The following is a 72,089-nucleotide window of genomic DNA, read 5'->3' as shown; positions in this document are numbered from 1 at the left end:
TACGCCAGAATTTCAATTGGTATCAGAGCAGGCATCCTGTTCTGTCTCTGGATGAGATCCATGGGTGATACTTTCTGGTAGCTGGCAAGGAGTTATGTTAGTACTGATGCTGGAACCTGTGTAAGGTTCTGTAATTCCCTGAATGGTCCCTTGAAGTAGGTGGATGGACTGTTCATGACAGGAATGGTGTGTACCTGTCTCTGGAGGTTGGCAATTGGCCTGTGTGTGGGACAGCTGTGCCAGTACTAAATCACATTCAAACCTGGTATGGTCTTGGAGGCCAATCTGGTGAAGTGTGTGTTCATAGGTTGAGTTGTATTATGATTTCCGCTGCATAATACATGGCAAAACTCAAACTCTGATGTAGTTTCCCCTCATGTGGATGAAAGGCTGTTGTGTTCAAGATCTCATCATAATCTACTGAAGATGTCAAAGATACTTGAGTCTCCTCAAGTCCACTCATCATGACGTTCTCACTTCAGGATGGTAAGAGTCACTTAATCACTGATTCTCTTACTCTCTTGAGTAGTGTATATGAAGACCTTGAAGACCTTCAAGGAAGGGTTGTTCCAAGGAGGTGGAACCAATGTTCTATGTGATGTTAGAACATGTTGTTCAACAAGTATGCAGCTACTGGTTGAAGAGCAGATGTTTTTAGGATTCAAACAAAGGGATAATTCTGTTTGGAACCTACTCCTGACCTGGAAAAGGAGACATCTGTGTGTGCTAAGTTGACAAGAGCAGGGTCAACTGGGTGTGTGCTCAAGAAGGTCATCCCTAGTAGTTGAGCTGGTTGAGATGTGTCATTGTGCAATCTCCTGCTGTTAGGCATCTTCCTGCAGTTTGATCAGGATTGGATAAGTTGTTCCCTGAAGTACTATGGTGTGTTGGAAGACAAGTCTCCTGGATGTTAGCAGTCAATAATGGGGTAACCTGATTGTGATATCATTTAAGGGGGTTGGAACCATGAATCTTGATATTCAAACACCACGTTCAGAAGTGGAAGTTCTTACTAGGAGTGAGAATATGAAGATTCAGAGGTTGGTTGAGGTAATATGCTCTGGCAATGCATATCTACTATTGACTGGTGTTGTGTGTCTCACTAGTACTTATGGTCAGCTGAAGTCTGATCGGTGTGATTGGAGGAGTTAGTTGCCACTGGTAAGGGATGGGGGATGTCATGTTGAGACATTTGTTTACAATGCATGGATATTGGTGTGGAGTTTCCATGATTGTTAATTTGAGGGGGAGTTTTGGTTAACCTCCTCACGTTTGGTCAGCCTAGGGTCTGGTTGGCCGTTGACCTGTGTCACATGGGTTCTGGTTGTTGTGTGACACATTTGCAAGGAAGGATTCATCTCTCTCACTCCTAAGGGTGAATCTAATCTGGAAAGAGTCTCAAGACTGTTGAGGTGCTTGCAAGCAGAAGATGTTGACACTAGAAGAGTATTTTCAAAGTATTCTTATTATGCAAGTATCTGAAAGGATAATTGGGAAAGGATTTAAGATCAATGTCTACTTGTGTCAAGTGCAAGTATTTAATTGATTATCCTTGGAGCTCAAGATAACTGATGTTCTTAAAGATGTTGGAACATCTCTTCTTCAAGACCCTGTGCAGAATCACAGGAAGGATAGTACATTGGGGTATGATCTATCTCTTTGGTGGCAGCAAAAGCATATGAAAAGGTTTCCTGGCAAGAAACATGTTCAGCCTTGGTGTGTACAAGAAGAAGAAGGCATCATAGTCTTGATGGTGGTTACTTGGATCAGTTTATTTCTGATCTAGGTGAGGAAGTGCATTGGCTAATGCACACTGTGGAGTTAAGAACAAGTGGCAGCATTCTTAACCTCATGGAAACAGCCTTGCTTTAGGAAGTGGAATCCTTGGCAGAGCTGAAGGGTTAGTTTCCAACTGGTCCTTCTGAAGACTCATACATCAGAGTGTCTGATGTCTTTGGAGAAGAAACAGGGATTCATCAAGGTGTGAGCTTTGATGACTTAACTGCAAATCTGCAGGATGGAGGTTGTTTACTCAAACTTGGTTCCACAATCAAGTCTATGAGAACATTGAACTCTTGTTCTGTGAAGGGAGGAAGTTCTTTCAAGTGGCAGAAGAAGGAGCTGAATTCAACAGCTGGATGTCAAAGCATAATGTTGTGACATTTGGTTTAGCATCAGATTCTTAGTTGGTGAAGTGGCACACCAACTTGAGATAGAAGGATCTACAGGGGTGTAGATTGGACAGTTCAAAAATTGAAGTTCAAATCTCGCTTGGAAGATCAGAATATCTTTGGGAGAAGTCTGATAAACTTGGGGAGGTCAAAAAGCAGCATTTGACTTTTTCATATGAGAATTCAGGAAGGAGGTAATCAACCTGTGGCATTTGGTCTATCTCAGAAGTGAGTTCTAAGAATCAAGATAATCAACATATGGCAGCAGATTATTCTTGAGTAAGGTCTAAGACTAATTACTTTTGAGCAGAAAAGTAGGAAGTTGAAGACAAAAGGAGGGGTCTTCCATTCATCCCTTGGAGCTTGTGGTAGGAGTTCTAAGCCATCTATGGAAGATTATCTCATGTAATGGGATGAAAAGGTATATGTCCCAATTTATGTCTGGGTTCTTCTTGATCAAGCTGGTGACTCAGTGATATCTGAAGACTATCAGATGGTGTTCCCTGTTATGTGTGAAGGATGTCCTAACGAATGTTAGAACATTTTGTGAAGTGGCTTTCGGTTCTGGCTAGAAGAGAGATTGACACAGAGTGTGGATGTGTTCAACCAAGAGGGTTGAACAGAGGGTGCGCTCTTGAAGACATGAAGATGAGTCTTATGTTTTCCATTCATCAAGTGGGTTGAGTTCTTTTTGAATCAGGAAGAAGGTGAAGGTCCAACCATGTTGGATATGTGTGACCTCCACGAGAGTAGGTTGTCCATGACAGGGGGAGTTGTGCCTTTGTGCTGCAAGCAATCACCAAGCTTGTGGTCTATGTGTTCTCAGATGACTAGGTAGTTATCAGGATGCTGTGATGTATGTCAAGGCTGAGTGAGCAGAAGAATGTCTGACCGGATGTCATGACATTGCCCTGGACATTGCTGTTAATTCCTTCTGAATCTTAAAGTCATTAGGAATTATGAGGGTGATGTGGCTAAGTCTGATAAACCAGAATAAGCCTGATGGCTACAGCTGTGTGGTACAGGGGGAGTAACCATCAACTGAAGTGTGAAAAGTTGGCTGTAGCAGTGCTAGGTGTCAAGTCTCTACTGGAGGTATGACAGAGGTCTTGGGAAATACTGGCTGAATGCAGGAATGTTAAGACATCGCGTGCAACGTGTCTGACTGCATATATGGAATGGTCTCCATACACTGGAACGGCTGTTTTGGAAAAGAAACAGTCAAGAGCTATAAAAGGTATTCAAAGATAGTCTGAGATTTTGTTGGTGATTCTCTGACTGTTTCTCAGCAAAAATAAATGCATCTTGACCAAGCATTTATTTCTACCGGAAATTCCTAGGCACGGGCAGGGCTATTTAAAGGATGCAATAGCCCTCTCCCTCTCACAAGAAAAACACTCCATTCTCAGAATCATGGGGTATGTTAAGGTTTGGGCAAGCTGCGCCTGGATCTGGTTTTGTGAAGGGTGCCTTTACAAATGTTTAGCTAAAAAGGGGGAGAGAAATATAGTCCTAGGGTTGAGAATGTACCAGAAGAAAGCCAACTGTGGATGTGGCAGCAAACAGAAGTTGGCATCAGGCAAAAAATCCACCAACTGGGTTTACCACTTGTGTCTTGTGATCTGAGTTAAGAAGACATTTGTGCCTTGTGATCTGAGTTACATTGTCTATGTACTCAGCATTACATACTCTTCAGGAAGCTCTCCGATTGAGGGGAAGGGTTCTGGTACAACTAAGTCTTGTCCCTCTTCTTCCCCATGTACACCAACCTTGGTGTTTGTGGTGGTGGAGCCAATGACGGAGATGAAGAGCATTCCCAAATTGGGATGTTTTGTCCAGTGTATTGTTTATTTGTTTTAGCTAAAATTTGCCAAAGGGGGAGATTGTTGATTCCTTAGGATTGGCAGTAATTTTAGAAAACAAATAATGTAATCATCTCTGTTGTTTTAATATGTTGGGTTGAAGAAAATCAACATCTGGACCAACATGTCATGTACGATGTCACGACATCAGGTCTGTGACATCGCACATGTGTAGGAAACTGAATTAATTAATTCAGTATATGTCATGGGATCAGCAAGGATATCTGGTGAATATCCTAACTCCCGTGTGGAGGTCTTGAAGACTAAATCAGAATATATATAGGCTCTAAATATGGAGATATATATGGAGAGAGTTTAGGAACTTGAAGACCTTGTTTGTAGCAGAATTTTTCTGCTGAAGTTGCAACAGCAAAGAACAAGTCTGCTGCAATTTTCTGAAGGCCCAAATCCAGTTGGGTGATTAGGTTATAAATAGATGATTGTAATCTAGTTTTTGTAAGCCTCTTAGAATGAATTTTTAGGGGTGTGTGTAAGGTAAACCTCCCAATCTGTGGGAAGGTTACCATGTGTTTCTCAGTGGTAAAACCTGAGAGTGTTTGTAACTCGAAGCCTGTAGGCAAGAGTGATTTTGTTCTTGAATGAAGCTGTGAAGCAAGTTCAAGGTGTGGTAACATTACATTGTATTTGTAGTGATAGGAATGGAAACTGGAGGTTTCTATCTAGGAGTTCCTAGGTATAGATTGCATTGGGTAGGGATTAAGTGAGGAGTTGTAAACGGGTGAGTTTAACTCTGAATTGATACTGCTAATAGTGGATCTTCTTCCTAACTTGGTAGCCCCCAGATGTAGGTCATGTTGGACTGAACTGGGTTAACAATTTCCTGTGTTTGTTTTCCTTCTGTATGATATAATCATGTATGCCATAACTAAGCATGTATTCCAGTCTGTTCATCAAGATAATAACAGACCTGATACATAGCCTTCTGTTGGAATGTCAATCAGAATGTTTTGACATTCATCAACAACAGCACATACTGTTTAATAACTGATGATTTCAGTTCAGTATGTAGTGAAGTCTGGAGTTCAAAAGCATAACAGACCTGGCCAAAAGATCATTGTGAAACTGTCAAACTGGATGTCTTGACAGTTCTTCCAGTAAGCTGATACTGAAGTAGAGATTGGTTGGTCTTTTACAGTACAGCAAATTTAGCACAGTCTGTTTTCAGGAACCAAGCAGACTTAGCATATGGTTCTGGACTTGGATGTCAAACGGAATGTTGTGACATTCACTCCTGACTGCATATGCTAAATTGTTGGATGGTTAGTTTTTCTGTTTCAGGATTTTTCTCAGGCTATTCTTCAGGAATCCACCAGCTGATCTAAAATCTAGGAAACTAACAACTAAGCTACAATTAATGAACCTGGCAAATAATCTATTTGTTAGCTCCTTAATAAGTGGAGATTAGTTTAACTTGTTACAACCTTTAATTTAGGAAGTACAAGTACATGACCAACAAACTGGAACAATGTAACAGATAATGTCCAAAACAGGATTGAGACATCTTGCTGATATCTGTGTAGGAAAACAACAGAAGTGAATGATAAGGTGCCCATAACTAGGTGTCCCTCCATTCTAGGATGACATAGAAGGAGAGGTCGTGACACTGTGAAAAGGTGCACTTTAGTACAGAGTGTAATAACTGCCTTGCTGTAATAGGTACAATGTTAGATCAGATGTCATGACTTGAAGTAGAACATCTGAATACTGACTACGCCAGAATTTCAAATACCATGCAAACACACAATCCTTTCGATGTACAACTTAGCAAGTCTCTCCATCGAATAATCCATCCTCATCGGAATAAAATGAGCACATTTCGTCAACCTGTCCTCAACGACCCAAATCGCCACGCAATTACTCTATTTTCTCGGCAAGCCCGAAACATAATCCATAGAGATACTATCCCACTTCCACTCGGGAATAGATAACGGTTGCATCAATCCAGACGGCTTTTGATGTTCAATCTTTGACTTTTGACAAGTCAAACATGAATACACAAATTCCGCTACATCCTTCTTCATACCTTGCCACCAAAACATCTTTCTCAAGTCTTGATACATTTTTGTAGCACCAGGGTGAATACCCAAACCACTTCTATGCCCTTCCTCAAGAATCCTCTTTCTCAAATCCGTAACATCCAGAACACAAACTCGATCACGACGCCTCATGATACCATCCTCATCAATCCGAAAGTCACCACCTTTGCCTTGATTAATCAATGTCATAACGTCGACTAATTTCAAATCTGACTTTTGACCTTCTCTAATCTCGTCGAGAATGCCACACGTAAGCTTTAACATACCAAGCTTAACACACGAAGACGTCGCTTCACAAACCAAACTCAAATCTCTAAATTGCTTCAACAATTCAAAGTCTCGAATCATCAATAGAGACATGTGCAATGACTTCCTACTCAATGCATCGGCTACAACATTCGCCTTTCCAGGATGATAATTCAAACCAAAATCATAGTCTTTCAAGATTCCAACCATCTCCTTTGCCTCATATTCAATTCTTTCTGATCGAACAAGTACTTCAAACTCTTGTGATCACTAAACACATCAAATCGCGATCCAAACAAGTAATGTCTCAAAAGCATCAACACAAACACAACGGCGGCCAACTCTAAATCATGCGTCGGATAATTCCTCTCATGAACTTTAAGTTGCCTTGAAGCATAAGCTACCATTTGCCCTTTTTGCATCAAAACACCTCCTAAACCCAACAAAGAAGCATCACAATACACAACGAAAGTTTCTAACGGATCCGGTAAAATCAAAATAGGAGCCGTAGTCAATCTTCTCTTAAGCTCTTGAAAATTTGCTTCACACTTCGAAGCCCAAATGAAAGCTTGACCTTTCCTAGTCAATTGCGTCAACGGTAACGACAACTTAGAAAATCCATCAATGAACTTCCTATAATAACCAGCCAAACCAAGGAAACTTCGAATCTCAGCAATAGACTTAGGAGCTTCCCACTGAGATACAACTTCAATCTTCGTAGGATCCACAGAAATACCACCACTCAAAATCACATGTCCAAGAAAACTTACTTCACTCAACCAAAACTCACATTTAGAGAGTTTAGCAAACAACTTCCTCTCTTTCAACACCGATAAAACAACCTTCAAATGCTCGGCATGATCCTCTTCGCTCCTAGAATAAATCAATATATCATCGATGAACACAACAACAAACTTATCCAGATAATCATGAAAAATTCTATTCATATACTCCATAAATACACCAGGTGCATTGGTCACACCAAAAGGCATCACGGAGTACTCGTAGTGACCGTACCTTGTCCAAAAAGCAGTTTTTTGAATATCCTCAGCCTTTACACGAATCTGATGATACCCAGACCTCAAATCAATTTTGTTAAACACACAAGCTCCAACCAGCCGATCCATCAGATCGTCAATCCTCGGAAGTGGATACTTGTTCTTAATCGTCACTTTATTCAGTTGTCTATAATCAACACATAATCTCATAGAACCTTCTTTCTTCTTGGCCAACAGAACAGGTGCACCCCACGACGACAAACTAGGACGAATAAACCTCTTCTCAAGCAAGTCTTCAAGTTGACTCTTCAACTCTTTCAACTCAGAAGCAGACATTCGATAGGGAGCCATCGATACAGGACTAGTTCTAAGAGCTAAATCAATCGAAAACTCAACCTCATGTTCCGGCGGTAAATCGCTTATATCTTCCGGAAATACCTCCGCAAACTCATAAACTATTGGCAATTCTTCAATCGCCCTCTTCTCACGAATATCCAAAGTTGCCAACAACATAAACAACTCGGCACCACCTTACACCGATTCATCAACTTAGTTAGCAGACACAAACCAATCTTCCTTAGCACCAACCTCGGGAAAATAACCGTCTTCTCAAAATAGTTGATATACACCCGATTAAATTCTAACCAACACCCTCCTCGAATCCGACCTCTCTTCGGGTTCAGGAAAAGCACAACATTCTCAAAACAGGTTAACTAGCCAACATTGCACTCTTGCATGCAACAACATAATGTCCAAGCCCGATAAAATTGGAACATCCAAGAGAAGCAGACGCTTCTCCCCCACTTATTTCATTCCCAACCTGCCAATGGAAAATAAAACAAGCATCGACAGTGTTCTCACACACATGTCGCATACTAGGCAACATACATAATTAAACAACCTGGTCGGACGGACCGACCTGCTCTAATACCACTAATGTAACACCCCTTTTTCTACCCCAAAATACTTAACATATAATCAGAGTAAATAAGCACGCATATAAACAAAAGGGCGTCACATCGACGTTTTCGAAAACTAAAAGCTTTCAAAAACCAACATCATTCCTCATCAATATACAATACACCTGGTCATTTAAAATAACACATTTCAGTTATCATGAATATGCAAGAATATGCGTTCGTAGCGGAAAATAATGAATACTCATGTATTTCATAAAATGATCCATGTCCCATACCATGATCATCTCTCAATAATCTCCTCAAGATAAAATAAAACCATATCCAGAATATTTGGTACTATGGCATCTCAAACAACAATTGCAATCAAACATGTTCATAAGTAATAACAAAATGCATATCCAAATAAGATATGAGTTCAATACTACTAATCTACCCAGTGTTACATGAACAGAGCATTGACTCACTACCTAGTCTCCAAACTAAAATACGGAAGCTCTCCGGCTAAATCTCGAATGAGCTACCTTCCACTTACTTCAGCGATACTACTCCTGAGTATCTGCACGATGCCCATGTAAAGGCAACATTCAAACATAAAGGGTGAGAATTTAAATCATTATGAAGAAGTATAATAAGGCACAATGATTAAATCAACAATTAAAGGAATTCATCACACTTCGTATAACCATGTAAATAATATTAATCAACATTTATTTCACATGTTTCAAATATCCATCAAAACTCAAGGAGTACAATATTAAAATCCAATACTATATTCCCAAAAATACACATAACTACAATTATCACATAATCACATATTTTGCCAAGTTATGTACTCAAACATCACCAAATTCAATTACCATATCTCATACACACATCACAATCACAACAATGCATACACTCAATTATCAGATAACTCTAATGTGACTCAATGCAAGACATGTGACTCTATGCATGCGGTACCTCAATGTGAACCCAACGTTTCACCGCTTTCCGATTCAATATCTAGAATCCAAGCCACGCTTCCGATCCGGACAAGATCAAAGCCACTACGCCTATTTCCAATTAAGGATCAACGTCTGCTACGCCTATTTCCATTCAAGGATCAACGTCTAATACCATGTGAACCCTCAGTTTCACCGCTTCCACTATGAAGCCGACCATGCCATGAATGAATGTACAAATACCAATACATATGCAATTAAGATCATCTCTACCATCTTAACATTCCACATATCACCATAATTCAACTCTATGAATTATCCACCAATGGTACATATACACATTCATAACAATATATCATTCACAAATATAGGCTAATTATCAAATATGCACACTTAGATTTCATTTTAAATGAATACAACTTTGAAAATCTCAATTTTTCATTTTTCACAGCAAGTAACCGGTTAACGCTCGGTGGGTAACCGGTTAACATAAAACAGAATCAATTTCCTGCGCAGATTTTCAAGCAAGTAACCAGTTAACGCTCGGTGGGTAACCGGTTAACACAAAACAGAATCACAGATTTTTAAGCAAGTAACCGGTTAACGCTCGGTGGGTAACCGGTTAACACAAAACAGAATCACAAATTTTTAAGCAAGTAACCGGTTAACGCTCGGTGGGTAACCGGTTAACACAAAACAGAATGCAGAATTTTCTGCGTTTTTCATTGTTGGAGGACTTTCGGACCTCCGATTTCGATTCCGTAAAAAGTCAAACGTTCAGAAAATTATAACTCATACAATACACTAAGTATATAACATTAATTTTCAGTTTTAACACAATCAATCACCACAAATCCAGAATACTCATCAAACCTAAAAATTCCAAACAACCATACAAAATTAGGGATTTTAACCTAAACATACTTCTACCCATTAACCCAATCATACTAACCCATAATGATAAGGATTCCCCCCTTACCTCTTCAATTTTCTGGAAACCCTAGCTTCTCTCTTGTTCTTCCCCTCTTCTCCTTACTTTTCCTCTTCTTTTTCTCTATTGCCTTCAAATGATCAAAATAATCCTACTCCTCACTCTCCTCACCTCTTATATACTAGTATTATATTTGGGCTTAAAGAGTGATACCTCTAATTTAATCAATAGGCCCAATAAGACCTAATATTTAAATATCTCTAATTAGTTCAAATAAATTAAACCAACTCAATATACACACCAAGTTAATTAATTCAATTATTCATTATATCTCATAGCGACTAAATAATTAGTTAACACACCAAATTAATTAATATAATCAATTATTATACTACCTAACAACCAATTGATTAATTAACACTCCAAATAAATAAAATAAAATATAATAATAATAATAATATACTAAAATTCGGTTGTTACAACTCTCCCCCACTTAAAATATTTTCGGCCTCGAAAATACCTCAAACGAACAACTCCGGATACGATTCCTTCATCTTATCCTCGAGTTCCCAAGTAATATTGTCATTGGCGACTCCGCCCCATATCACTTTCACCAAAGCAATCCCCTTACCACGAAGCTTCTTCACTTCTCGATCTTCAATTCACATAGGTGATGTATCGACCATCAAATTATCCCGCACTTGAACATCATCTAATGGAACAACATGCGATGGATCCACAATGTACCTCCTCAATTGAGACACATGGAACACATCATGAAGATTAGAAAGTGACGATGGTAATGCAATCCGATATGCCACTTCACCTACCCTCTCGGAAATCTGATAAGGACCAATGAAACGCGGCGTCAATTTACGCGACTTCAAAGCTCTACCCACACCCGTTATTGACGTAACTCGAAGAAACACATGCTCATCTTTCTCGAACTCAAGAGCCTTCCTCCTCTTATCATGATAACTCTTTTGACGACTCTGAGAAGCCTTCATCTTCTCTTAAATCATCTTAATCTTATCCGTAGTCTCTTGAATCAACTCGGGTCCAACCATAACACTTTCTCCCGATTCGTACCAACATAAAGGAGTTCTACACCTTCTACCATAAAGAGCCTCAAAAGGTGCCATTCCAATACTCAAATGGAAACTGTTGTTATACGTAAACTCGATCAAAGGCAAGAAACTATCCCAATTTCCTCCTTGTTCCAAAACACAAGACCTCAAAAGATCTTCAAGTGACTGAATAGTCCTCTCCGTTTGACCATCAGTTTGCGGATGATATGCCGAACTCAACACAACTTCGTACCCAAAGCACTTTGCAAACCTTCCCAAAATCTCGAAGTGAACCTCGGATCTCTATCTGAAACAATGCTCGACGGAATACCATGCAAACACACAATCCTTTTGATGTACAACTTAGCAAGTCTCTCCATCGAATAATCCATCCTCATCGGAATAAAATGAGCACATTTCGTCAACCTACCCACAACGACCCAAATCGCCTTACAATTACTCAATGTTCTCGGCAAACCCGAAACAAAATCCATAGAGATACTATCCCACTTCCACTCGGGAATAGACAACGGTTGCATCAAACCGGATGGCTTTTGATGTTCAATCTTTGACTTTTGACAAGTCAAACATGAATACACAAATTCCGCTACATCCTTCTTCATACCTTGCCACCAAAACATCTTTCTCAAGTCTTGATACATTTTAGTAGCACCAAGATGAATACTCAGAACACTTCTATGCCCTTCCTCAAGAATCCTCTTTCTCAAATCCGCATCATCTGGAACACAAATTCGATCACGACACCTCATGATACCATTCTCATCAATCCGAAAGTCACCACCTCTTCCTTGATTAATCAATGTCACAACATCGACTAATTTCAAATCTGACTTCTGACCTTCTCTAATCTCGTCAAGAATGCCACACGTAAGCTTCAACATACCAAGCTTAACACACAAAGGCGTCGCTTCACAAACCAAACTCAAATCTCTAAATTTCTCCAACAATTCAAACTCTCGAATCATCAACATAGACATGTGCCATGACTTCCTACTCAATGCATCGGCTACAACATTCGCCTTTCCAGGATGACAATTCAAACCAAAATCATAATCTTTCAAGAATTCCAACCGTCTCCTTTGCCTCATATTCACTTCTTTCTGATCGAACAAGTACTTCAAACTCTTGTGATCACTAAACACATCAAATCTCGATCCAAACAAATAATGTCTCCAAAGTTTCAACACAAACACAACGGCGGCCAACTCTAAATCATGCGTCGGATAATTCCTCTCATGAACTTTAAGTTGCCTTGAAGCATAAGCTACCACTTGCTCTTTTTGCATCAAAACACCTCCCAAACCCATCAAAGAAGCATCACAATACACAACGAAAGTTTCTAACGGATCCGGTAAAATCAAAATAGGAGCCGTAGTCAATCTTCTCTTAAGCTCTTGAAAATTCACTTCACACTGCAAAGTCCAAATGAAAGCTTGACCTTTCCTAGTCAACTGCGTCAATGGTAACGACAACTTAGAAAATCCTTCAATGAACTTCCTATAATAACCAGCCAAACCAAGGAAACTTCTAATCTCAGCAACAGACTTAGGAGCTTCCCACTGAGATACAACTTCAATCTTCGTAGGATCCACAGAAATACCACCACTCGAAATCACATGTCCAAGAAAACTTACTTCACTCAACCAAAACTCACATTTGGAGAGTTTAGCAAACAACTTCCTCTCTTTCAACACCGATAACACAACCTTCAAATGCTCGGCATGATCCTCTTCGCTCTTAGAATAAATCAATATATCATCGATGTACACAACAACAAACTTATCCAGATAATCATGAAAAATTCTATTCATATACTCCATAAATACACCAGGTGCATTAGTCACACCAAAAGGCATCACGGAGTACTCGTAGTGACCATACCTTGTCCGAAAAGCAGTCTTTTGAATATCCTCAGCCTTTACACGAATGTGATGATACCCAGACCTCAAATCAAATTTTCTAAACACACAAGCTCCAACCAACCGATCCATCAGATCGTCAATCCTCGGAAGTGGATACTTGTTCTTAATCGTCACTTTATTCAGTTGTCTATAATCAACACATAATCTCATACAACCTTCTTTCTTCTTGACCAACAGAACAGGTGCACCCCACGGCGACACACTAGGACGAATAAACCTCTTCTCAAGCAAGTCTTAAATTTGACTCTTCAACTATTTCAACTCAGAAACAGACATTCGATCGCTTATATCTTCCGGAAATACCTCCGCAAACTCACAAACTATTGGCAATTCTTCGATCGCCCTCTTCTCACGAATATCCAAAGTTGCCAACAACATAAACAACTTGGCACCCCCTTGCACCGATTCATCAACTTGGTTAGCAGACACAAATCAATCTTCCTTAGCACCAACCTCGGGAAAATAACCGTCTTCTCAAAACAGTTGATATACACCCGATTAAATTCTAACCAACACCCTTCTCGAATTCGACCTCTCTTCGGGTTCAGGAAAAGCACAACATTCTCAAAACAGGTTAACTAGCCAACACTGCACTCTTGCATGCAACAACATAATATCCAAGCCCGATACAATTGGAACATCCAAGAGAAGCAGACGCTTCTCCCCCACTTATTTCATTCCCAACCTGCCAATGGAAAATAAAACAAGCATCGACAGTGTTCTCACACACATGTCGCATACTAGGGAACCAACCTAATTAAACAACCTGGCCGGACTGACCGACCAGGCTCTGATACCACTAATGTAACACCCCTTTTTCTATCCCAAAATACTTAACATATAATCAGAGTAAATAAGCACACATATAAACAAAAGGGCGTCACATCGACGTTTTCAAAAACTAAAAGCTTTCAAAAACCAACATCATTCATCATCAATACACAATACACCTGGTCATTTAAAATAACACATTTCAATTATCATGAATATTCAAGAATATGCGTTCGCAGCGGAAAATAATGAATACTCATGCATTTCATAAAATGATTCATGTCCCATACCATGATCATCTCTCAATAATCTCCTCAAGATAAAATAAAACCATATCTAGAATATTTGGCACGATGGCCTCTCCAACAGCAATTGCAATCAAACATGTCCACAAGTAATAACGTAATGCATATCCAAATAAGATATGAGTTCAATACTAACAATCTACCCCGTGTTACATGACCAGAGCATTGACTCATTACCTAGTCCTCAACTAAAATACGGAAACTCTCCGGCTAATCTCGAGTGAGCTACCTTCCACTTACTTTAGCAATACTACTCCTGAGTATCTGCACGATGTAGCACCTCAAATTTGCACCTCCCATTTTGTACATACATTTTCATTTTAAGTCATTAACATTGCATTGTCATTGCATAGTCCATCAAGTCATCAGTCAAGACTGGTCAAGAGATTCAGTTGTGCAAGCAAGCAAGTGCATGTTCTATGGGATCAAAGCCCTAGGGTTGGTACAATGAGTTCATGTGACCCAAGGATCATTTTGAAGTGGTTTGGCCAAGCATTGGAGGCTCAAAGCTCATCAGTCAGTGTGAAATTCATCTGAAACCCTAAAAAGTCAACAGAAGTCAACTGTCAAGTCAACCATGGATTTGGAGGTGGGAGATGGTTAGAGATGCCTCATTCATGTCCATACAAGGCTCATTTCACATTTCAAACATCAACGTTGAAGAATTTGAGGTCAGATCAAAACTTTCCAAAAATAGCAGGTGACCTGTAATTTGAATTTGCCAAAAATGGAAAGGTTTTCAACTCAAGATTACATCATCAAGAAAGCTTCAAATGAAATTTTGTCCAACATGAAAGTTGAAGATCTTTCTCTCCCATTTCCAAAAAGTCCAAGATCATGAATTTCTTATGTATGGTTGAAGAGATATGGATCAAACATGGCCAAGTGTGACTTGAACTTCAAACATGCATAACTTTCAAACCAAAAGGCCAAATTGAGTGGTTCTTTTTGCAATGTTCATATTTTGACCTATACTTTCCAAACCATGCATCATATTACACCAATTCTCATCACATAATCATTTGCAGTTTCACTTGATTTTTGGAGGGAAAATTAAAATTTGAAATTGGTGCATTGTTCATACATTCTACCATTGCATTTGGCTCCAAAATGGTTTTTTGAGTGGATTTGGTCACAAACCCGTGTACTGTTCATCATGATTCCATGCATAGAGGTGAAATATCCAATTTTGCATATGCACCTTATTTTGGCTAATCCACTTAACCATTGCTTAAACATGATTAAGAGAGTGATTAGGAGGATGTATATGAGACAAACCCTAACTGTTTTCAGGATTAACAGTCACAATTCTCAGATCTAGATCCAAACCATAAATTTTTCTCTCACTTTTTTCTTTCAAATTCTTCAAACACATTGCATTTTTCTTGATCAAATGGTCATCTGGAAGAGTTATGGAGTAGGTTTGAAGCAAGATCCAAATGAATTCATGCAGTTTTGCTCATGCTCGAAGCTTGCATTCATTAATGGTGAATTCATATTGTGGTGGAATCAAGCACGATTAAGCTTCAATTCTTCATCCAATCATCTTCACAAGCACTTTGGAGGATCTGTTTGAGCATTGCAAGGCCTGGATCCACTGAATTCCAAAGTTGTTCATCAAAGAGGTTCTAAATCAAATCTCTTAATTCTTAAAATGATTATGATGTTGTTGTTCATCTTTCAATGCTGATCAAACTGAGCTTTAGATCACAAATTTTCATGCAAAATTGAATTAGTTATAGTGATTTTAAGGTTCATGCATGAAAATAGTTTGCTTCGATTCTCCTTGTGTGTGCTGAATTAATCTTAACCATGCCTGGATTCGTGTTGTATGTTGGAAGATGAACATGTTGATGTGTTTATTTTTAAAATCTGAGAAAATTGTTCTTGAAAGTGTACTGTTCATGATGAACACGATGAAGCTGATGAAAATAATTTCCAGAAACGTGTTTTGATCTTTCAATTTGTGTTTTCTATGCACTGCATGTGTTTGTGAATATCCGCGCATGTACTGGTCCATTTCATCGCTTGCATGGCCTTTTGATTGGTGCATATTCATTTGACCAAGCCACATCACATGTTGACCGGCCACGCGTTTAATGAAACGCAGAGTTTCATTCCTGTGGCGCCAGTTTTTTTGAATTGTAACTCATTTCGATTCCCAGCCATCACATTATTTCGAATGCCATGTATATTATTTGATTTCCCTCCATTACATTCATACATGCTTCACTTACATTTTTTTATTTTTTTCTCACTTCCAAAATTCATATCTGATTAAATAATGCTCCAAAAAATATGAGGATTTTTGCATTGCCTTCCTTATTGTTTATAGTATTTTATGATCATTTTTCCATAAATTGTGCATGGCTGGAAAATTATTTTGCCTAAGGTTTGTGTACACATGTCCAATTTGAACATTGCCTTGCTTCTTCATTTGTGAAATGCTCAATTTTAATCCAATGCTCATGAAATTTTACATGTTGAAACTAGACTCTTTGCTTGACATTGTGGTATTGATTTGGTATTTTTATCATTTGTGGTTTCTGATTTATGATCATGTGAATGTAGGTGTGACAATGTGTGTCACACCTTTGCTTGTTTAACTTGATGGATGTATTTGCCATTCCAAATGAATTCCAATGCTCATGTTGACTTATGCAATTTGATTACCATGCCTAATGATGTCCAATGCTCCTAATTTTTTGTGTGATGATCATGTTGTATGTTTTGTTTACTCATGAATTTTGTTGAGATTATTTGAATCATTTTTGAATTAATGTGCATTTGTTCATTCTGTTGTCACAATGTGTTCACAACTTGCATACCTTACCATCTTTGGCTCATGAAATGAATTTGGTAAATGATATTGATGTAGGACCTTTTGGATTGTGTTCTTAATTGATTGAGGTTTGAGGAATAAGGTGCAGGACCTTATCAGATCAGGGATTCTGAGCTTTGAGGACTTAGGTCCCAATGTTAATCGAGCTTGAAGATAACAAGCCCTGGGCTGGCGTTGGCTTTTCTTCTAAGGTATTCGACGAAAAAGGGTTGTTCAAAGCAGAAGCTGCTGATGCAAAGGATACTGACATCTGTCATCCCTGGTGGGATCTGTCGCATTTGGGTCACTGTGGGCGTTCCTACAGTTGTTCATAAGTCAGAGTAATAATCACTTTGTTTAAAAACCCTTCTCCCATGCCAAAAGGAGAAGTGATGACATTGTTGGCAAAATAAATACAATGATATTTTCATTCAAATAAAAGCATGTTAAACATTTGTTTTTCCATTTGTTTTCCCTTTTCGCATTTTGCATGAAATTGGTGATCACAAAAAACCCAAAAAACAAGAATAAAAGCAATCTTTTCATCTGCATAACGATTGTCTTGTTTGTTTTCCAAAAAAAAACTTTTCATATCAAAATCATTATGCAGGTTGATTCTTAAACCCATTGAACATAATGATCCAACGCCATCTCCCAACTTTGAATTCCCTGTATTCGAAGCGGAAGAAGATGATGTTGAAGGGATTCCTGACGAGATTTCCCGACTTCTTGAGCAAGAAAAGAAGATCACTCAGCTGCATCTCGAGAATCAGCAAAACAGCCAACTGGGGCATTTTTAAAAAAAAACAAAAAAAAAAACAAAAAAAAGGGGAAAAAGAAAGGGGAGGGTGAAAAATCAAAATCAAAAGAAATCCAAATCAAAAGAAAGAAAAAAGAAAGAAAGAAGCAAAAGAAAAATAGCACCCTCAAAGTCCCAAGTTGACTGATGCTGAATGGATTCAGAGTCGTTACGACCAACTGAATCTGATCGAAAAGAAGAGATTAGCTGCCATGTGTCATGGCCAGTTATATCAGCAGAGAGTGAAGAAAGCATTCGATAAGAAGGTCAAGCCTCGTGTGTTCCGAGAAGGTGACCTTGTGCTCAAGAAAGTCTTGTCTTTCGTGCCCAATTCCAGGGGCAAGTGAACCCCAAGCTATGAATGTCCATATGTTGTCAAGAGAGCCTTTTCAGGCGGTGCTCTGACACTTACAACAATGGATGGAGAAGTTCACTCGTCCTGTGAATTCCGATGCAGTCAAGAAATACTTCGCCTAAAACAAAAAAGAACAAAGTAGCTCGCTAAGTTGAACACCCCAAAGGGCGACTTAGGCAAAAAGGAGCGTCTCGGTGGATTGAAAACCCGAAAGGGCGATCCAGGCAAAAGTTAGAGACATTGAAAAAAAGAATTTGCATCCCGCTAGATTGAGCACCTCACACTGGGGCAATCTAGGCAAAAATTAGGGATTTGGCAAGTAACTGCATCCTGACAAGACCGTGTTCTACATTTGTCATCCGCCAGAAAATTCTTGATTCGTCGTCGACTGAAGCTTCGAATACATCGAAATTCGGAATTAGTAGAGAAAAGGTCATTATGTTCAATGTAGCCCTCTCCAATATATATCACCGATTTCAAACTTGTACAGATCTATGGGGTCTTGCCATTTGCAGGCTACCATTCCATCAAATCAATTTGAGCTTTTATCCAATTATTTGCACTCTTATTTGTTTCAACTCAACAAATGTTTTGCATGTTTTAATTGATAAAGTATCATTGTTTTCAAAATAAACAAATTTTTCAAAAATTGTTCTTAAACAAAGTGAACATTCACAATGATGGAAGGATACTTAGGAGATCCGCAGTGCTCTCCCAAGGGTGGTATGATTACCAACAGGTAAGACATTTGTTCGTATCTCGAGCATAACTGTATCTTTTTCCTGTAGAACCTCTTATGGTTTCTCCTCAGCAAGGTTGCTCAGTGCAGTGTTGGTTAAAGTTGTTCATCTTCATGTCCCCGGCAGTGCAGCATTCTTCCTCCAAGTCCCTGTTAGCCCGATTGTGGTGCATCCCCAGTAGAGTGCTGTTTGAGCCCTATTGTGGGGCATCCCCAGTAGAGTGCTGTTTGAGCCCTATTGTGGGGCATCCCCAGCAAGTTTGCTGTTGGAACACTTTTGTGGGCCAATTCCCAAGCAGAGTGTTTATTGAAGGCTTCAACTTTCGTCTCTCCGGCAGAGCAGTCTTCTCCTCTCCCTGGCATGGGTGGTTTTCTTTGGAAGATTCGGTATTTGGTGGATTGACATCCCAGTAATCCGGCATTCCCTCGGATAGATTCCTCAGCGGATTTGTTGGCATGATGAGCTTTATCAATGCCTATTTATCCTCATCAGAGATCTGGTTGCTTCTTGATATCTCTGATCTCCAGCATGAGTTGTTGTTGTGGCGTGTCTGCCTGTATTTTGGAACTCTTTCACCCGGTTGTGATTGATGATCCCCCCTGCAGCCTCTTGTGGCCTTTCTCCCCTGCAGGATGATGTTGTTCCCTGATGTCCCAGTCTCCAGCAGGTTTTCTTTGCTCTTTGGTGATTTTGGCCTTCCCTCTGGAAGAGTAGCACCGGATGGTTGATTCCCGGACCTATGTGTGTTGAACATGTCTGTTCGTCAGCATTCATCATACATTCATCATGCATAATCATAACATTCAGATACTCATGTTGCAGCTGGTGCCGTGTATCTGTTGTTGGTTGTCTCCTGCTAATTGGTGATACAGATCTCCCTAGTAGATCCTCCCTTAGCAGATGTGGGTGTGTCTGATCTCTCCATATAGAGTCGACCCCTTAGGCAGAAAGTGTCTGTCATTTCCTTCTGCACTCCCCACTGAGTTATATCCTCGTGGATGACGGTTGTTTCCGTTCCCTCCCTGCACACATAACGGGATGGGTTTTCCCTATTGAGTTCTTTCCTCATTAGGATGAGTCTTGATTCAGTATGCCTTTTTGGATCGATCCTAAACTGGCTTCCTTATGGCTGTCTCTTGTGCTTCCCTGTGGTATAAATGAATAGTTGCTCACTAACCGGCACTCATTCATCTTATCCTCAGCGGAATTTGGTGGCTTCTACCTACTACCCGGTAGCTGTAAGTCCTATCTTTGTGGTCTTCAACCTACAACCCGGTTATGGATAATCTTCCATGCGAGTGTATTATCTACGTTTTGATGGCTATAGATAATACATCTCATGCGCTCTTTGGTCGAAGTTTTGTCCTTCCCAGTTGAGTAAGATTTGTATTCCTTGTGGAATCGAATATCCATCCTTTAACAAGTTTGCTTTCGCTCTCTTCAGGATGATGAGTGTTTTGGAACACAAACCAATTCACGTTTTCGATCGATCTATCCATTTAACAACCTACAACCCGGTTATGGATAATCTGCCATGCGAGTGTATTATCTACGTTTTGACGGCTATAGATAATATATCTCATGCGCTCTTTGGTTGAACCCTTTGTTTGCTTCCCAACTGAGTAAGATTCGTATTCCTTGTGGAATCGAATGTCCATCCTCTAACAAGATTGCTTTTCTAGCCCTCTTCAGGATGATGAGTGTTTTGGAACACAAACCAATTCACGCATTGGTCGGTCACCTGTTATATGCCTACAACCCGGTATCCTTGGTTTTCTTTCCTGTCTGCTCCCTGTCGTGACCTTGATCCCCAGTGAGCCACCTCTCTCCGTTGGTGTCGATAAACGTCGAGTTCCTCCTGTTCGTCCGTTGACGTCTGGTCGAGTCTTTCCCATTCATCCGTTGATGTCTGGTCACCTCTCCGTTGGTTTCTATAAAGGTTGAGTTTTTCCCATTCGTCCGTTGACATGTGGTTGTATCTCTTTCTTACCAAGTCATTGGTTGATGTCTGGTCACCTTTCTCCGTTGGTGTCGATAAACGTCGAGCTTCTCCCGTTCGTCCGTTGGCGTCTAGTTGTGATTTCTTCGTTCCCATTCATCGTCTTTCGATGTCTGGATGTGGTTCCTTTTTTCTAAAAAAAAATCAAATCAAAATCCCCAGTGGAGTCGTTGGTAGACATCTTGACTGATTCAGTGACAAACATCAGATCCCAGGGGAAGTTGCCGTTGGTGAATTTTCCTTTCTTGGATCCCTGCAGAGTGCAAATTTCTACGGTTCTTTGGCATTCAATCCCTGTGTACCTTGAAGGTCTGACAGCCATTGCTCTCATCCGTTCAGATTCCCAGCTGATTGAATAGGGGCAGCTGTAGCACCTCAAATTTGCACCTCCCATTTTGTACATACATTTTCATTTTAGGTCATTAACATTGCATTGTCATTGCATAGTCCATCGAGTCATCAGTCAAGACTGGTCAGGAGATTCAGTTGTGCAAGCAAGCAAGTGCATGTTCTATGGGATCAAAGCCCTAGGGTTGGTACAATGAGTTCATGTGACCCAAGGATCATTTTGAAGTGGTTTGGCCAAGCATTGGAGGCTCAAAGCTCATCAGTCAGTGTGAAATTCATCTGAAACCCTAAAAAGTCAACAGAAGTCAACTGTCAAGTCAACCATGGATTTGGAGGTGGGAGATGGTTAGAGATGCCTCATTCATGTCCATACAAGGCTCATTTGACATTTCAAACATCAACATTGAAAAATTCTATTCATATACTCCATAAATACACCAGGTGCATTAGTCACACCAAAAGGCATCACGGAGTACTCGTAGGGACCATACCTTGTTCGAAAAGCAGTCTTTTGAATATCCTCAGCCTTTACACGAATGTGATGATACCCAGACCTCAAATCAATTTTTCTAAACACACAAGCTTCAACCAACCGATCCATCAGATCGTCAATCCTCGGAAGTGGATACTTGTTCTTAATCGTCACTTTATTCAGTTGTCTATAATCAACACATAATCTCATAGAACCTTCTTTCTTCTTGACCAACAGAACAGGTGCACCCCACGGCGACACACTAGGACGAATAAACCTCTTCTCAAGCAAGTCTTCAATTTGACTCTTCAACTATTTCAACTCAGAAACAGACATTCGATCGCTTATATCTTCCGGAAATACCTCCGCAAACTCACAAACTATTGGCAATTCTTCGATCGCCCTCTTCTCACGAATATCCAAAGTTGCCAACAACATAAACAACTTGGCACCCCCTTGCACCGATTCATCAACTTGGTTAGCAGACACAAATCAATCTTCCTTAGCACCAACCTCGGGAAAATAACCGTCTTCTCAAAACAGTTGATATACACCCGATTAAATTCTAACCAACACCCTTCTCGAATCCGACCTCTCTTCGGGTTCAGGAAAAGCACAACATTCTCAAAACAGGTTAACTAGCCAACACTGCACTCTTGCATGCAACAACATAATGTCCAAGCCCGATACAATTGGAACATCCAAGAGAAGCAGACGCTTCTCCCCCACTTATTTCATTCCCAACCTGCCAATGGAAAATAAAACAAGCATCGACAGTGTTCTCACACACATGTCGCATACTAGGGAACCAACCTAATTAAACAACCTGGCCGGACGGACCGACCAGGCTCTGATACCACTAATGTAACACCCCTTTTTCTATCCCAAAATACTTAACATATAATCAGAGTAAATAAGCACACATATAAACAAAAGGGCGTCACATCGACGTTTTCAAAAACTAAAAGCTTTCAAAAACCAACATCATTCATCATCAATACACAATACACCTGGTCATTTAAAATAACACATTTCAATTATCATGAATATTCAAGAATATGCGTTCGCAGCGGAAAATAATGAATACTCATGCATTTCATAAAATGATTCATGTCCCATACCATGATCATCTCTCAATAATCTCCTCAAGCTAAAATAAAACCATATCTAGAATATTTGGCACGATGGCCTCTCCAACAGCAATTGCAATCAAACATGTCCACAAGTAATAACGTAATGCATATCCAAATAAGATATGAGTTCAATACTAACAATCTACCCCGTGTTACATGACCAGAGCATTGACTCATTACCTAGTCCTCAACTAAAATACGGAAACTCTCCGGCTAATCTCGAGTGAGCTACCTTCCACTTACTTCAGCAATACTACTCCTGAGTATCTGCACGATGTAGCACCTCAAATTTGCACCTCCCATTTTGTACATACATTTTCATTTTAAGTCATTAACATTGCATTGTCATTGCATAGTCCATCAAGTCATCAGTCAAGACTGGTCAAGAGATTCAGTTGTGCAAGCAAGCAAGTGCATGTTCTATGGGATCAAAGCCCTAGGGTTGGTACAATGAGTTCATGTGACCCAAGGATCATTTTGAAGTGGTTTGGCCAAGCATTGGAGGCTCAAAGCTCATCAGTCAGTGTGAAATTCATCTGAAACCCTAAAAAGTCAACAGAAGTCAATTGTCAAGTCAACCATGGATTTGGAGGTGGGAGATGGTTAGAGATGCCTCATTCATGTCCATACAAGGCTCATTTGACATTTCAAATATCAACGTTGAAGAATTTGAGGTCAGATCAAAACTTTCCAAAAATAGCAGGTGACCTGTAATTTGAATTTGCCAAAAATGGAAAGGTTTTCAACTCAAGATTACATCATCAAGAAAGCTTCAAATGAAATTTTGTCCAACATGAAAGTTGAATATCTTTCTCTCCCATTTCCAAAAAGTCCAAGATCATGAATTTCTTATGTATGGTTGAAGAGATATGGATCAAACATGGCCAAATGTGACTTGAACTTCAAACATGCATAACTTTCAAACCAAAAGGCCAAATTGAGTGGTTCTTTTTGCAATGTTCATATTTTGACCTATACTTTCCAAACCATGCATCATATTACACCAATTCTCATCATATAATCATTTGCATTTTCACTTGATTTTTGGAGGGAAAATTAAAATTTGAAATTGGTGCATTGTTCATACATTCTACCATTGCATTTGGCTCCAAAATGGTTTTTTGAGTGGATTTGGTCACAAACCCGTGTACTGTTCATCATGATTCCATGCATAGAGGTGAAATATCCAATTTTGCATATGCACCTTATTTTGGCTAATCCACTTAACCATTGCTTAAACATGATTAAGAGAGTGATTAGGAGGATGTATATGAGACAAACCCTAACTGTTTTCAGGATTAACAGTCACAATTCTCAGATCTAGATCCAAACCATAAATTTTTCTCTCACTTTTTTCTTTCAAATTCTTCAAACACATTGCATTTTTCTTGATCAAATCGTCATCTGGAAGAGTTATGGAGTAGGTTTGAAGCAAGATCCAAAGGAATTCATGCAGTTTTGCTCATGCTCGAAGCTTGCATTCATTAATGGTGAATTCATATTGTGGTGGAATCAAGCACGATTAAGCTTCAATTCTTCATCCAATCATCTTCACAAGCACTTTGGAGGATCTGTTTGAGCATTGCAAGGCCTGGATCCACTGAATTCCAAAGTTGTTCATCAAAGAGGTTCTAAATCAAATCTCTTAATTCTTAAAATGATTATGATGTTGTTGTTCATCTTTCAATGCTGATCAAACTGAGCTTTAGATCACAAATTTTCATGCAAAATTGAATTAGTTATAGTGATTTTAAGGTTCATGCATGAAAATAGTTTGCTTCGATTCTCCTTGTGTGTGCTGAATTAATCTTAACCATGCCTGGATTCGTGTTGTATGTTGGAAGATGAACATGTTGATGTGTTTATTTTTAAAATCTTAGAAAATTGTTCTTGAGAGTGTACACGATGAAGCTGATGAAAATAATTTCCAGAAACGTGTTTTGATCTTTCAATTTGTGTTTTCTGTGCACTGCATGTGTTTGTGAATATCCACGCATGTACTGGTCCATTTCATCGCTTGCATGGCCTTTTGATTGGTGCATATTCATTTGACCAAGCCACATCACATGTTGACCGGCCACGCGTTTAATGAAACACAGAGTTTCATTCCTGTGGCGCCAGTTTTTTTGAATTGTAACTTAATTCGATTCCCAGCCATCACATTATTTCAAATGCCATGTATATTATTTGATTTCCCTCCATTACATTCATACATGCTTCACTTACATTTTTTTTATTTTTTTCTCACTTCCAAAATTCATATCTAATTAAATAATGCTCCAAAAAATATGAGGATTTTTGCATTGCCTTCCTTATTGTTTCTAGTATTTTATGATCATTTTTCCATAAATTGTGCATGGCTGGAAAATTATTTTGCCTAGGGTTTGTGTACACATGTCCATTTTGAACATTGCCTTGCTTCTTCATTTGTGAAATGCTCAATTTTAATCCAATGCTCATGAAATTTTACATGTTGAAACTAGACTCTTTGCTTGACATTGTGGTGTTGATTTGGTAGTTTTATCATTTGTGGTTTCTGATTTATGATCATGTGAATGTAGGTGTGACAATGTGTGTCACACCTTTGCTTGTTCAACTTGATGGATGTATTTGCCATGCCAAATGAATTCCAAATGCTCCAATTTTTTGTATGAGGCTTGATATGGATGTTGTGATTGATCATGAATTTTCTTGGAATTTTGGATTGATTTCTGATTTGATTGAGATTTTTCCTTCTGGATGGTCATTTGTGAGCTTTTGGATAGTCTTGAGATTCATTTGTTTGTGAAATGCTTGTGCTTTGTCCTATGGATGTGAAATTTTGCACATTATTTCTAGACATGTTAAAGGTTGTTTTGGCTTTGGTTTGAGATTTTTACCTATTACCATTTCTGTTTTAGGCTTGTGCTAAGTTGATGTGCCATTTGGTGTCACATATGTCCTTGATTGCGTTTGCCTTGACTTATGCAATTTGATTACCATGCCTAATGATGTCCAATGCTCCTAATTTTTTGTGTGATGATCATGTTGTATGTTCTGTTTACTCATGAATTTTGTTGAGATTATTTGAATCATTTTTGAATTAATGTGCATTTGTTCATTCTGTTGTCATAATGTGTTCACAACTTGCATACCTTACCACATTTGGTTCATGAAATGAATTTGGTAAATGATATTGATGTAGGACCTTTTGGATTGTGTTCTTAATTGATTGAGGTTGATTCATGTTGAATTTCATGTTCTGTTTTGAATTTTTTCTCCCTCTTTGACCCTAGGCCTTGACCTAGTGGTTGATGACTCACAGTTGAGCTTTGATTTCAGGTTAAGAAGCACATTGCTATGATGGGATTGATTCATTCTCTTGAGTTGATTAATTGGCTGATATTGACTAACTTTGAGTTGTTTTGTAGGTTGATGCCAAGTTGTTTGTGTTGTGTTCATTGGCTTGTGCCTTGCACCTTGTTGCATTGCTTGCTTGTCTGTCTGATTGTGATGAACTGTCTGATTGATTGTTTGACTTGTATACTGATTGGGTTAGAATTTTTTCAGGTACATTAGTTGCTTAAGTTCATCTTGAACTTGCTTTTGCTTTGCTTGGTTTCTTAACCATTTGAGGTATAATTCTCTGACTTCATGTAGTCTGGAAGACCTGTCCTGTTACTTGGGCAGGCACCTGTCTGAAGCCCTCCTTAAGAGGCAATGCTTGTGTTTGTTTACTTTTGTGCCAAGCAGGAAAAAACCTCTATGAGGAAATTGGCAGATAAAAGAGATGTGCAATCCATCTCCTGCTATTCAGTGCGTCATCCACTTTGCTCACACCATGTGTTGATGCATTGTGGATATTAACCCAAGATCTTTGTTGTGTCAGTCATATGTGGAGAAGAGTTCCAGCTTTCTGAACTCCCACACTTTCATTTGTCTCAAGCTCTCCCAGGACAGGGATAAGAGCTGTGAAGTCTTATCTTCACTTTCCATTTCATTTGCTTCACCCTAACTCTCAATGTTAGGGTTAAGAGCTAGCATCACCCTTTTCCAGTGGCTTGTTTGTCGAGGTTGACATGACCCCTTTGACTAAAGCTTAACCTTGTATGAGCCCAATTGTGTGCATATAGTGTGTGTGCTTGCTTTTTGTGCTTGTATGTCTTTGCCTGTGCTGTTTAGGATAGCTTGCTCCCTGTGCAAGTTAGATAGCAACCTCAACTTAGGGATCGTATGCATGACAACTTCTAGGCTCGAGTCGTAGTCTCCCTAGTAGTTTGTGTCTCCCTTTGTATCTGGTTAGGCTAGTCCTTTTTCCCTGCGTAGGGGAACTACGTCGCCCTGATCCTCATACCAGATGAGGTACGTAGGCAGGAGATGAGATGATCTCTCCGGGCACCCTTTTTCTTTTTCAACCCCTTTGTGTGTGTTTGGAGTCTGACGTAAGTCCAGCGATTGGCAGTTGGTTTCCTGTGTCTTGTTTGCTTGTTGGAGTCTGATGTAAGTCCAGCGATTGGCAGTCGGTTTCCTGTGTGTGTGTGTTTGTTGGTTCGGAATCTGATGTAAGTCCAGCGATTGGCATTCGGTTTCCATGTTTGCCTGTTTGTGTGGAGTCTGACGTAAGTCCAGCAATTGGCAGTCGGTTTCCTGTGTGGTTTTGTTTGGCGTGCGTTAGTCGAGCTACGAGTGCTCTGATTCTTCTTCTGTCAGAGAAGATATGTATGCATAGGATGTGACATCCTAGCGAGCACGTTTCCCCCTGTCCCGAACTACGTCGACTCTGATGTTTGTGCCTGACAGACTACGTAGGCCCAGGATGCGATGTCCTGCCGAGTCCTGTTTCTCTTGTCTTTCTGTGTTTTCTTCCAGCCTTGTGCAGTTTGTGAGCAGTTTCTAGCAACCTTTCTTCTATTCTTTTGTGCGTGGATCCCGTCGAGTACGACGGATGCGTAGGGGTGCTAATACCTTCCCTTCGCATAACCGACTCCCGATCCCATCTTTCTCTGGTCGCGAGACCATGTCTTTTCCAGGTTTACTTCGAGCGTTTCCTTTCCCTCCTTTGGGATAAATAACGCACGGTGGCGGCTCTGTTGTTTTGTTTTCCCGCCGGTTTTTCGCGTAATGCGACACACGATGCCATGTAAAGCATCATTCCAATAGAAGGGTGAGAATTCAAATCATTATGAAGAAGTATAATAAAGCACAATGATTAAATCAACAATTAAAGGAATCCATCACACTTCATATAACCATGTAAATATTATTAACCAACATTTATTTCACATGTTTCAAGAACACATAAAACTCAAGGAGTATAATATTCAAATTCAATATTATATTCCCAAAAATACACATAACTACAATTATCACATAATCATATACTTTGCCAAGTTATGTATCCAAACATCATCAAATTCAATTACCATATCTCATACACGCATCACAATCACAATAATGCATAGACTCAATTATCATATAACTCTAATGTGACTCAATGCAAGACATGTGACTCTATGCATGTGGTACCACAATGTGAACCCAACGTTTCACCGCTTTCCGATTCAATAACTAGAATCCAAGCCACGCTTCCGATCCGGACAAGATCAAAGCCACTACGTCTATTTCGAATTAAGGATCAGCGTCTACTACGCCTATTTCCAATTAAGGATCAACGTATGCTACGCCTATTTCCATTCAAGAATCAACGTCTACTACGCCTATTTCCAATTAAGGATCAACGTATGCTACCATGTGAACCCACAGTTTCACCGCTTCCACCATGAAGCCGACCATGCCATAAATGAATGTACAAATACCAACACATATGCAATTAAGATCATTTTTACCATCTTAACATTCCACATATCACCATAATTCAACTCTATGAATTATCCACCAATGATACATATACACATTCATAACAATATATCATTCACAAATATAGGCTAATTATCAACTACGCACACTAGATCTCATTGCAAATGAATACAACTTTTAAAATCTCAATTTTTCATTTTTTATAGCAAGTAATCGGTTTACGCTCGGTGGGTAACCGGTTAACATAAAACATAATCAATTTCCTGCGCAGATTTTCAAGCAAGTAACCGGTTAACGCTCGGTGGGTAACCGGTTAACACAAAACAGAATCACAGATTTTTAAGCAAGTAACCGGTTAACGCTCGTTGGGTAACCGGTTAACACAAAACAGAATCATAGATTTTTAAGCAAGTAACTGGTTAACGCTCGGTGGGTAACCGGTTAACACAAAACAGAATCACAGATTTTTAAGCAAGTAACCGGTTAACGCTCGGTGGGTAACCGGTTAACACAAAACAGAATGCAGAATTTTCTGCGTTTTTCATCGTTGGAGGACTTTCGGAACTCCGATTTCGATTCCGTAAAAAGTCAAACGTTCAGAAAATTATAACTCATACAATACTCTAAGTATATAACATTAATTTGCAGTTTTAACACAATCAAATCACCACAAATTAAGAATACTCATCAAAACCTAACAAATCCAAAATCTAAAAAATTAGGGTTTCAGCCTAAACATATTTCTACCCATTGACCCAATCATACTAACCCATAATAATAAGGATTCCTCCCTTACCTCTTCAATTTTCTGGAAACCCTAGCTTCTCTCTTGTTCTTCCCCTCTTCTCCTTACTTTTCCTCTTCTTTTTCTCTATTGCCTTCAAATGATCAAATGAATCCTAATTCTCACTCTCCTCACCTCTTATATACTAGTGTTATATTTGGGCTTAAAGCATGATACCTCTAATTTAATTATTAGGCCCAATAAGACCTAATATTAAAATATCTCTAATTAGTTCAATTAAATTAAACTAACTCAATATGCACACCAAGTTAATTAATATAATCAATTATTATACTACCTAACAACCAATTAATTAATTAACACTCCAAATAAATAAAATAAAATATAGTAATAATAATATAAGAAATAATTACTAAAATTGGGTTGTTACATGAGACCTTGGGATTCATCTAATACCTTTGACTTTAGACTTCTATTAAAGACTTGGCTTGGTTATCTTGGTTTCATCTGACACATGAATTATTTCTTTGCTTATTTGGCTTGCTTGGGGCTTATACCAAAGGAGGGAATTCTTGCTTGGCTTATGTCATAAAACTTGTTATCTATTTGTTAGATCTTTCCTCCCTAGCTTTTACTTTATGCTCTAGATAGTCTCTCCATCTCCTCCCCCTTCTTTAATTTTCAAAATCTTCTTGCCTTTTTAAAACCTTCTTGTTTTCAAACTTAAACCACTTTCTTCATAACATTGACTCTTCTCAAGTGATTTTCAAAACTTTTTTCTTAATAAATGGTAAGACATTTTAAGCATATTCAAACCAATTTCAAAAGACTAAAAAACACATAACTCATTTAAACTATTTTATGCCCATTGTTCATTTTTCTTTTAAAACATTTTCTCAAGGTTTAGACATGAGTCATTTCCATAGTTGAGATAAATTATCCTATCCCCATAGTATTGATGATAATTCTTTTCCACCTAAGAGAGCTAGTGACATACTTGTTGATCTTTATCCATGTTGAAGTCCTTATCTATGGTGATGCGAAGTTCTCATACTTATGGGTAGCCAAAATACACCATTTGCAAACAACACCATTTTAAGCCAAAATACATGGATTTTCAAAGAGGTTCTTATAGAGTACTATATATTTTTAGGGCGCTAATACCTTTCCTTTGCATACCCAACTCCCGGACCCTTATTTTTTTTTATTAGTTTTATTTTAAAACTTCTTTGGGTTTAATTCGTTCTTTTTCCCTTTCCCTTGGAAATAATAAAAGTGCAGTGGTGACTCTTGCTTTATGAGTTAAGTTAATCAATAGCTTAATCTAAAAAAAATTACCGCTACAGTAGTAACCAACAGTCTGCAGTTAGAAGGCCTCATATTGGGTATACCAAGAAGAAGAAAGGAGAGACAAATGGCGTAACAACAAGTGTTCCGTAACATCAAGCTAATATGGCTCCTATGGCATATATCCCTTATCCATATGTGGCCGAAACCCAGTTCTCACAACCGTTTCAGTATTAACCATAATATTAACAACCTCCTCAGGATCAACAATAACAACAACAACATCCTTAAGGACAAGCTCCTCAAAGGCAAAACACAAACAACAAAGGTCCGAATCAGAATCGTCGTAGGAATCAGAGGTAGAATTACGACTCGAATCATAATCAGAATCAGAGGCATCCTTAATATACCATAATTCAAGTACCGTACTCCGATTTGTTACCTTATCTTGTGCATGTGGGAGCTATTGTTCCTAAGGGGATTCCACCTGCAGTATTTTTGTATAGTCCAGCCGATAACCCCAATGTATCGTGTGCCTTTCATGCAGGTTCTATTGGGCATGCAACCGAAGATTATTATGGGTTCAAAAACAAAGTACATGAGCTCATTGATCAGAATATTTTATCCTTCACCAAATAATAGCTTAATGTGAAGGTTAACCCATTTCCCAATCATGGTAATTCGACAGTAAATGCAATTCTTTAAGAGGACAGTATGGAGGTGGTCAGTTTGGTAGATGATTTGAAGACTCCATCGTCAAGTATCTCAGTAATTATGCAAAAGCATGGTGTGTTAGTAGGTATGCATGATGATTGTGAGGTGTGTAAGATTGATCTAGACAGATGTGAAAAACTTAAGGATTGTGTCCAAGAGTTGATGAATCAAGGCATCTTGCAGTTTTTGAGGGATAGAACCTTGGGGGAAATTTCTGTTATCGAGCCAATTGAGACTGTTTATCGCAAGAAAAAGATAGAGGCTCCAATGAAAAAAGTAAAACCCATTGGCATTCATGTTCCCTCACTTTTTCCTTATCAGAATTCTAAGGTTGTACCTTGGAAGTATGATGCAGATGTTTCAGTTGGTGATGAAGAAGTTCAGTTTCCTAATGTAGAGATCGTCAATATACTAGTTCCAGGGAGGATGACCCAAAGTGGTGGTGTGTTTGCACCGAAATATACTCCCAAAATTGTCCTAACACCAGTGACAGTTCCTACTCATCCTCCTCAGGAAGAGGCATCTATTTGTGTTCCAACTATGCTAGTTGGGTACCTGTTTCTTCTATGTCAAAAGGTATTTCTACTAATTTAGCAAAAGCATAAAATTCTAGAGGGAAGGAAGTGATTAATGAGAAAGAGCAGGCTAGAAAGATCATTAGTGCAGAAGAGAGGCAAGAATTCTTGAAGTTTATTAAAAGAAGTAATTTCAAGATTGTTAACCAGTTGGGTCAAACTCCATCAAAGATTTAAATCTTATCATTATTGCTCAATTCAGAAGCTCACTGAAAGGTTATTTTGAAAGTTCTCACCAAGCCCATGTGATGCATGATATCACAATTGATCAGTTTGATGATGTGGTGGCCAATATCACAACAAGCAGCTACTTGGGGTTTAATGAGGCGGAATTGACAACTGAGGGGCATAATAACAACAAAGCTTTGCATATTTCGGTGACTTGTGCAGACACTTTAGTCTCCAAGGTCCTAGTTGATATGGGCTCTTCACTCAATGTGTTTCCAAAAAGCACATTGAGTCAATTACAATTTGAGGGACCAGAGATAAGGGTCGGTGCTTTGATTGTGCGAGCTTTCGATGGATCCAGAAGGGAGGTCATTAGGGAAGTAGATTTACCAGGTTGTGTGGGTCCCCACCAACTCACCATCAATTTCCAAGTCACGGACATTCACCCTTCATATAGCTGCCTATTAGGAAGGCCATGGATTCATGCATCCAACGCCGTAACTTCTACCCTACATCAGAAGTTGAAATTCCTGTTTGAAGACAAGCTTGTTATTGTCTACAAAGAGAAGGATTTTATAATAAATGAGTTGTCTTACTTCCGATATGTTGAAACTGAGGATGGAAAAGCTGAAGTTCCTTTCCAATTTTGTATTTTTAACAAATCAGCTCCGCCTTTGTCAATCAGAGCCAATCAGCAGCTATGGTGTTATCATCAGCCAAGAGTGCTAATAAGACTCTTGATAATGGCCATCTCCCGGGTAGGTACCAAATTGTGAAGGTATCTGAGAAACATGGTCGTTTTGGTCTCGATTATCATCCTATTTCCCGTCATCCAACTGCAAGGGGAGGTAAGAAATTCAACCCAGTCAGGTTTAGTTGCACAGGCTACCAGTTTAATCCTTATGTGGTAGTAATAGATGGTGAAAGCTCCATCCAGCATCCAGTCTCCGGTTTCTTCCACAAGTGTCCTCTAGGATTAAAGCTAGACCACTGGACCGCTACTAGAATCCCTCTGGTTTTCTCAAGAAAAAAATGTAATGCATTTTGTTTTCTTGTCCTTTGCCCTCACCCGAGGCATGTGGATAGCTTGTAAGGGCCTCATTTTTTTTAAAAACATTATATAATCAATGAAAGACAGTTTTTATATTCAAAATCATGGTCCATTTTCTTTCTATCATTTTACTTTTTCACTAAAAATAAATGGCAAAAGTTTGTTTTTCTTTTATTTTTCACATCTTTTTCAAAAAGCTCATTCTAAAATAAGCTCATAACATGCAGAGCAAATAATTCCACTGAAAACAACTTGGCTGAAGTTCGCTATAAATTTGGGTTTCCAATTAACCAAGCCAAAGACGACGGTGAAGAAGATTGTGAAGTACCCGTTGAACTTGCAAGGCTTCTTGAGCATGAAGAGAGAGAGTTTCAGCCACACAAAGAGCCGATGGAAGTGATCAATCTAGGTTCCGATGAAGTCAAAAGAGAGGTCAAGATTGGGGCATCCCTTACCGAGCATGTACATAGTGAGTTGGGTAAGATACTTCGTGAGTATGTTGATATCTTTTCCTGTTTTATCAAGATATACCTGGTTTAGATACCAATATTGTTCAACATCGCTTACCGCTCAAGCCCGAACATCCTCCGGTTAAGCAAAAGCTTCGCAAAACCAGACCCGACATGGAACTAAAGATTAAAGAAGAGGTTAATAAGAAGTTTGATGTTGGTTTCCTAGCTATTGTTAAATATCCTCAGTGGGTTGCTAACATTGTTCCGGTTCAAAAGAAGGATGGGAAGGTTTGAACATGTGTGGACTACCGTGATCTTAACAAAGCGAGATCGAATGATGGTTTTACTTTGCCTCATATTGATGTTCTGGTAGACAACACTACTCATCACTCAATCTTTTCTTTCATGGACGGTTTTTCAGGGTATAATCAAATCAATATGGCTCTAAATGATATGGAGAAGACAACTTTCGTTACACCTTGGGGAACATACTGCTACAAAGTCATACCTTTTGGTTTGAAGAATGCAGGTGCAACATATTAGCGTGCTATGATGACTCTCTTTCATGATATGATTCATAAAGATATTGAAGTTTATGTAGACGTTATGATTGCTAAGTCCAAGACCGAAGACGACCACTTGGGCCATCTGAGAAAGCTATTTTCCAGGCTCCAAAAATTCAAGCTAAGGTTGAATCCTACAAAGTGCACCTTTGGGGTCCGATCAGGTAAGATGTTGGGGTTCTTGTGAGTCATAGGGGTATTGAGGTTGATCCTGATAAAGTTAGAGCAACTCAAGATATGCCAGCTTCCAAAACAGAAAAAGAATTTTGAGTCTTCCTTGGACGACTTAATTACATTTCGAGATTCATCTCTAATTTGACGGTAACCTATGAACCGATATTCAAATTGTTAAGAAAAAATCAAGCGGTCATGTGGAATGATGACTGTCAAGAGGCATTTGACAAGATAAAAAAGTATTTATAAGAACTACCGATCTTGAAACCATCTATTCCTGGTAGGCCATTAATCATGTACCTTAACGTATTAGATGAATTGATGGCATGTGCATTGGGTCAACATGATGACACCGACCCAAAAGAGCATGCAATTTATTACTTAAGAAAGAAGTTCACCGAGTGTGAGATCAGATACTCATCCTTGGAGAAAACTTGTTGTGCTTTAGCTTGGGCAGCTCGACGCCTAAGACAGTATATGATTTGCCATACATTTTTGTTGATGTCCAAAATGGATCCAATAATATACATTTTTGAGAAGCCCGTTGTCAGTGGAAGAATTGTTTGGTGGAAAATTCTAATAACCGAGTATGACATCCAGTATGTAACTCAGAAAGCTATCAAGCAGAGCGTCTTATCTGACTACCTTGCCCATTAACCTGTGGAAGGTTATCAATCGATAAAGTTTGACTTTCCTGATGAGGACATCATGTTCATCCGAGATTGCAATATTTCAGGACATGACGAAGGACCCAAACCAGGAGCGCGATGGACACTCATGTTCGACGGTGCCTCTAATGGAAAAGGTCATGGGGTAGGAGCATTTATCACATCTCCAACTGGTTTTCACATTCCATTCACCTCCATATTATGCTTTGACTGCACTAACAACATGGCAGAATATGAAGTGTGTATCTACGACATTAAATCAGCCATTGATTTAAGAATCAAGATTCTTGAAGTGTTTGGAGACTCTACTTTAGTAATCAGTCAAGTCTGAGGAGATTGAGAAACTCGGGTTAAGAAGTTGATTTCATATAGAGAACACGCCATAAAATTGATTCCTTATTTTGATGAAATCACTTTTCATTATATTTCGAGGGAAGAGAATCAGTTAGCTGATGCTCTAGCTACTTTTTCATCCATGTTTAAAGTCAAGTGGAGAATGAAGCACATGCCATCCATATTGACCACTTGGATGAACCAGCGTACTATCTAGCAATGGAGGCTAAATCTGAAGATAAGCCTTGGTTCTACGACATCAAGAGATATCTGGAAAGACAAGAGTATCTCAAGAAAGCGTCCATCACATATAAGAATGCAATGGGAATATTTTGACTTGGACTTAGACCCTTTGTTGACTTGGAGTGACCTTGGACCCATGGACCTTGTGGACACTTTGACTTGGCTTTACTCCTATTGAACTTTTGGACTTGATTTTGTTCAATTTCTTTATGCCTATTGTTTATTGCATTCATCTTCTGAGGTTAGCATAATTGCACATACATAGCTTACTCTTGGGCTACCTAACAATGAGACTAGGCCCAGTACACCTTGCACCCATATGGCTTTCTCTTGGGCTACCTAATAATGAGACCTTAGGCTAGTCTTTGTATGATCATGCATTATATTTTTCTATCTCTCGCATTCCCTCTAATTTGGCTTGATCAAGGTCCGCTTGATCAACTAAATCCCTTTACTTTGCACATCTCATATGTCCTTGTCAAGTGACCATAAGTCCCTTGGTCACTTGATGGGACTTGTCTCTGTTACTTTGGAGCTTCAGCCTCCCAACAAGTACAAAACATCCATTGGATCAGTTTCTCTCAGTAAGTCAAGATCTTAATCATCTAACTCATCCTCACAAGCATCTCTAAGTACCTGCTTCAATAACTTGTCAGCCATTGACTAGGCTTGCATGCCATGAGCCTTAAGCAATATAGAATGATGAGAGGGAATCTTTCCTACACTTGTCTAGAATATCTCTGAGTACGGAACGAATGACCCAGTTTCTCAAAGTATTTTTCTTTGTTCATAGACTTTAGTGCAATTCAAAACAATTCACTGCCAAGTTTTCAACCAGCCTTGTGGCTCCTCTTTCATTCCCTTTTAGTTTAAACATAATTGCAATTTCCTTTAGGACATACCTCTATGGTTAAACTCTACTTCTTGGTTTTGACACCACAATTCAGATTGACATTGTCATGATTATATACCTCCTTTGGGACACACCTCTATTGTTAACCCCCATTTCTTGGTTTTGACATCAATATTTAGGTTGATGCCGTCATGGTTATATACCTCATTCGGGACACACCTTTATAGGTTAAACCCCATCTTTCTTGGTTTTGACACCATAATTCAAGTTGATACCATCATGGTTATATACCTCCTTTGGGACACACCTTTATGGTTAACCCTCATCTTTCTTGGTTTTGACACCATAATTCAGGGACACACATATATGGTTAAACCCCTATTATCTCTCGGTTTAAACATCATTCCCTTGCCATGTTAGACCCAGTGCTTTGGTAAGATCCTTGTCATGTTAGTTCCAGTGCTTTGATAAGTTCTTGTCTTCTTTTCCTTGCCTTGTTAGTCCCAATTGCTTAGGCAAGCCTTTCCTTTTTTTCTCTTAGTTTAAACACCACAATTTGGGTTGACACCATCATGGTTATACACCTTTCTCTTTGGTTTAAACACCACATTTTTCTCTTTTCCGGTTTAAACACCGACATTTGGTTTAAACATCACATTTGTTCTCTCTTTTAATTTAAACACCATTTCAGTCTTTTCCGATTTAAACACCACCCCCCAGTCTTATATTTTTCTCAGTCTTAGTCCTCCGAACTACGGAGCTCTGACTTCTTTATTGCACTATAAGGATACATATGCACGAGGATGTGAATCCTTGGAAAGCACTTTCTCCACTTTCTTTATTTTCTCCTTTCTCTCTCTAGTTCCACGAACTACGAGACTCTGAATTTCTCATTGCACTATGAGAATACATAGGCATGAGGGCTCCAATCCTCCTTGAGCACTCTCTTTCTAACCCATTTTCTATTTTGCAGGTACATGAAGATAGCAACACACATTCAAGCAAGAGCACTCAAGACAGTTCCCATGGAGTACCATGGATGTGATGGGTGTTAATACCTTCCCCTCGCATAGCCAACTTCCTTACCTGTTTCTCTGTTCCTCTTTGGGTTTTATCAATATTTTCTCTTCCCTCTTTTGGGATAAATATAGTTCGGTGGCGACTCTATTATATCTTCGAGCATGCGATGTGTTCGGGCATATTTTGCGTAGCTTCAGGTGATATAGTGGATTATGTTTGAATTATATTGAATTTAGTCAACTCTGATTATTTATGCGTCGTTTTTTTTATTGAAATTAATTCTCACTCCTTTTGTTTGAATGTTGTCTTTACATGGGCATCGTGCAGATACTCGGGAGTAGCATTGTTGAAGTAAGTGGAAGGTAACTCTTGGAGTGGCTTCCAATAGTTTGTCGTTTTCTTTAGTATGGCCTTGCTCTGATCAATGTAATATCGGGCCGGGAATGTTTTCTTTAACTTCTTTTGTTTTGTCGAAGTTGTTATTTGTGTTTGATGAGATTTCAACATTGTGATGAGTTGAATATTACGACTCTTGTTATTGCGTTATGAGGTTGAAGTTATGAGACTTAACGCCCTGAGTTGCAATTATTATGTTTAATTGGTTTGATAATGATTCCTCTGTGTTGATACTTTAAGTGAAGGTGAGCATACAATGATAGGTTTTATGTGATATTTTGTAACTCGTGTTACAGAGCATGATAGGTTTGATGTGGGTGACACCCTATGTGATCATAATGTTTATTAAAATCATGTGTTAAAACTGTATGTGGGGTTTAAGGTGTTACATCTAGCACATAATTGCTCGACGGGCGATAAGTAGAGTCGTGAAAATAGGCTAGCCTATATGGGTCAGCCCGTCAAGCCCGAAAAATCATAGGGTTTGAGCTTTAAAAATTAGAGCTCATATTTTTCAGGACTTTTTTACATTGATCTTAAAAAGCCCGCTACCCATTAGGGCTAGCCTGTATGGGCCCCGGGTAACCCGTTAGACTTGCATAACTACAAATTATATATATATATATATATATATATATATATATATATATATATATAATATAATATATATATATATATATATATATATATATATATATATATATATATATATATATATATATATATATATATATATATATATATATATATATATATATATATATATATATATATATATATATATATATATATATATATATATATATATATATATATATATATATATATATATTATATATATATATATATATATATATATATATATATATAATACTCATGTTATCTCACGTCAAAACAACACATTGATTTTTCTCACCTCTCTACATTTTATCCATATTCTATTCAATTTCTCTCTTTTAAATATTATACATTAATATAGTCAAATTAATATTTAATTATTGTGTTTAATTCACAATTTCTTTATATTCTATTACTTTCTCTTATTTTAAACATTTCATTATTATTATTATTATTATTATTATTATTATTATTATTATTATTATTGTTATTATTATTATTATATACAAATTAGATATGTATTGTATTTAAAAATATATTATAGTATTTATAAAAAATAATATAGTACTTAAAAATTTATTATGCTTAAAATGGTATAATTTTTATTGTATTTATAATAAATATTATGGGGTTTTATATTAATTTTTATATAGAAAATAATTTCTAAAAAAGCTCGTTTATGGTCGGGTAGCCCGAAGCCCGTATAAGATCAGGTAGCCCAAAACCCATATAGGGTCGGGAAGCCCGAAACCCGTATAGGGCCAGACTCTGGTAGTTATTTTTTAGCCCATATTACAATATGGCTTTTTGGCCCAACCCTAAAAAGCTCGAGGCCCGCTAAGGATGACCCATTTAGACCAAGCTAGCCTGTTTTGACAGCTCTAGTGATAAGGATCCTTTTGTGAAGATCAAACACATAATTTCCTCGATGGATGGAAAGGATCCTTTCGTGAAGGTCCAATATCTCTTTGGCACTTATCACATTTTTTGACGAAGGCGAGGTTGTATTTCTTTAGTGTGGTCCAGTAATACCCTTCCCTAAGTAGTTTGTGAGCAAGGGCCTTTCTGTCAATGTTATTGTTACAGGCTCCCCCGTGGACTTCCACAAGGACTAGGGCGATTGGGTTCTCGCCTAAGCACCTCAACATCTGAGTGGCCCTCCCAATTCTATAAAGTTTCCCTAAGATTAGGGTGTATCTACAAGCTTTCCTCCTTGTCCTTCTGGCTTCTCCCTCGTCCGGTGAGAGATCGTCCAACTATAAGTAGTGCAGTATGGGTAAAATCTAACTAGATTCAGGGTGTGAGTTCTAGGGAGTATGCTTCCTCTACCTTGATAATAGGGAAGGAGAAAGTCTCATATACGAATTCATTAAATCTATATAAATTATTAGTTTAAGATTTCTTGTCTCATTCTTAAATCCACATATAAGTTAGGTTAAATTACAGTTTTGATCCTCCAATTATATTTTGCTCACCAAATCAGTCCCCTATTTTGTTTTATTAAAATTTCGTCCCTCATCTCCATTTTTGATCAAATAACGTTGAGGTGTAGAAAAAATTAATAGGAGGCACTATTTTTGATGATGTGGCATGTGACTCATTAGTTTTTTTAATCCCGATCAATAAATTAACAATTAATAATTTTAATATTTTAATTTTTAATTAAGTTTCTTTTTAGATTTAGAAGTTTATATTCATATTAATTAATACAAATTTTAAGATATAATAAATTAATTGGGCTTCAGGCCCATCTCTCAAACTCCCCATTTGACATTCAATAGAGTTTGTGTTTAATATATATACACTCAAAATAAATATAGTCCAAACGATGTAGGACATGTTCTTAATTACAATAGAGTTTCCTCTTTATTTTTTTCCTTTTAATTTTAATTTTAAATTCCTAAGATGAAAATCGTATAGTGAAGTATGATGCGATACGATACCAGTGTGTGTTGGTTTTAGATTTTATTATTTCTTTCATAGTAAATGATAATTTGATGTTGTAGGGTGTGTTGCTTTAATTATGCTACACACACACACACACACACACACACACACACACAGAGAGAGAGAGAGAGAGAGTTTCTTCTACTAATTAAAGTTTGCGAATTCATAATCCATTAAAAATTACTTCAAGTTTTGGGATTTGATCTCTAGGGTTTGAGTTTTTGACTTTCTTAAAGGTTCCTTTCAATTACTCAAAAATTGATATGAAAAGGGCGGTGATGTGAGTTTTAAGATTTTCATATTCTCTTTCAAAAATCTCTTTTTATGAATATGGTTGTTGAGGTTTTAAGATTCTAGATTCATTATATTCTTGTATCTTTGCCTTTGGGGGGAATGAACTGAAATTTCGTTTGTTGCATATTTATGGGTTGAGCCCTCTTGGTTGTTTTGTAAGAAGTGTCTCGGTAAAGCTTCATTTTTTGTTGTTATTATTGTCTTTAATTGGTTTATGTGAGTTTTGGAGGAAGCTGCAATGCATCTTTCACTGCGGAAGCCTGTTTCTCATTGTGTTTCTCATATTATGGACAAGAAAGGCAGGAAGAAAGTTGAGTCCATGGTTGATATGAAAAGAAACATGTTAATGCTCTGGAAGCTGCAAGAAAACAAGCTGAGGGAAGCTCTTGAAGAAGATTCAGAAGATGGATCACTCTCCAAGTCGCAGGACATGGAACTTGACACTCTTGGGAACCAGGATGGGAGCCTTGGGAGATCCAAATCACTGCCTAGGCTGCACATGTAACATGAGTTTCTCCGCGCTACTTCCCTTGCGGTTGAGCAAACGTTCGATTCCGAGGAAGAAATTCTTAGCCTCCAAGAATCATTTTCAAAGTTTCTCACTATGTATCTAAAGTATGTGTCGTCAGAGAAAACTGATCAGTTGAGGTCTGATGAATATTCTCATCTGCCGCCTAAGGTATGCCTTGATTATTGTGGATTTAGACTATTCTCTTTTGTTCAGTAGTAACAAGTATGGCAAAGAAACATGTAGGAAATGATGCAGAAATGACAATGACGAGTCTATAAAGTGGAACAACATTGTAGGATACACTTAAATTCCTCCATGAAATATTCCTTGGTTATGGTACTAGTTCAGTAACCAAAATAAGTGGATGTAAATGCTATTGCAACTCAGTTGTTATTAAGAACAAGTCTCACATCGTTTAGACAATATTCATTTTGAGTATATATATATATATATATATATATATATATATATATATATATATATATATATATATATATATATATATATATATATATATATATAACACAAACTCTAATGAATGTCAATTGATGAGTTGGAGAGATGGACTTGAAGCCTAATTAATTTATTTTATCTCAAAATTTATATTAATTAATTTTCGTATAAACTTCTAAATCTAAAAAACTTAATTAAAATTTAAAAGATTGAAATTATTAATTATTAGCTTATTGACATGGATAATAAAAAAACTAAAAAGATAAATGTCACATCATGAAAAACAATGTCACATATTAAATTTTTTAATATATTAGTGTTTTTTTTATCAAAAATAGATATGGGGATCAAAACTGTTTAACAATAAAATAGCGTGACTTATTTCATGAACATGACATAATAGAGCGATCAAAAGTGTAATTTAGTTTATACATTATTAATTTTTGTTTTATTTTAAAGAATTGATTAGATGACAAAGTTGTCTGTCACAATTTTCTCTCATTTAATGTCATTTTATTTATTCTTTAATTAATTTATATTAGAAAATAAAATTTTGAACTTTGGAATTACTGTTATTTATGATAACACGTTTAGTGAAGACACGTACATTTTATCACGATTAAAATCATCATCTTACACTTTGTGATGTGATAATCCACTTGTAGGACATTTCTTCATTTATTCCAACTCATTTTAATATAATGTGCAATTGTTATTGTTGTACATAATATTTTTATGTATTAAATAAATTTTTTATCCTCATAAATATTATTATTTTTAATCTCTCAAAAAAATAATTAAAAGAAGGGTTCTCTTAATATTTTTCTTTCACATTTTTTTGTCTCTTCCGTCAATGAAGCTATCTTTAAAGAAACTACCATATAGAAACACTTCATCCATAATATAAAAATTCAATAAAATATTTAATTGTCTATTAATTTGTTGTCATCGTTGAACAATCGTAACATTGAAAATAATCGTGTAAAATTATTGTATCCCAAATAAAATATTTTTTTTGTTATTCTTAGCCTTTTTTTAAATTTGAACCGTTCCAACCAATAAAACCGTAAATCGAAGAGTAGAATAATCCGATAAAGCCATCAGATTCTAGTTGTAATCAAGCCCGACCCTAGAATAAGGCAATAAAAGCATTTGTCTAAGGCCTCTGATTTTTCATTTGTTTTATTTGCCTCCAACTACATGATAATACTAGTTATTGTTATTGGTGATTTATAAAACTGTTATATCATATATTAATTAATGTGGTTGTATAGTTATTATATTATAACAATTTCGATTGTTGTGGAGTTCTGTTTTGCAATTTTATTGTTATTTTGAATTGGAAAACAACAAATAAATATGAGAAGGAGGTTAAAGGTAGTGCACAGTGAGCATAAAGAAATATTACACTGACATTCAATCAAAATATTTTAAATTGTCAAATCATAACAGTATTTTAAAAATAAAAGTGTGATGTGGCGAGATATATGGATCTCATTGGTTGACAGTGTAAAAGTATTTTAAAAATAAAAGTGTGATGTGGCGGGATACATGGATCTCATTGGTTGACAATGTAGAAATATTTTACACTGTCAGGGCATATTCATTTTTCTCAATAAATATACTCATCAACTTATTTATTTTGCTTAATGACCTTATGAATTTTAATGTTACTTTTATTTTGAAGTGGAAAATAACTAATAAATGTATAGTCAATTTATTTAATTTATATTAATGACCATGTAGATTTTAATATTTTAAATCATGTATATTTTCTTTTACGTTTAATAAGTATTAGTTATATTTAAAATGTATTATTTTTAATTTTAGTTTTAAATATTTTGTTTATATCAACAGTTTTAATGAGAGAACAACATTTAAAATAATCTTTTATGTCAAATAATATATTAACAGTTAAACGTTTTTGTTTTAAATTTTTTCATTTAACTTTATAAATTTGTTTTCCATTTCATCTTAATTTTTAGTTTTTTATTTGTTTCTTGTGGTACTTTTTTTTTGTTTTAGAGCAATGTTGATTAAAAAATTTGAATTTGAAAGTTGAAAAGTAAAAAAAAAGATATAATTAAAGTTTATAAATTAATTTTTAAAAAATTAAATGAATTAGCCTCATTATTATTTAAAAAAAATAAATGAAATTAAGTACTTTATAAAATAAACTATTTTAGATAAAAAAAATGAAAAATAATTTTTGGACAAAAACATGATAATTTTAATTAAATATTTCCTAATTGTCGGGCCGACATTGGTTGAAATTAGGAGTGTTCGCGGTGCAGTTTGGGCGGTTTTGGCAATAAAAATCATCTAAACCGCAAGAGAAAAAAATATGTGGTTCGGTTTGGTTCGGTTGGCTTTTAGAAATCAAACCAAACCAATGCGGTTTGAATTGGTTCGGTTGTTTCGATTTTTTACAATATTTTTACACACACCTATAAAGAAGAATATAACTTTGTATTTAGTCATTCATACATTACTAAATAAAATTAAAACTCATCATATGTAGACAAAAACTTCTCATTCAATATACAAAAAATTAGATTAGACAAAAGTGAAATAAAAAACATATATAAAATAGTAGCATAAAATAATATCAAAGACATTATAATAAAACATAAAAAAACATATGAGATGAGAGATTAGAGAAGATGAAAAAAGAACATAAGAGATGCGAGATTGAGAAGAAATGTGCGATAAAAATGTAATCGAAAGAGAAAACACTAATATAAAAGATGAAAAAGAAAGAACATAAGAGATGACAAATTAGAGTATTAAATGTGAAATGTATATGGGAAAGAAGATGAGAAGAATGCACGATACTATTATGAGAGATTTAAGAAGGTTGAAATTGAAACCTTAAGTGTGAGTAAGAGAAAATCGTTTGTAATTGTAAGGTTAAGGCATACTAGGTTTAAGTTTTGGGTTCGATGTAGGATAAATGAAGTTTGAGTTGTAACATAATGCGGTTTGGTTTGGTTTAGTTCGGTTTGCAAAATACAAACCGCAAACCAAACCAAACCGTGCGGTTTTGTTAAAAAATGGCCCAAACGCATCCAAACCAAATGCGATTTTTGCGGTTTCGATTTGGTTTGGTTTGGTTTGGTTTGCGATTTTCTATTGGGTTGGTTTGGTTTTAAACACTCCTAGTTGCAATTGACCTGGTGAAAACTGGTGTGACTTGGCCAGTTTAATGATCATACAAATGAATCAATGAGTTTCTTGATCCGTCAGATTGATCTCTTTATGTTTATTTTTTAGATTTATTATAATTATGATCCCCTATTTTTATTTTTCTTATGTTTTTGTACCCTGTTTTAAAATTTGATTTTATTAATATTTATAATTATGTTAATTATTTATAAATTAAATAATATTAAAATTACAAAAATAAAATTTTGCCAAATTTTAATAATCAGATATGCAACCTTTCAAAACTATTAGGATGGTAGTTTTATTAAATGCATAATGAATTTCTTTGATGTTTAATTTAGTCAAAGAAAAGAGAATTATATATTCTTTAATTACAATATTTCTCTCTAATTTATTCTCATTAAACTTATTATATTAATCATACAATATATTAATATAATAAATTTAAATTTTAGAAAATTAATTGTACGACATAATCATACTATAAATTAACAAAAGATTTGGAAAAAATCATGTTACTAAAAAAAATTATATTTTCACATTATTTTCAGTATGAATCTCGTTATTTTAAAAAAATGTTAGAAAAAATGATGAAATTAAATTTTTACATTCTTTTCTATTTTTCAACTCCATCTTTTATTTTTAACTATTTATATAGAGCATAATATTTGTTTATGTTTATATTAGTTTATTAGTTTATAGTATTATTATATCATACAATTATTTTTTCAAAATTTATTAATTTATAAGCATTAAAAAAATTGTTATGTTTGGAAGTTAGAATTTTATTTAAGATTGTTATTCAACTTATTTGCATGAATAAATTTATAGAGTTTTGTTTTGTAGATTTTATAGTTAGTGATACTAGACATTCAACCACTTCGTATTAACATAAGTCATGCCAAACAATCTACTCATGGCAAAACAATGTCAAGTGATGTTAGAAAATTCATTGGTGTAAGATCCAAATATCTAAGTCTGCTGCATTCAAACAACCAGAAGTAGATGGTGCAAGCTCCATCCAGTATCCAGTCTCCGATTTCTTCCACAAGTGTCCTCCAGGATTAAAGTTAGACCAGTGGACCGCTACTGTAATCCCTCTGGTTTTCTCGAGAAAAAAATGTAATGCATTTTGTTTTCTTGTCCCTTGGCCTCACCTAAGGCATGTGAATAGCTTGTAATGGCCTCATTTGTTTTAAAAACATTATATAATCAATGAAAGACAATTTTTATATTCAAAATCATGGTCCATTTTCTTTCTATCATTTTACTTTTTCACTAAAAATAAATGGCAAAAGTTTGTTTTTCTTTTATTTTTCACATCTTTTTCAAAAAAGCTCATTCTAAAATAAGCTCATAACACGCAGAGCAAATAATTCCACTGAAAACAACTTGGCTGAAGTTCGCTGTAAATTTGGGTTTCCAATTAACCAAGCCAAAGACGACGGTGAAGAAGATTGTGAAGTACCGGTTGAACTTGCAAGGCTTCTTGAGCATGAAGAGATAGAGATTCATCCACACAAAGAGCCGATGGAAGTGATCAATCTAGGTTCCGATGAAGTCAGAAGAGAGGTCAAGATTGGGGCATCCCTTACCGAGCATGTATGTAGTGAGTTGGGTAAGATACTTCGTGAGTATGTTGATATCTTTTCCTGTTTTATCAAGATATACCTGGTTTAGATACCAATATTGTTCAACATCGCTTACCGCTCAAGCCCGAACATCCTCCGGTTAAGCAAAAGCTTCGCAAAACTAGACCCGACATGGCACTAAAGATTAAAGAAGAGGTTAATAAGAAGTTTGATGTTGGTTTTCTAAATATTGTTGAATATCCTCAGTGGGTTGCTAACATTGTTCCGGTTCAAAAAAAGGATGGGAAGGTTCGAACGTGTGTGGACTACCGTGATCTTAACAAATCGAGATGGAATGATGGTTTTCCTTTGCCTCATATTGATGTTCTGGTAGATAACACTACTCATCACTCAATCTTTTCTTTCATGGACGGTTTTTCAGGGTATAATCAAATCAATATGGCTCTAAATGATATGGAGAAGACAACTTTCATTACACCTTGGGGAACATACTTCTACAAAGTCATGCCTTTTGGTTTGAAGAATGCAGGTGCAACATATAAGCGTGCTATGATGACTCTCTTTCATGATATGATTCATAAAGATATTGAAGTTTATGTAGACGTTACGATTGCTAAGTCCAAGACTGAAGACGACCACTTGGGCCATCTGAGAAAGCTATTTTCCAGGCTCCAAAAATTCAAGCTAAGGTTGAATCCTACAAAGTGCACCTTTGGGGTCCAATCAGGTAAGATGTTGGGGTTCTTGTGAGTCATAGGGGTATTGAGGTTGATCCTGATAAAGTTAGAGCAACTCAAGATATGCCAGCTTCCAAAACAGAAAAAGAATTTTGAGTCTTCCTTGGACGACTTAATTACATTTCGAGATTCATCTCTAATTTGACGGTTACCTATGAACCGATATTCAAATTGTTAAGAAAAAATCAAGCGATCATGTGGAATGATGACTGTCAAGAGGCATTTGACAAGATAAAAAAGTATTTGCAAGAACCACCGATCTTGAAACCATCTATTCCTGGTAGGCCATTAATCATGTACCTTAACGTATTAGATGAATTGATGGCATGTGCATTGGGTCAACATGATGACACCGGCTGAAAAAAGCATAATTTATTACTTAAGAAAGAAGTTCACCGAGTGTGAGATCAAATACTCATCCTTGGAGAAAACTTGTTGTGCTTAGCTTGGGCAGCTCGACGCCTAAGACAGTATATGATTTGCCATACATTTTTATTGATATCCAAAATGGATCCAATAAAGTACATTTTTGAGAAGCCCGTTGTAACACCCCAATTAAAATAAGATAATTATTTAATTTAAATTAATATTTTTTTTATTAATTTAATTGAATAATTGGAATTTGGGATTATTATTACTATTATTTTGGAATAATAATTATTGGGATAATTATTTATTGGAAAATATATATAAGTTGGAATTAAGGAAAAAGTCCCATTTTGGAGTAAAAAGGTTTTTTACGTGAAAAACAGAGAAGCGATCGTGAAAGAGGAAAAGGGCAAAGGCAGAGCAAGAGGAAGAAGGTTGGAGAAGAGAAGAGCTTGAAGCTTGAGATTTGCCGGATTAACTCAGGTAAGGGGGGTTTATCATCGGTTAAAGGGTATTATATGATAATATGTACTGGGTAGTGATAACCATTGTTTTATCTCTGATTGGATTGTTGTATGATGAATTTGTGAGCCAGTGGATGAATGAAATTAGATGATAATTGAAAGGGAATTCGTAGAAATTTAACATCTATGCACATAACAGCCAGTGGATGAATGAAATTAGATGATAATTGAAAGGGAATTCGTAGAAATTTAACATCTATGCACATAACAGCCAAATGACGTTCGCCATTATGCCTTCGGCGTTCGCCGTTTGGGTTTTTTTTCAGAATAAGAGCGTTTAACGCTAATGGCGTTCGCCATTAGCCTAATGGCGTTCGCCATATCAGTTCGACAGACAGTTTTTCCAGAATGAGAGCGTTTAACGCTAATGGCGTTCGCCATTAGCCTAATGGCGTTCGCCATATCAGTTCGACAGACAGATTTCACGTTTTAAACTCCCAGATGTGATATCGTTGTAATATTGTTGTTGTTTTGTTGGGTCTTGAGTAGTATAGGCATTAGTAGAGTGTGCTAATACTGTTTTTGATTATGTGGCATGATATGATATGCTTATGTGATAATATACTGATGATGTGTGATGGTATGCACGATGCTGTGAATGTATCAGTTATGTGTGCACTTGTGAATAGACTGTTTTATGGCTTAGAGTGTGAGCATATGTCTATTCTTGAATTTTTGTTGATGATGTAGCATGGCTAGGTGATTAGCATGCATATTGTGGCCTTTATGGTGGTAGCTAATTCCCATTGTGAGGAATTAGTGAGTTAGTCATTATGGATTGTTGTCGATGTTTGCATGCTAGGTGAATTAGCGTGCATAGCATAGCCCTTGAGGGGTGGTAGCTAATTCCCGTGGTGAGGAATTAGTGAGTGATTCACTAGGTCTCAAATGAGTGGGACTAGTTGGACTTGGTAGCCGTGCCTAGATTTGGACGGTGAGGTGAACTATATGTTCACAAATAGTCGGTACCGCATGCATGGAGTCTCATTGCATAATATGTGTATGGCGTATAATATGAATGGATGTATTCCAATATTATACGTGTGTTTGTATTGATATTGAGTATGAATATGAGTTGTATTGGTATTGAATATGATGTTTGAATTGATACTGCCGTTATTGAGTGTGTAGTCTGGTTAGGGTGATTTGATGCGTTAGTTACTTAACATTACATAATGTTGTATAATGCTTATTATATTGATTGAGGAACTCACCCTTACACCTATTTTTCAGGTAACGAGCAGTGAGTTGAATAGGAGCTAGTGCTTGGAGTCTAGTGTAGTCTCCTAGTGGGTCATGCTCTGATAGATGTAACATCGGGAAGGGATGTTTGAATATTTTATTGATTGGTTGTGAACCATTTTGCATGTAATATGTTACATGATGTGAATAATTGAATTGATTTTATCCGCTGCGTATTATGCAGATACTTTATAATTTGGATTAAATAAATGAGCATGACAGGATATTCTGATGATGGTTGTGAAATGATTGTGTGACACCCTTCGGGGCATAATTACTCTGATTGATATGTTGCTATTTTAATTGAAATATTTGGGGTATTTTAGAAGGGTGTTACATTAGTGGTATCAGAGCATAGTCGGTCGTGTCGAGTCGTAATTATTTTGTTTCCCCTGTACGGGATAGGTGTTGTGTAACCCTATCAGTACTTATTGTTTCATCTTGTTAGGTTCTCAGAATAGAGATGGCTGGAAGAAGTAGAGACGATGCTGTGATTGCTGAGGCTCTGGGTATGCTAGCTGGAGTACTTGGGGGAAATCCGAATGTTGTGGGAATGGGAGCTGCTCGTCAACTGAGTGAGTTCCAGAAGAACAATCCTCCAATGTTCAAGGGAGCATACGATCCAGATGGTGCTCAGAAGTGGTTGAAGGAGATCGAGAGGATCTTCCGAGTGACTGAGTGTGCCGATAACCAGAAGGTCAGGCTCGGTACGCATATGCTGACAGAGGAAGCAGATGATTGGTGGGTTGCTACCCGCACTGAGTTGGAAGCTGCCGGAAGTGCTGAGGTCACTTGGGCGGTGTTCAGAGAGAGATTTCTGAGGAAGTACCTTCCAGAGGAGGTCAGAGGAAGGAGAGAGAAAGAGTTCGTAGAATTGAAGCAGGGCAATCGGTCTGTTACTGAGTATGCTGCTAAGTTCACAGAGCTGTCGAAGTATTACATTCCCTATGATGAGGCTACTGGAGAATTTTCAAAATGCGTGAGGTTTGAGAACGGGTTACGTCCCGAGATCAAGCAGGCTATTGGGTATCAGCGGATTAGAGTGTTTTCTAATTTGGTCGACTGTTGCAGAATGTTTGAACGGGATACCAAGGCCAGAGCGGAAAGCTATCAGCAGAGGGTTGATAGGAAAGGCAAGAATCAGAATGATCGTGGGAAACCGTATGCAGCTGGAAAAGGTTTCCAGAGACAGAGTGGGATGAGGAGACCTAGTGGGGGAGACTCCAGTGTCCCTGCCAAATGTTATAGATGTGGTCAGGCTGGACATCGTTTCTATGAGTGTACCAGTGCTGAGAAGAAGTGTTTCAAGTGTGGAAAAGGTGGTCACTTGGCGGCAGAGTGCCGGTTGAAGACTGCGACTTGTTTCAACTGTGGAGAGGTGGGTCATATCAGTCCACGGTGTCCTAAGCCGAAGAAAGAGAATCAGTCGGAAGGCAAGGTCTTTGCTTTATCGGGTTCTGAGACTTCTGCAGATGATCGTTTGACCCGAGGTACGTGTTATATTAATGGCTTTTCTTTCGTAGCTATTATTGACACTGGTGAGACCCATTCCTTTATATCTTTGGATCGTGCTGTGCAACTTAAATTAGAGATATCTGAATGCATGGAAGTATGGTGATTGATACTCCTGCGAAGGGTTCAGTGACTACTACTTCAGTTTGTTTAAATTGTCCTTTGAGTATTTTTGGTAGAGACTTTGGATTGGACCTAGTGTGTCTTCCACTAGTGAAAATTGATGTTATCCTGGGTATGAACTGGTTGGTGTCTAACCGAGTTTATATCAACTGTTTTGATAAGACTGTGATCTTTCCTGAGATTGAGGAAGGAAAGAGTTTGTTTCTATCAGCTAGGCAGGTGAACGAGGAAGTAGCAGATGAGGCAGAGTTGTTTATGCTGTTAGCGACTTTAGAGGCTAAAGATAAATTGGTGATTGGCGATCTAGCCGTGGTGTGTGATTTTCCTGATGTGTTTCCTGAAGAAGTGAACAAATTTAAAGTATTTGTTTGATCAGAAAGAGCTGAATATGAGACAGAGGAGATGGTTGGAGTTCTGGAGGATTATGACTTTGGTTTGAACTACCATCCGGGTAAAGAAAACGTAGTGGCTGATGCGTTGAGTCGGAAATCATTGAATATGTCTATGTTAATGGTTAAGGAATTGGATTTAATTGAGCAGTTTAGAGACTTGAGTTTGGTGTGTGAGAGTACTCACAATAGTGTTAAATTGGGAATGTTGAAGTTAACGAGTGGTATTCTGGATGAGATTAGAAAGGGTCAGAAATCCGATGTGCTTTTGGTTGATAAGTTGACTCTAGTGAATCAAGGTCAAGGTGGTGAATTCAGAATTGATGAGAATGGTGTTTTGAAATTTAGTAATCGGGTGTGTATTCCGGATGTTATCGAATTTAAGAAGAGTATTCTTGAGGAAGGACATCGTAGTGGCCTGAGTATTCATCCTGGAGCTACGAAGATGTATCATGATTTGAAAAGGTTATTTTGGTGGCCGAGAATGAAAAGAGAAATCGCGAGTTTTGTTTATTCTTGTTTGACTTGTCAGAAGTCAAAGATTGAGCATCAGAAGCCGTCTGGGCTAATGCAACCGTTGGCTATTCCAGAGTGGAAGTGGGATAGTATCAGTATGGATTTTGTTTCTGGGTTGCCGAGGACAAATAAGAATTTTGAGGCTATTTGGGTGATTGTTGATAGATTGACAAACCGGCTCATTTCATTCCGATCAGAATGGATTATCCGTTAGAGAGATTAGCCGAGTTGTATATTGAGAAGATTGTAAGTTTGCATGGTATTCCGTCGAGTATTGTTTCGGACAGAGATCCTAGATTTACATCGAAGTTTTGGGAAGGTTTGCAGAAGGCTTTGGGAACTAAGCTGAGATTGAGTTCTGCATATCATCCGCAGACTGATGGTCAGACTGAGAGGACGATTCAGTCACTAGAGGATCTTTTGAGAGCTTGTGTTTTAGAAAAGAGAGGTGCGTGGGATTGTTATTTACCGTTGATTGAGTTTACCTACAACAATAGTTTTCATTCGAGTATTGGTATGGCACCGTTTGAAGCTTTGTATGGTAGGAGATGTCAGACACCTTTATGTTGGTATGAGTCCGGTGAGAGTGCTGTGGTTGGACCGGAGATTGTTCAACAAACTACGGACAAGATTAAGATGATTCAGGAGAAGATGAGAATTGCTCAGAGTCGACTGAAGAGTTATCATGATAAGAGGAGGAAGGCACTTGAGTTCCAAGAGGGAGATCATGTGTTTCTTCGTGTTACTCCGATAACTGGTGTTGGTCGAGCTTTGAAGTCAAAGAAGTTGACACCTCGATTTATTGGTCCCTATCAGATTTTAGAAAGGATAGGAGAGGTAGCCTATCGTATCGCTTTACCGCCGTCGCTTGCGAATTTGCATGATGTTTTTCATGTGTCTCAGTTGAGGAGATACATTCATGATCCGTCGCATGTAGTCCAAATAGATGATGTACAGGTGAGAGATGACCTGACTGTTGAAGCATCACCTATGAGGATCGAGGATCGAGAGTTGAAGCAGCTGCGGGGTAAAGAGATTGCATTGGTGAAGGTAGCTTGGGGAGGACCAGCAGGTGGCAATGTGACCTGGGAACTTGAGAGTCAGATGAAGGAGTCTTATCCGGAGTTGTTCGCTTGAGGTATGTTTTCGAGGACGAAAACTCTTTTAGTGGGGGAGAGTTGTAACACCCCAATTAAAATAAGATAATTATTTAATTTAAATTAATATTTTTTTTATTAATTTAATTGAATAATTGGAATTTGGGATTATTATTACTATTATTTTGGAATAATAATTATTGGGATAATTATTTATTGGAAAATATATATAAGTTGGAATTAAGGAAAAAGTCCCATTTTGGAGTAAAAAGGTTTTTTACGTGAAAAACAGAGAAGCGATCGTGAAAGAGGAAAAGGGCAAAGGCAGAGCAAGAGGAAGAAGGTTGGAGAAGAGAAGAGCTTGAAGCTTGAGATTTGCCGGATTAACTCAGGTAAGGGGGGTTTATCATCGGTTAAAGGGTATTATATGATAATATGTACTGGGTAGTGATAACCATTGTTTTATCTCTGATTGGATTGTTGTATGATGAATTTGTGAGCCAGTGGATGAATGAAATTAGATGATAATTGAAAGGGAATTCGTAGAAATTTAACATCTATGCACATAACAGCCAGTGGATGAATGAAATTAGATGATAATTGAAAGGGAATTCGTAGAAATTTAACATCTATGCACATAACAGCCAAATGACGTTCGCCATTATGCCTTCGGCGTTCGCCGTTTGGGTTTTTTTTTCAGAATAAGAGCGTTTAACGCTAATGGCGTTCGCCATTAGCCTAATGGCGTTCGCCATATCAGTTTGACAGACAGTTTTTCCAGAATGAGAGCGTTTAACGCTAATGGCGTTCGCCATTAGCCTAATGGCGTTCGCCATATCAGTTCGACAGACAGATTTCACGTTTTAAACTCCCAGATGTGATATCGTTGTAATATTGTTGTTGTTTTGTTGGGTCTTGAGTAGTATAGGCATTAGTAGAGTGTGCTAATACTGTTTTTGATTATGTGGCATGATATGATATGCTTATGTGATAATATACTGATGATGTGTGATGGTATGCACGATGCTGTGAATGTATCAGTTATGTGTGCACTTGTGAATAGACTGTTTTATGGCTTAGAGTGTGAGCATATGTCTATTCTTGAATTTTTGTTGATGATGTAGCATGGCTAGGTGATTAGCATGCATATTGTGGCCTTTATGGTGGTAGCTAATTCCCATTGTGAGGAATTAGTGAGTTAGTCATTATGGATTGTTGTCGATGTTTGCATGCTAGGTGAATTAGCGTGCATAGCATAGCCCTTGAGGGGTGGTAGCTAATTCCCGTGGTGAGGAATTAGTGAGTGAGTCACTAGGTCTCAAATGAGTGGGACTAGTTGGACTTGGTAGCCGTGCCTGGATTTGGACGGTGAGGTGAACTATATGTTCACAAATAGTCGGTACCGCATGCATGGAGTCTCATTGCATAATATGTGTATGGCGTATAATATGAATGGATGTATTCCAATATTATACGTGTGTTTGTATTGATATTGAGTATGAATATGAGTTGTATTGGTATTGAATATGATGTTTGAATTGATACTGCCGTTATTGAGTGTGTAGTCTGGTTAGGGTGATTTGATGCGTTAGTTACTTAACATTACATAATGTTGTATAATGCTTATTATATTGATTGAGGAACTCACCCTTACACCTATTTTTCAGGTAACGAGCAGTGAGTTGAATAGGAGCTAGTGCTTGGAGTCTAGTGTAGTCTCCTAGTGGGTCATGCTCTGATAGATGTAACATCGGGAAGGGATGTTTGAATATTTTATTGATTGGTTGTGAACCATTTTGCATGTAATATGTTACATGATGTGAATAATTGAATTGATTTTATCCGCTGCGTATTATGCAGATACTTTATAATTTGGATTAAATAAATGAGCATGACAGGATATTCTGATGATGGTTGTGAAATGATTGTGTGACACCCTTCGGGGCATAATTACTCTGATTGATATGTTGCTATTTTAATTGAAATATTTGGGGTATTTTAGAAGGGTGTTACACCCGTTGCCAGTGGAAGAATTGTTTGGTGGCAAATGCTAATAACCGAATATGACATCTAGTATGTGTCGCATTACGCGAAAAAACCGGCGGGAAACGAAGAACAACAGAGCCGCCACCGTGCGTTATTTATCCCGAAAGAGGGAAAGGAAACGCTCAGAGTAAACCTGGAAAGAACATGGTCTCGCGACCAAAGAGAATGGGATCGGGAGTCGGTTATGCGAAGGGAAGGTATTAGCACCCATACGCATCCGTCGTACTCGACGGGATCCACGCACAATAGGAAGGAAAAATGGTTGCTAAAACACTGCTCACACACACACACTGGCTGAAAGAGACACAAGAAAACAGACAAGACTGAAACTGACTCGGCAGGATATCGCATCCTGGGCCTACTTAGTCTATCAGGCATAGACATCAGAGTCGAAGTAGTTCGGACTGGGGAAACGACACATGCTCGCTAGGATATCGCATCCTATGCATACGTATCTCCTTGGACGAAGGAGAATCAGAGCATTCGTAGCTCGGCTGACACGCACACAAACAAACACAGGCAAAGGCAAACGTGGAGCCTGAATGCCAATCGCTGGACTTACATCAGCATCCGAACCAAAACACACACAAGAAGGCAAACGTGGAGCCTGAATGCCAATCACTGGGCTTACATCAGCATCCGAACCAAAACAAACCCACACTGGAACCCGAACGCCACTCGATGGACTTACATCAGCTTCCAAGCACACAACAACACACACAGAAGGGTTGAAGACAAAAGGGTTGAAAAAGAAAAAGGGCGCCCGGAGAGATCAGCTCATCTCCTGCCTACGTACTTCATCTGGTATGAGGATCAGGGCGACGTAGTTCCCCTACGCAGGGATATAGGACGAACAAACAAACTAAAAGGGAGACTAGAGCTCGAGCCTAATAGTTGCCACGCAAACAAAAAGAGACGCTGAGACGTCAGAAGGAACACAAAGGTTGAAAGGACAAACTAATAGGGAGACTAGAGCTCGAGCCTAATAGTTGCCACGCAAACAAAAAGAGACGCTGAGACGTCAGAAGGAACACAAAGGTTGAAAGGACAAACTAATAGGGAGACTAGAGCTCGAGCCTAATAGTTGCCACGCAAACAAAAAGAGACGCTGAGACGTCAGAAGGAACACAAAGGTTGAAAGGACAAACTAATAGGGAGACTAGAGCTCGAGCCTAATAGTTGCCAAACACACACAAAAAAAGAAAAAAGGCGCCCGGAGAGATCTGCTCATCTCCTGCCTACGTATCTCATCTGGTATGAGAATCAGGGCGACGTAGTTCCCCTACGCAGGGAAAAAGGACTAGCCTAACCAGATAACAGAGGGAGACACAACACTAGGGAGACTACGACTCGAGCCTAGATGTTGTCATGCAAAATCGTCCCTAAGTTAAGGTTTCTAGCTAACTTGCACAGGAAGCAAGCCTATCCTAAACATGACTTGCACAGGAAGCAAGCCACACCTAACCCAACTTACACAGGAAGAAGAAGGGTCTCGATTACAACTAGGGCAAGAGAAAGGGGAGGTCTCAATCGCAACAAGGGCGAGAGAAAAGAAGTAGTGTTAGTTGTTAGTCAAACTCGACAAGACATCGCATCTCGTGCCTACGTATCTCCTCTGGACATGAGAATCAGAGTTGCCGTAGTTCGGCTAAACTATTCCCGTTGGTTTGTGTTTTTTAAGTGGACAACGTCACTGCGCAATCTACCTGATGCTCGACCTTTGGAGACTTACTCACCTGTAGTAGAAGGAGTTAACGTATCCTTAAGAGGGAATAATGTTTGTTTGTGTTTTAGGAAAGCTCAAGCAAGAAAGGAAGTCCTATACGAAGGAACCGTGCTACCTTAATTGACATGCAAACGAGACTACGCGGAGTCTAGCAAACCTAGGGGATACAATCACACCACACAAGCACATACAGCATGAAATAAACACACCAACAAGGGGCTCAAACATCAAGGCTAGGTTTTAGTCGAGGGGTCATATCAACCTCAACAAACAAACCACTGGAACTGGGTAGTGTTAGCTCTTAACCTTGCCATTGAGGGGCTAAGGTGAAGCAGATGAAAGGTGAGTGAAGATAAGACTTCACAGCTCTTATCCCTGGCCTGGGAGAGCTTAAGACAAGAATGTGTGGGTTCAGAAAGTGGGAACCCTTCTACACATTTGAAACTGACTCAACTGTACAATTGTACAAGATCTTGGGTTTGTATCTGCAATGCATCAACACAGTGGTGTGAGCAAAGCAGATGACACACAGAATAGCAGGGGATAGATTGCATATCCCTTGGGTTCTACCAATTGCCTCTTCACTTAGGAGGTCTTTGAATATGTACAGGGACAATTTTAAACAATCACAAACATTGCCTCTTAAGGAGGACTTCAGACAGTTGCCTGGCCAAGTAACAGGCCAGGTCTTCCAGACTACATGAAGATAGAAAGGTATACCTCAATGCAAATTGCTTATCAAGCAAAGCAAAGCAATAGTTCACAAGGAACTGAGCAACTAAAAGTACCTGAAACCAGTCAGACAACATTAGTACACAACTTCAAAGTTAAAGCAAAAGGAAACAAATATCAACCAGTCAACACAAACAGACAAATGTGCAATGCACAAAGCTCAAGGCATGTGAGCCAAGCAACCTACAAAACAAAATAGGTTAGTCATGATAAACAAACACACACAACCAATTTGTATTGGTCTCATTGGATAATTGTTGGTCAACCTGAAAACATGAACTCAAATGTAAGTAACAGGACCACTAGGACAAGCCTAGGGTCAAAGGGGGATGAAAAGTTTAAAACAGCAAATGGCAAGTGTCCAAAATCATGTTCAAACAATCAAGAAATAAACCCAATTGGTTTCACATTCATATCAATCATTATCATCATTTCATGAACAAATTAGGTCAAGACATGGCATTTAGAAGCTCATAGAAGTCAACAGCAAGACTTGAATCAAAAGCAAACTAAAGCATTTCAAAAAATCATCAAATAAATCATGATCAAACACAACCCATAGCATGGTAAGCATGTCAAATTTCAATTCATTTGGACAAGTAGAAGGTGGTCAATGAAAATCAGAAAGGCAATGCAATTCCAAACATGCTCAAAGAAGTCAACCAAACATGCATCAACTTGAAAAAATCATAAATCAGTGATAGCATATGAGAAATGAATGGGATCAAAACCATGGCAACGCTTAAGATGTCTACTAATCACATATCAAATTTCATGTCCATCCAATAAAGTATGAGAATTTCACAAATGAAATGGGAACATGTATCACAAAAAGTCAACATAAGACCAAACAGGGGAGAAAAATCTCAAACAATTAGGAAATGCCACAAATAATTCCACAAAAAATCACATGTAAACTAGACATACATAAGTGAATTCATGCAAAAAATAAGACCAAATTGAGTTCAAGAAGCATGGTATCAAAAATCATGAAGTTGCACATCAATGGTGTGACACAAATTGTCACACCCTAATTCAAAAAATCATAACTCTCAAACCAGAAATGATAAATTCACAATCTCTATACCAAAATCACCAGGAATGTGTCTAGTTTAAGCATAAAAAATTTCAAAGCCATTGGACAAAGCATCATCATTTCACCAATGTTTTGGCAAAAGGTACAAAATATGGATACATGAACAAAACCCTAGCCCCAATAAATATTCCTTCATCCAAAAATTCTGGAAAAAATATGACAATTCACTAGAGATCAAGATGGACACAATGCAAAAATTCTCATGAATTTTGGATTAACAATGAAGGAGCTATGATTTTTGTAAGTTTGATCATCAAAGTGAAATAAAATAACAAAATAAAATGACTTAAATAACTTATTTAATCCGGCAATGGCATTTTAGTAATTCTGGTGATGATTTAATGAAACGCTGCGTATGAGCGAAGAGAATGAAATAATGTGATTGGTTGAGGCAATGGAACAGTGAACTGGCTCATGCAACACGTGAAGCTCAAAATCTGGAAAATGAGAGTTAGGGTTTATGCTGTAACAGTGAATACTCATCTTCTTCTCCAAATCGAAAAAATAAATTTGCCCAGAAATACAAATTGGATACATCATTGTGACCATTAAACATCACACATCAACATTCTAAAAGCCATTTACATTAAATCAAGCCAAGCATCATGAATCGAGCAAAAACAACTTTGAGCATCAAACTTAAAGAACAGATTTCTCAGCCAATATGCAATCATTTTCATGGATTCAAAGCTCAAAAGAATCAGCATGCAAGGATCTATAAGAAGCATGTCATAGTTTAGCAAATGGTGAAAATCGAAATCTTACTTGATTTTGAAGAACTGATGAAACGGTGATGTATGGATGCCAAATGCTCGAAACAGTTGCTACTTCAAGCTTCCAATGATGAATGAAGGAAGATCCTAGCTCAGCAAGGCTTGAAATGATACATACTTTGAACTGCCATGGATGAATGCTTAGAGAAACAGACCTTGAAGATGAAGTTACAGCTGGAGAATCAAGCTTGAAATGGACTCAAAGATGATGGTAGGTGATGTAGCAAACAAGGCAAGGTCGTGTGCTTGAAGTTTGTTGACAGAAATTGCAAAAATGAAGGAAGACGAGAATTGAGAGAAAGTGAGTTTTTCTGTGTGATTCTGTGGCTGCTAGGGCTTCAAATGAGCAGAAAATCATCCTTATATGTTCTGTTTAAAGTTTGCTAAGTGAATGCTAATCACAATTTGGTTTAATGAGAAGTTTTGCTAATTTGCATTTTTACTCAAGTGGTGAGGTGTATGATGGCTGCAGCTCGAATTGGGCTTTCCAACATGTTTCAAATGCAATTTCTGAGCTATTCCAAATGGCCAGAATGATTAAAAATGGTTATTTCAAAAAGTCAAATTTCACCCTCACTTGAAATTAATTCATGTAAGTTCAAAAATGCCATTTTGATTTGTGATGTTTTGGTGAATGATGGTTACATATTTGGAAAGAGGGGATCAAATGTGACTTGTTGCAAAAAACCCCACCCAATTTGGCCAAATGGTTTGAGAGATATGGCCTTTTGAAGTTCAAAAATTTCTGAAAATGATTTTATCATAACTTGCCAACCATACATGGGAATTGAGTGTTCTTGGACTTTTTGGAAATGGGAGAACAAGATCTTCAACTTTCATGTTGGGCAAAAATTCATTTGAAGCTTGTATCATGATGTAAGTTTAGGATCAAGAAGTTTCCATTTTTGGCAAATTCCAATTACAGGTCAAGTTTCTATTTTTGGAAATTTCTTGTCTGGCTTCAAATTCTTCCATGATGGTGTTTGACATGTTATATGAGGCCTATATGGACATGAAGGAAACCTCTCAAACCAATTCCCATCTTGAAATCCAAAAAATCAAGCCCAGTTGACCAAGGTTGACTTTTTAGGGTTTCTGGTAAACTGTACATTGACTGATGACTTCTGAACATCCAATCCTTGACCAAAACACTTAAAAAGGATCCCTAGGTCATGTGAACATGTTGGACCCACCCTAGGGCCTTGGCTCAATGGAAATTGTACTTGCTTGCTTGACTGACTGATCTCCTGATCAAATTGACCTAATCTGACTGATAATCTTGCACTTGAGGCAAAGGGAAAATGCAATGCTATGCAGTGGACCATGTTATGTTATGACCTAATATGAGAATGTATGTACAATGATAGGTTCAAATTTGAGGTGCTACAGTATGTAACTCAGAAAGCTATCAAGCAGACGTCTTATCTGACTACCTTGCCCATCAACCTGTGGAAGGTTATCAATCGATAAAGTTTGACTTTCCTAATGAGGACATCATGTTCATCCGAGATTGCAATATTTCAGGCCATGACGAAGGACCCGAACCAGGAGCGCGATGGACACTCGTGTTCGACGGTGCCTCTAATGAAAAAGGTCAGGGGGTAGGAGCATTTATCACATCTCCGACTGGTTTTCACATTCCATTCACCTTCATATTATGCTTTGACTGCACTAACAACATGGCAGAATATGAAGTGTGTATCTACGACATTAAATCAGCCATTGGTTTAAGAATCAAGATTCTTGAAGTGTTTGGAGACTATACTTTAGTAATCAGTCAATTCCGAGGAGATTGAGAAACTCAGGATAAGAAGTTGATTTCATACAGAGAACACATCATAAAATTGATTCCTTATTTTGATGAAATCACTTTTCATTATATTCCGAGGGAAGAGAATCAGTTAGCTGATGCTCTAGCTACTTTTTCATCCATGTTTAAAGTCAAATGGAAGAATGAAGCACATGCCATCCATATTGACCACTTGGATGAACCAGCGTACTATCTAGCAATGGAGGCCAAATCTGAAGATAAGCCTTGGTTCTACGACATCAAGAGATATATGGAAAGACAAGAGTGTCTCAAGAAAGCGTCGATCACAGATAAGAATGCTTTGAGAATATTTTATGTTAAGTTTTTCTTGAATGGGGATGTTTTGTCCAAAATGAATTATGATTTCGTGTTGCTCAGATGTATGGATAGATACGAAGCAATCACAATCATAAATTCCATACATGAGGGTTACGAATGTGTACATACTAAAGGGCCTACTATGGCTATGAAGATCCTTCGAGCTGGTTATTATTGGAAAATAATGGAGGCTGATTGTTATAACTTCGTCAAGAGGTGTCACAAATTCCAAATATTTGGTGACAAGACCCATGTTCCACCAACTCCATTGAACATCTTGACTTCTCCTTGGCATTTCTCTATGTGGGGTATTGATATGATTGGTATAATCGAGCCGAAAGCTTATAATGGTCATCAATTCATCTTGGTTGCCATTGACTACTTCAAAAAGTGGATAAGCTGCTTCATATGCAAATGTCATAAGACAAGTGGTTACATGATTCATCAAGAAAGAAATAATATGTCGCTACGGTGTTCCTAGCAATATTATTACTGGAAATACTAATAACCTTAACAACAAGATGATGCATAAAAGTGGATTGAAGCTGCTTCATATGCAAATGTCATAAGACAAGTGGTTACATGATTCATCAAGAAAGAAATAATATGTCGCTACGGTGTTCCTAGCAATATTATTACTGGAAATACTAATAACCTTAACAACAAGATGATGCATGAGTTGTGCCAAGAGTTTAAGATCGAGCATCATAAATCTTCACCATACCGGCCAAAGATGAATGGCTATGTCGAAGCAGCTAACAAGAACATCAAGAAGATTGTCCAGAAGATGGTCAAGACGTATAAGGATTGACATGAGATGCTCCCCTTTGCTTTGCATCGCTACAGAACTTCAGTGTGTACTTCTACTAGGGTAGCTCCTTATTCACTAGTATATGGAATGAAGGTTGTTCTGCCTATTGAAGTTGAAATCCCCTCTCTGAGGGTAATCATGGAAGCAAACCTCAATGAAGTTTAATGGTGCGGTCCAGATATGATCAGCTTAATCTCATTGAAGAGAAGCGCTTTACGGAAGTCTGCCATGGTTGATGTACCAATGATGCCTCAAGAGAGCTTTTGATAAGGAGATTTTTCCTCGATCATTCTAAGTCGGAGAGCTTATGCTCAAAACACTTTCTCCTATATACTCGGGTCCTCAGGGAAAATGGACTCCCAAATATGAAGGACCATTTGTTGTCAAAAAGGCCTTTTCATAAGGGGCTCTCATTCTCACCATAATGGATGGGGATGACTTGTCGATGTTGGTGAACTCAGATATAGTCAAAAAATATAATGACTAGAAAAAAGTGAATGCAAAGCCCGATAAATTGGAATTCGTCAAAACCAGTCTAGGCAAAAATGGTTATCCCGATTGACCAAAAAAACTAGAAATGTTCATGCAAAAGTTAGGGATTAAACAAAAATATATACAAGTCCGCTAAGTTGAAAACTCGAAAGGGCGACGTAGACAAAAATGGCATCCCGATGAATAAAAGAATAAAAAATTCCACGCAAAAGTTAGGGATAAAGGCATTTGACTATATCTTGACGTTATCTTTTGAGCATATTCTCACCCTCACCTTGACCTCGGAAGGCATCAAATTAGTCTAATCATTATCAACAGAAGCAAAGTATTGGAGCCTAGTACTACAATGAATAATAGCCAATGTTGCAATCAGTGGAAAATCAAACAAATTTCCCACTACCATTTAATTTGTTTTTCAATTTTTTGAATTTCCTCTTTAAGTATTTTTGCATCCTTATACACACCCTATATGTACAAAATTTTCCACAATCAATAAAATGCAATTGTTATTCAGTAACTTCTCATCTTTTTATTTTCCCGCATTTTGTTTGTAAAATAACTACTAATTCTGATTACATAATGCTATAAAAATTTGAGAATAATAAAAAGCTAAATCAAAAAGAAAACTCTATGCATTGCTTTTATTGTTGAAAACTCCCTAGTGGATTATCGGTAGTCTACAATAAACATTTGTCGTACGATTGTATCTCAACAACTTCTCGGTCAGGTCATGCATCCTTTTTCCCTAGTGGAGCCAGATAGAGGTCCCAAGTCGGTTGGAACTCCCCAGCAACAATGGTAATATGGAAGCTCTTCATTTCAAGTTCTCTGGTGTGGATACCGACGAATCGAAGTCTACCTTTCACCAGAAAATCCTTATCTCAGCTACCCAATATCACATTGCATAGACATCCTAAATAAATAGTCATACATTGCAATCACACATCATGTATATCAAGCATTCCTAGTGTAGTTGATATGCTTAGAGCATCCGACCAAGGATCAAACTAGCTAACTCAAACACTTCTAGGATACGATTATAACACCGTCCCCTAAAATAAACCAACAAATACTCATTTTCTACCACATGAACTATGGAGCTCTGATTTTCTCATTGCACTATGAGAATACGTAGGCTCAAGGTTTCGAAATCTTGGCGAGCACATTAATTAAAAACTAATTGCAAGTAACCTTTAGATAATAACACCCATATGTACAAATAACAACCAAAATGATTCCCGTTTAGTACAACGGATGGGAGGGGTGCTAATACCTTCCCCTTGCATAACTGGCTTCCTTACCCTTTTTCTCTTTCCTTTGGGTTTTATTGATTTTTTTCCCTATCTCTTAAAATAAATAAAATTTAGTGGAGACTATGTTGTATTTCAAGCGTGCGATGCGCTTGGGTAATTTTCGCGGCGTGACACGTCTCGATCCTGCTAGAAATTCCCTGGCTCCAGATTCCAGGTTTCAGGAGATTGATTCCTAGGGAAATCTCGGGGAATCTATGGTGGATGCAGTTCGGAATGCCTATTAAGGGTTCCTCTTCTTCAATTTGTTTCTCATGATTAGTCAACACTTATCCTGTTTGTTCTGGAACTGCATAGGAGTTAGTAATGAGGCATCCTTTCGTGTCTACAACACCTACTTTCAAGACAAAAGGCTTGCTATTCTTATTATTATGGAAATTTGTTCTGACCCTGGAAATCTCAATCATACCTTCGCTCAATTAGGTTTCCCTGGTTTTGCTTTTACTGATTCAGGTGGTTTTGCCGAAGGTATTGCTATGGGTTGGAAAACTGACAGAGTGCAAGTTACCATTTTACAGCAGCACTTCCAATTTCTTCATTCTCAAATTTCCAATGTTGATGGAAAGCTCTATCATCTTTCAGATGTCTATGCTAGTTCGTTGGAAGATAAAGGACATTTGGAATTATCTTGCTTCCATTGCTAGCACTATGACTATGGGTTGGGTTGTTGGTGCAGATTTCAATGATATTATCCATTTAAATGAAAAAATGGGTGGATTTTCTGCTTCCTTAAGAAGATGTACCCTTTTTCAATAATACATTAACAATTGTGACTTGCTTAACATGGGGAGTGTTGGTATCCTTATACGTGGAAAGGCCTTATTACTCATGGTGGTATGAGAATTTTTGAAAAACTGAATCGTGTTTTCTACAACGCTACTTGGAGGAATTAGTACCCTGAAGCTCATGTTAAGGTCCTTCACATGATGGAATTTTCTTATCACCTTAATGTTCTTCTTGTAGGAGAATAGCGATCCAAAACGCAGCGGAAATTAAAAATTTATCCTTTAGTGATCCTTATGAATGGGCATGATCAGTGATAGAATCATTACCTCTTATGGCGATTGAAACCTTTGATGCAGATCTAAGGAGTGATCACGAATGTTGAATGGTGATAATGCCTCTACTCAGTCCACACGAACGTATTCCTTCAATCTCAGTGCTAGCTGCTACGAATGAAGGCTTTGAATGAGAGAGAGAAAGAGAGAGAAAGAGAGAGAGAGAGAGAGACAGAGAGAGAGAGAGAGAGAGAGAGAGAAACGAAATTTCATATATGCATAAATGCTTCTGCACAAGGGTTCTATTTATAGAACCACTTGTGTGGGCTGTTGTTTACTGTGGAAATTGGTAAACAATCGTTGGTCCTCCCTAAGCCTACAACTAAGGGTTACTTTCAGAATCGACCAGTTGATCCTAAGACATGTGCTAATGTAACTAGGTAACTCGTTCAATTCGACAGACTATTAACTTTGTGAGAAACGGCTTTTGACAAAATATTGGACAAGTAAAGGTTTTTCCACACAAAATGATGATGATATATACTATGGGTGACTCGTGACCAATAACACTATAACATTCAAAATACATACACAACGAACACGCTTTTGGTGAATTCTATTATCGTAATAGAATTAGTGTCGACAGCGTAGACGACAACATAAAAGGAAAATTCGAACATAAACGAAATTAAAACAAAGTGTTCAATGGGAAAAATTGAAAAATAAGGAAATTGCATTGAAGTAAATATGGTGATTCACGTACATAGCACTCTTGAAAACTCTTGCTTCCTCACGCTGGGAATGTGAAGTTTTTTACAAGTGATTTTGGTACAAAGTGAACACCCCGGAGTCCTCTGTGGGATCCCCTATTTATAATGAACTAAAGAGACTGTCTACAGGAAAAACTACTCCAAAAATAACTGTCTGTAGACACACGTCGTGCTACACGATCTAAAAACTGCTCCATATCTTTGGCGCTCGTCTCCTTGTAACTGCTAGTCATTTTGAATTTCAAACTTATCCCGCTCAGGTATTTATGTCGACACCATCCCCTATGTGTCCGATACAATCAAGAACTTCTTAAGTCCCAATCTCTGGTTTAGTCGACATAACGGATTTCGACCCAACTTCCTTCTTCCGTCGATTTCATCTTCAGGTAACTTGTGGCTTTCCCAGCTCTTGCTTATCTTGGACTCAGCTTTTCTTTCAAACATCCCCTTGGTCAGGTATAATCCTTAAATCCATAAGGCTCTTTCATAAATTACGCCTTCAACATGCCTTACTAATTTCTTGTGGTAACAAAATGCCCCCCAGAGATTCCATTTTCAAATGTCAACTTTTTATGAGATAATGGCATCTTTGAGATGTCGAATTGCTCTTTATCGTTTCCACTTCTACTTGGTGGTACAACTGTTTGTCCCACGCCGCTGACGTCATCTAATCATGACAAACATCTCCTTTTTCTCTCGAGACTCACAAAATCACGTCTTCATCACTTCACGTATTTATGAAGGAGACGTGTCTCCACCCACGACTGCCCATTCGCCTCCACGTGTCTACAGATGTGGGAACATGGGTACATGTATCAGAAAAAAGAAAATCAAACGTCCATTTTTTCCTTTTCCTAGGGTTTAAGCTCTTATAAAACCCTTGTTTCTTCTTCTTCTTTCTTTTTTTCGCTCTTCATCTTTTCCCTCTGCTTCAGCAAACGAAAATGAACAAAACTCCTTTCTTCTTCAAACCTTCAACTTCTTCCATGGCCAGCTCAAACAAAAACAAAACACTCCCCACCATTGATGGCAAGGAATATGTTCCTGAACCTCCTTTCGCTGAAGAAAAAGCCAAAATCTGGCGTTCTCAGGTATTAATCTCTTTCTCCCTATCTAACAAACCTCTAGCATTCTTAGGTTCACTCCCAGAGAATCGTCAACCTGAGATAACTAAGAAAAATTCTTTTTTTCCAACCAGTCATCTTTCTGAACCACTAGTTTCTTCTCAAAAACCTTTCTCCCTCCATTATGTCGAAAGGAACTTTAGAATTGCTCCTCCCAAGAACTGTCCTAAGTTTTGCGCTTGGGATGAGAAGGGTCGCGTGTCCCCCAGAAGAGCAACACCTTCTTTGGAAGCGACTGATCCCTCTGACCCCCACGTACAAAACCTTTCCTGATGTCAAGGTGTTTCGCCTTTTGTTTGACATTATGTTAACTCGCACCGACTTTCGCCCCTCTATGGCTCCTTTCAGTAGTCGGATTGAAGGTCCTGAATGGCTCACCAGGGCTTTCCCTCCGACTAAAGATGAACACAAGAATAAAACTTTTGTTATCTGGAGACGCTTTCTGGTCCCCCAGTTTCTGTCGGTTGTAATATCCGGCGTCAACCCTGGACTAGTTGCTTACCAACCCAACTTGGTAGCCAGACAGTTTGGACTTTGTCAGTTTGTTCCCAAGTCCCTGTTTTCTTCTCTCGACATACTCACAAACATCCTTTGTGGTAAGCCCTGGAATGTGGTCAAAGAAGATGTTGAGGCCCTTTGGGAAAAACGACCAAGGCTCCATTCCATCCCGTTTCAACCAGCCTTCCTCTGTACCAAAGAATTTGATGATTGGTGGCAATCATATCTTGCTGCTTACGTTGGTGCTCCCAGGGCCAAATTATCTGAACTAACTCAGGCTCTTGCCCATTTGCAGGCGAAATTGACCAAGTGTAAGGCTCTCCATATCAAACAAATTCAAGCTTTCCAGAAATATTTCTGAGTTGTGTATCAACCTAATAATCTTCGTCGGACCATTTCTGAGGCCGCTGCCGAATTAAAGGAGAAGGTAACCGACAGGATCCCAAAGCTTAAAATACCTGGTTACGCGAAAGACAAGTATCTTTACGCCCTTCATTTCGGAAACATCAGATTCCCTCCTTTGCCATCTAGCCATTGGCTTTGGTCTTCGGCTCTTCAATTTCAGATTGGTATTATTGTCCCTTTTCAGACTTGCAAAATGCTTATAAGAAAAAGGCCAACAGAATGGTACCGACGAAGCATTATCTGCCCAACTACTCAGGGCCACTTCATATTGATCCTCAATATATTAGAGTGTGTGATACCACACAAATTGGTAACACTTTTCTGGAAAGTTGGCACCTCTTTTTATTTGGATTCTGTCGCTTACTTGATTTTCCATGTTTTCTTTACAGCAATCCCCATAGACCCTGTGGATCCCGCTTCTGTCGATGAACCTATCATTTCGACAAAAAAGACTCAGGTTTAAATCTGGATGATTTGTTGTTTTCTTTTACTTTGGTATATATTCTTAACTGTCATTTCCACTCTTGCAGGCTACTCCTGAGAAGTCTTCTGATGATGATGAGCAACCCATTTCCCAAGTTTTGAAAAAATCCAGTTCTTCAGTATGCAACTATATGCAGCAATCTCATTCAACCCTGTGATTTCTCTAAGAAAAACAATGCATGGCTTCTAACCTTTTACCTATGTGCAGGGTCAACCACATTCGACAGATCTGCCTGTCCCTTCCCCTCAGTCCAAGAAATCCAAAAAACATAAGCGTTCTGCTGCCACAGGACCTGAGGTATTTCTTGTCGGCTTGTCCGATCTTCTGACTAGAATATCTGCTTATAACCTCTCTTTCTGTCTTCAGCCGACTCAGCCATCTCCTCAACAATCCCACAAATCCAAAGGCCACCAGGGCCATAAAAGGAAGAAGCATGATTCTCCCTCTAAGGATGGTGAAGCAAAAAAGAAAAAACAACACAAAGTGCTCACGACTCCCCAACCTGAGGCTGGCGCCGCTCCCAACACTACAGAGGCTTCTTCTTCTCTAGACGCTGACATCATTATGGTCGACACGTCTATCCTTAATATGGTCTCTGATCCAACTATGGGGACTTTGAAACCGACCAACATCCCTGCTGCTGCTATCTTGGAGGAAGGGAATCTGGACATTGTTCTTCCTACACCGACACAGGTAATCACTTGTTTTACTATCTTTTTCCCCGAATTGCTGGACTTTTCTTACAAACATCCTTTTGCTCTAAAACAGGTTGATGCTTCTGGTGAGCAACCTCACCATGTTGTCGACTATACTCCCTTGTCGATGACTTCTTCTCCATCTCACCAAGCAACCTTTGTCGACAATGTTGGTGAGTTCACTGACTCTGGTTCAGTCACTAGCCCTGCCACGCAGACGGATTCCAGTTCGACTAGTTATGATTATAGTCTTTCTTCAGCTTCCTTGACTTTGCAGGATTCAATGGGACAAGGAAATGCTGGCATCACATAAATCCAGTCTCCTCAAACTGCGTCTCTACCAACTAATTCCCCTTCATCTTCCCAGGCACTGGCAATAAAGCCTTCTACTCTAGAAGTAATTTCTAGGCTTCGTAGCCTAGTAAGATCACGTGATGCTTCTTCAGATTCTGAGCAGTTTCACCAACTCCATTATGAGAAGATGGGTCCTGAAGAGACAAAGGTCAAAGCTCTGATGGACAGGGTTCATTTTTACGCCTTGAATCCGGATATATCCCATGTGCTTCTGAGTGAACCTCTGTCGGCCCAGAACTCTTGCATGTGCTTGCCCAACTCAAGGAGTTTCACCTTTCTGAGTATGCTAAGTGTGTGATGGCCATATTTGAAAAACTTCTGGTTCCCATGCTGCGTCATATCGACACCGTTAGGGAAAATGAACACCAGATTGAAACTACAGAGGCCTTTATGAAGGAGAAATGGGAACTGGTGACGAAAGCCGATGAAGAAGTCACCAAATTGTTGAGAATGATTAAGGAGAAGAAGGAATTGGCCCCCAAACAAACAAGAGCTGTTGAGATACGCCTCCAAATTGATGACCTTCGGCGTCAAATTGCTGCTCTGGACAGTGAATTGGGGTCAATTACTGAGGAAGAATCTCGCATTGTCGACAAGGTTGTGAAGCCAGCCCAAGATACTGTCGAGCAAACCACCACAGATGCCTTGGCCGTAGCTGAAGAACTCTCCAAAGTTGAAAAGAAACTTGAACAACTTAGCGTCCATACCGATAACTTTGAACCTCAGTCTCTGCACTACAATCTTGAGCTTCAATCATTTCAGTCTAGATTCGGAAAATTTTAGCCATTTTTATTTTGATGTAATATTTGAACAATGGCTTTTGCCAATTTTTATGCCACTACTTCATTTCCCAGCACTGTGTATGTTTAATTTTCTGTGCTCTTGCAGCTGGTTTCAAACATAGTTTTCTCCAACCTAATTTATTCGACAACCATTTAGCCTGTTAAAATCTTGACCTCTTAAAGGAGAGGCCTATACTTTTTTAAGTATTTTCCATTTACCCTCAAGATTCGTCTATCTGGTGCCAACTCTTCGACCTCGTAGGCATTATTAGAGGAAACCTGCAAAACCTTAAACGGTCCTTCCCAATTTGGGGACCATTTTCCCAAGACTCTATCATTTTTATCCATGGGCAAAATCACTCTCCAAACTAAATCATTGACAGCAAACATTTTTCCCTTCACCTTCTTATTGTAGGCTCTAGCGACTTTTTCTTTCTGCCTTTGTAATGAATCCAAGGCTAACATTCTTTCCTCATCTAACTCGACCAGTTCGTCTTCCATCATGCTCCAATAATATTCAGAAGGTATTTCATGTTGCCTCTGGATTCTGACTGCATGAACCTGAATCTCTACTGGTAACATTGTATCGTGCCCATATACCAGTCGAAACGGAGTTGTTCCGGTTGCTTCTTTTGGCGACGTTCGACATGCCCACAAAGCTTGATCTAACGTCTTATGCCAATTTCTTGGCTTCTTGCCTACATGTTTCTTTATTAGTCTAATGATCACTTTATTGGCCGCTTCGACTTGGCCATTTGCCTGTGCGTAATATGGGGTAGAAGTTAATAATTTGATTCCCATCTCTTTTATAAAATCTTGCATCTTTCGACCAGTAAAAACTGACCCTTGGGCAGTTGTAATTGTTTCTGGAATACCAAATCTGCATATGATGTGACTTTGGACAAAGTCTATCACAACCTCTTGATCCACATTTGTCAATGCTTCGGCTTCGACCCATTTTCTGAAATAGTCGATACCGACCAAAACATACCTTTGTTGTTTCGACGAAGTTGGTTTTATTTCTCCAATCACATCCAATGCCCATCCTCGAAAAGGCCAGGGCTTCACAATTGTATGCAACTCGCTTGCAGGCATATGCTGTATGCCCCCATGCAATTGGCATTCCTGACAACTTTTAGCAAATTCAATGTAATCTTTCAACATTTAAGGCCAATAAACTCCTGAGCGCATCAAAAGCCATTTCATCTTCAGTCCCGCTTGATGCGCCCCACACGCTCCACTATGTACACTCGACACAGCCACATATGCCTCACTTTCTCCAAGGCACTTTAGCAAAACTCCTTCAGCTGTCTTTTTAAACAATTCATCATTCACCAGGACATAGCTAAGGGCCCTATATTTTACCTTTCGATATGTCGACCCTATAGGATTACGTAAATAATCGACTAACAGCTTGCATCAATCATTTTCTCCCCCGTCGTCGACGGTCAGAATTTCAAAATGATATCTATCTACAGTTCCTAACTTTATAATCGACAAATCTGATGGTGATAACAATGTTGCTCGTACCTTCTCTCTTACTTGAACCTCTTCTTCATTCTGGTCTTTCGACGCTTTATACCCTGAAGCTTCCTGCGCCAAATCGTTTTCTCTCTGATTCTCTTTCCGTGGTATATGCTGGAGGCTTACTTGCTCAAATCTCTTGAGTAGTCTGATGGTAATCACAAAATACATGATTAAATTTTCTTTGACACAACTGTATTCTTTTGATACCTATTTAATTACTAACTCAGAGTCTCCCATAATTTCGACATTCCTTTCCCCCAATTCCAACAGAAGTTCAAGTCCTGTGATCAAAGATTCATATTCTGCTTCATTGTTTGTGCATACTCCTTCAA

The sequence above is a fragment of the Lathyrus oleraceus genome, chromosome 4, assembly GCF_024323335.1.
Source record: "Lathyrus oleraceus cultivar Zhongwan6 chromosome 4, CAAS_Psat_ZW6_1.0, whole genome shotgun sequence".
In the NCBI taxonomy this organism is placed as follows: domain Eukaryota; kingdom Viridiplantae; phylum Streptophyta; class Magnoliopsida; order Fabales; family Fabaceae; genus Lathyrus; species Lathyrus oleraceus.
This window is presented reverse-complemented; position numbering follows the sequence as displayed.